We start from the raw sequence: 72,089 nt of genomic DNA, 5'->3' as shown, positions 1-72,089 counted from the left end.
GGAATGCATAAATAATGCCAAACTACTGCACTAGTTAATAATTCTTCACATTAAACTTTCTCTGTTCAAATTACTATGTGATTTCTGTTCCCTAACTGAACCCTGACTGATAGACTAATTCAAATTAGAGAAATGATCTGTTCATTACTCTAAATAAATTATAATTTATTTCACTTCCAGTTGGCCAAGGTGGTAGCACAATGTGTTCCAGGGTGCCATCCCCTTACAGAATCTTTGAACAATTAGCAAAAAAAGCTGGCAGAACTATCTTCCTTAAAACTCTGGAAATAGTTAAAAAGTTGCAGTAACTGGACAAGTGCTGCCTCAAGTACTTGCTGGCCCCTCTCCCAACCAATTTCCAGTGTAGTATATAGCCAGCCTGCACTTCCATTGTAGGTCCCTGGCCCTGTTCCAGAGGGAGCAGAGTAATCCCTCTGCACATATTGGGGTGCCTGTTTGTCAGTGCAAACTTACTGTATGGCAGACTGAAAGATGGAATCAGGAAACTCCTTTCTGGATCACACTTGCAGGACTAGTTCTGCCAGCAGAAGTAACCTACACATGGCTAAAACACTGTAAGAAACAATCACATCAAAGTGGACTGGGGCAAAGGATTACCAGCTTTAAAACATACAATAGAGCACCCAGGAGGGGAGGGAGAGTTGATTTCATAGGGAATAAAGGAGACATTTAGATTGCTGTAAACAAGGGCACTCCTAAGGCCACAATCGAGTACAAGATCAAGACAGAACATAGGCTCAGAAAAGATGGAGTGGACCCTGTGTTTCACATTCATCTTGAGCTAAACTTCTTGATAGGAGGGCTAAACTCTGAAGGAGAGCACCAACTACAGAGAACCAATTTGCAAAGAATGTGAAAGGCAATTTTTTTGCATTGGTTTGTTTGTTTTTGTTAGTTCCTGCCATTCAAGGAAAACTCTGTCATATCACAAACTGGATACAACTTAAGGACCAGACAGTTCAGGGTCTAAAGGTCAGATTTAACACATTAAAATATAAAATACACAGCATGCAACAAAATATTGCAAGACAAAGAAACAGGAAATGATGGTCTATCCAAAGGAAAAAGGGGAATTTTGGAAACCACCAATGAAGAAGCCCAAACTTCAGAATACTGGATAAAGAGTTTAAAACAATGACCTTCAATATGCTCAAGGAGATAAAGGAAAATACATAGAAAAACTAAAGGATATCAGGAGAACAGCAAATGAAAAATGAAAATCTCAACAAAGAGAAAGAAATTTTAAAAAGGAACCATCTAGAAATAGTAGAGTTGAAGACCACAGTAACTGAAATAAAATGTTCTCTGTAGAGTTTCTTTTTTTTTTTTTTTGATAAGAATTGACATAAAAGAGAAGAAAGCAGGTTTTTTTATTTTTAAAGAAGCTTTAGATTACATAAATGTTAATAGAAAATATAGGGGATTCACATATATCCCACCCCCTCCCACTCCCACACTTTCCCCCATTAACAACATCTTTCATTGGTGTGGTACATGCATTACAATTGAAGAACACATATTGAAGCATTGTTACTTACTGTGGACTACTGTTTATATTGGAGTTTACACTCTGCCATGCACAATTTTATAGGTTATGACAAAATGTATAATGACCTGTAACCTTCATTTTAATGTCATGCAGGACAATTACAATATCTCAAAACAGAACCATGAAAGCATATATTGTATCTGTGAAATGACAATAATAAGAAGGAGAAGAAAGAATAAAATTCAATATAGAAAAGAGAAATCTGTCTCTTTTTTTGTGGTAGACAGTGTTCTTTTATTTTATTTTTTATTGATTTTGTAAAAATATTACATTTAAAAAAAATATGAGGTCAACAGCAGATTGGAACTGAAAGAAAAAAGAATCAGCAAAATTGAAGATAAGACCATTGAAATGATACAGACTGAGGAAAAGAAAGAAAAAAGAATGAAAAAAGTGAACAGTGCCTAAGAGACCTGTGGGATACCACTGAGTCTACAAATATATCCATTATGGGAGTCCCAAAAGGAAAAGAAGGAAAGAAAGTGGCAGAAGAAATATTCAAAGAAATAATGGCAGGAAACTTCCCAAATTAAACCAAAGACAAGAATATACTCATTTAAGAATTGTGAAGAACTCTAAACAAGATAAACTGAAGAGAACCATGTATAGACACATGGTAGTCTAACTACCAGGTTCCAAGGACAAGGAGAGAGTTCTAAAAGCTGCAGAGAAAAGCAACTTGTTATGTTTAAGGGAGCCTGAATGAAAATAAGGGCTGATTTCTCATCAGAAACCATGGAGACAAGGAAGCAGTAGGATGAAATATTTAAAGCATTGAAAGAAAATACTTGCCAACCAATAAGTTTATATCTGATGAACCTGACTTCAAAAATGAGAGAGAGATTAATACATTCCCATATAAACAAAAGCTGAGGGTGTTCATCACCACTGAACCTGCCCTGCAAGTAATGAAAAAGGGAGCTCTTCAGACTTAAAGGAAAGGACACTACACAGTGGCTCGAAGTGGCATAAAGAAATAAAGACCTCTGGTAAAGGTAACCATATGGGTAATTATAAATGCCAATACTATTGTACTATATTTTTGGCGGGTACCTCCACTTTTTACAGATTTAAAATACAAATGCTTAAAAAGAAATGATAGATCTATGGTCTTAGGACTTACAATGTATAAAGGTAATTTTTAACAAGTACATCAAAAAATGGGAGATCAAGGGATATAGAAACAGTGTTTGTGTATGCTACTGAAGTTAAGTTGGTACCAAATCAAATGTGATTATTATAGATTTAGGTTGTTGAATTTAAGACCATGGTAACCAAAAAGAAAAGGTCTGAAATATATGTACAGAAGAAAATAAGAAAGGACTCAAAAAGTACACCACAAACAAATCAATTAAATATGAAAGTAGGCATTAATGAAAGAAGTGAAGGATGAAAAAAGTTATAATTTACATGGACCAAATAGCAAAATGGCAGAAAAAGCCTTGCATTATCAGTAGTTACTTAAATGTATATGGATTAAACACTCTAGTCAAAAGGCAGAGATTGGCAAAATGAATTAAAAAGCATGGCCCAAGAGATTCACGTTAAATTATAAAACACAAGTAGGTTGAAAGTGAAAAGATGAAAAACTATAAATACCATGCAAATAGTAACTATAAGAGAGCTGGAGTAGCTATATGGATATCAGATAACATAGATTTTAAGTAAGAAAACCATTTCAAGGGACATAGAGTTTCACTATATCCTCATAAAAAGGGGTCAGTTCAACAAGAAGACACAACAATTATAAATATACATGAAGCAAACATTTGACAGATTTGAAGGAAGAAATAGATGGCTCTCTACTTTAATAGCAGGAGACAATTAGTACGTCATTTTCAATAATGTACAGAATATCTAGACAGAAGATCAGTAAGGAAATAGAAGCCTTGAACAATACTATAAAACATCTAGACTTAACAGACATATATAGAATACTTCACCAAATAGCATCAGAATACACATTCTTCTCTAGTACACATGGGTTATTCTCCAGGATAGACCATGTGTTAGATCACAAAACAAGTCTCAATAAATTAAAACATTGAAATTCTACAATGTATCTTTTCTGACCACTATGGAATGAAGCTAGAAATCAATACAAGAGGGAGAACTAGAAAAATGACAAATAATAGATATTAAATATTACACTCTTAAATAAGTAATAGATCAAAGACAAAATTACAAGGTGAATTATGAAATATCTTGAGACAAATGAAAATGAAAACACAACATACCAAAACTTATAGGATGCAGCAAAGAGAGTGCTGAGAGGGAAAGTTATAGCTCTTAAAGCTTATATAAAAAAGAAGATCTCAAATCACTCTCCGCACCTCACAACTGGATGCTTTAGAAAAAGAAGAGCAGAGTAAACTCAAAGTAAGCAGAAGGAAGGAAATACCAAAGATTAGAGCAGAGATCAATGAAATAGAGAATAAAAAACAATAGAGATGTCATTCTTTGAGATTAAGTCCAGTTAGAACTGTATTATAAAATTAGAATTATGTTAATAATTAATTTCTATTATATTTGATTATGATTTACATTTATAAATGTTTGTTCCTATGCTATCTATTTTTTATAATTAATTATATTAAATCTAACCTGGCCTTGCACTCTTGTTTAAAATTTGTAATTTCTTTCAATCTATTTTTTTTTTAATTTTTTTTTCTCTTTCCTTCCTCCCCAACCCCCCCATTGTCTGCTCTCTGTGTTCATTTGCTTAGTGTTCTTCTTTGTCCGCTTCTGTTGTTGTCAGCGGCATGGGAATTTGTGTTTCTTTTTGTTGTGTCATCTTGTGTGTCAGCTCTCTGTGTGTGCGGCACCATTCCCGGGCAGGCTGAACTTTCTTTCTCACTGGGCTGCTCTCCTTACGGGGCGCACTCCTTGCGCATGGGGCTCCCCTATGCAGACACCCCTGTGTGGCAGGGCACTCCTTGGCGTGCATCAGCACTGCCCGTGGGCCAGCTCCACATGGGTCATGGAGGCCTGGGGTTAGACCTCCCATGTGGTAGACAGACATCCTATCCACTGGGCAAAGTCCGCTTCCCAGATTTATTTTTATTTACTTCTCTCCCCTTCCCCCCTGTTGTCTGCTCTGTATCCATTTGCTGTGTGTTCTGTGTCTGCTTGCATTGTCAGGTGGCACTGGGAAACTGTGTCCCTTTTTGTTGTGTCATCTTGCTGCATCAGCTGTGTGTGTGTGTGGTGCCATTCCTTGGGCAGGCTGTGCTTTTTTTCCACATGGAGCAGCTCTCCTTGCAGGGTGCACTCCTTGTGTGTGGGGCACCCCTACACGGGGGCGCCCCTGCGTGGCATGGCACTCCTTGTGCACGTCAGCACTACACATGGGCCAGCTCACCACATGGGTCAGGAGATCGTGGATTTTGAACCCTGGACCTCCCATGTGGTAGGCAGACGCTCTATCAGTTGAACCACATCTGCTTGCCTCTTTCAATCTATTTTTCTATTTATTTTACAATTTTACAACAAAAGACTTTTGAACAGCTTTAAACAAAGTGGTTGATTATACACTTTGGACAGAAAATACAGTATGTGAATATATCTCAATAAAACTGCTTAATAAGCAAATAAATAATTGTGCAAGAATAGCCAGAAATAGTAGCTATGTATAGCAGGGGAAACAGACATATTGAGAGGAGAGGAATTTTCTTTTTTATCTATTTTTGGTTATTATTATTATTATTGAAATAATGAACATGCTTTAATAATGATTGAAACAGTGAAAACACAACTATGTGATTATCCAAATACCACTGATTGTACACTTTGGATAAATTGTATGCTTTATTAATATGTATCAATGAAATTGATTTGCTAAAAAAGAAAAAATAACAGAGAGGGGAGCAGTTGTAGCTTGGTGGTTGAGGATCTGCTTCCCATGTACGAGGTCCCAGGTTCAGTCCCCAGGAACTCCAAGGAAGAAAAAGAAAGAAGGAGAGAGTGGGAGGGAAGGATGAATGGAAAGAGGGAAGGAGAAAGGAAGGAAGGAAAGAAGGAAGGAAGGAAAGAAGGAAGGAAGGAAGGAAAGGAGGAAGGAAGGGAGAATCAATGAAACCAAAAGTTGATTCTTTGAAAGGATCAATAAAATCAACAAACCTTTAGCTAAACTGATAAAGAAAAAAAGAGAGAAGACACAAATAACTAAATCAGAAATGAAAGGGAGGACATTACAACCAACCCTGAAGAAATAAAAAGATTATAAGAAAATATGAATACCTGTATGCCAAGAAGTTAGAAAACCTAAATGAAATAGACAAATTGCTAGAAACACACAAACTACCTGCACTATCTTAAGATGAAATAGAAAATCTCAACAAACCAAAAACAAGTAAAGAGATTGAGTCCATCATCAAAAACTTTCCAACAAAGTATTGGTGGTGGGATAAAGTAGTGGAGCCTGTATGATGTTATATGTTTTGGAAGTTCACAACTTTTACTACACACTTATTGTTTATGTATGTTTAAAAATGAATGATATACTTCAATAAATTTTTAAAATGAAAATCAAAATGGAACAAAACCTTCTAACAAAGAAAAGCCCAGGACCAGATGGCTTCACTAGTGAACTTTACCAAACATTCCATGATGTAGTCATACCAGTCCTGCTCAACCTCTTCCAAAAAAATTGAAGAGGAGAGACTATTCCCTTACTTAGTCTATGAAGCAACATCACCCTTATACCAAAGCCAGATAAAGATACCACAAGAAAAGAAATTACAGACCACTATCCCTTATGAATACAGATATAAAAATCCTCAGTAAAATGCAAGTAAATCTAATCCAAAAGCATATTAAAATTATAATACACCATGACCAAGTGGGATTTATCCCAATTATGCAAATGTGATTCAACATAAGAAAGCCAATTAATGTAATATACCACATTAATAGAAAAAGGTTTTTAAAAAAAGCCCACCTGACCATCTCAAGTGATGCAGAAAAGTCATTTGACAAAATATAGTACCCCTCCTTGATAAAGAAAAACACTTAGCAAACTAGGAATAGAAGGAAATTTCTTCAACCCAATAAGGTCATATATGAAAAAAAAACTACAGTTAACATTATACTTAATGGTGAAAGACTAAAAGCTTTCCCTCCAAGATTAGGAAAAAGAAAAGGATGCCCAATACCACCACTGCTATTTAACCTTATACTGGAAGTTCCAGCAGAGACATTAGGAAAGAAAAAGGAAATAAAAGGCATCATATTGGAAAGAAATAAGTAATATTTTCCTTTTTTGCAGATGACATAATCCTTTATATAGAAAATCCTGAAAATTCCACAACAGAGTTACTAGAGGTAGTAAACAAATTCAGCAAGTGGTGGGGCACAAAAACACATGCAAGAATCAGTAGTATTTCTATATACTAGATAATGAACAATGTATAGAGGAAATCAAGAGAAAAATTCCATTTATAATAGCAACTAAAGGAATCAAATATCTAGGAATAAATTTAACCAAGGATGTAAAGGACCTATACACAGAATACTACTAAACATTTCCAAGAGAAATCAGAGAAGACCTGAATAAATGGAAGGACATTCTGTGTTCATGGATTGGAAAACTCATATTGTTAGGGTGTTAATTCTACCTAAAGTGATTTAAAAATTCAACACAATCCCAATAAAAATTCCAATAGGCTTTTTTTTTTTTGGAAGTAGAAAAGCCAAACATCAAAAGCATATGAAAGGGCAAGGGTCCCCAAATAGCCAAACCATTCTGAAAAAGAAAAATGATGTTGAAGATGCAACACTTCCAGATTTTAAAACTCATTATGAAGCTACATTAATCAAAACAGCATGTTACTGGCATGAGGGCAGACATATGACTGTATCTATCCATATGACCAATGAAATCAACTTGAGAGTTCAGAAATAAACCCTCACATCTATGGCCAATTGATTTTTTTTTTTTTTTGAGGTAGCAAGGTTGGGGATTAAACCCAGGACCTCATAAGTGGGAAGCTGGCACTCCACCACTGAGCCACATTGGCTTCCCTGAGTTGGTTTATTCATTTGTTTTCTTTTGTTTTGGGGAGGCATCAGGAGTCAAACCCAGAATGTCCTTTGTGGGAAGCAGGTGCTCAACCACTTGAGCCACATCTGCTCCCTACCAAATGATTTTTTTTTTAACCACCCCCCCCCCAACTTTGTGGCTTTTTGCTTGTTGTCTGCTTTCTGTGTCCATTTGCTGTGCGCTCTTCTGTGTCTGTATTTTATTTATTTATCCCCTCCCCCCTTGCGGCTTGCTTGCTATCTGCTCTCTGTGCCCACTCGCTGTGCTTTCCTCTGCCTTTTTGCTTGTCTCCCTTTCTTTTGGGTCACCTTGCCGAGTCAGCTCTCCGCAGCGCTGCAGGCTGGGCAGCACTCAGCGTAGCTTGCAGGCTGGTGGCTCCCTGCAGCGTGCGGGTGAGCCTGCCTTCACAAGGAGGCCACAGGATGCAAATCCAGGGCCTCTCATTTGGTAGACTGGAGCCCAACTGCTTGAGCCACAGTCACTTCCCCCTACCAATTGAGTTTTTACAAGGATGTCAAGTTCACTAAATGGGGAAAGAATAGTCTCTTCAACAAATGATACTAGGAAAACTGTATATCCACATGAAAAAGAACTAAGATCTAACTTTACTTTATACCATCTACAAAAATTAACTCAAAGTGGATCAAAGACCTAAATATAAGAATTAAAACTATAAAACTTCTGGAAGAAAACATATGGAAGCCTCTTTGGACCTTGAGGTAGACAATGGTTTCTTAGACTTTTCACCAAAAGCATAAGCAACAAAAGAAAAAATAAATAAATGAGTTAAATTAAAATAAAAACTTTTGTGCATCAAAAGACTTCATCATGAAGGTAAGAAGACAACCTAGAGGATAGGAGAAAATATTTGGAAAACACATATCTGATAAAGGTTTAATATCTAGAATACATGAAGAAATCCTACACCTCAACTTCAAAAAGACAAACAACCCCAATATAAAATGGGCATAAGAATTGAATAGACAGGAAACGGACTTTGGCCCAGTGGTTAGGGCGTCCGTCTACCATATGGGGGGTCCGCGGTTCAAACCCCGGGCCTCCTTGACCCGTGTGGAGCTGGCCATGCGCAGCGCTAATGCGCGCAAGGAGTGCCGTGCCACACAGGGGTGTCCCCCGCGTGGGGGAGCCCCACGCGCAAGGAGTGCGCCCGTGGGGAAAGGCCGCCCAGCGTGAAAGGAGAGAGCAGTCTGCCGAGGAATGGCGCCACCCACACTTCCCGTGCCGCTGACGACAACAGAAGCGGACAAAGAAACAAGACACAGCAAATAGACACCAAGAACAGACAACCAGGGGAGGGGGGGAAATTAAATAAATAAATAAATCTTTAAAAAAAAAAAAAGAATTGAATAGACAATTCTCCAATAAGCACACGAATAGATGTTCAATATTCATAGCCATCAGGGAAATACATTTCGAAATCACAATGAGATATCATTTCAGACCCACTAGAATGGCTACTATTGAAAAATGGAAAACAACAAGTATTGGAGAGGATGTGAAGAAACAGGATCACTTGTGCTTTGTTGGTGGGAAAACATAAATGGGGCAGCCCCGGTGGAAAACAGTCTGGTGGTTCCTCAGAAAGCTAAGTATAGAATTACTGTATGACTTGGCAAGCCCACTTCTAGGTATATATCCCAAAGAACTGAAGCAGGAAGTTGAATAGATATTTGCACACCCGACTTTGTTCATAGAGGCATTATTCACAGTTGCTAAAAGATGAAAGCAACTCAAGCGTCCATCAACAAATGAATGGATAAACAAAATATGATCTATACATACAATGAAATATTTTTCAGTTTGTATAGGAATGAATTTCTGAAACATACAGTAACATGGATGAACCTTGAACACAGCATGTTGAGTAAAATAAATCAGACACAAAAGGACAAATACTGTATGGTCTCACTGATATAAAATAAATAGAATAAGCAAACTCAGAGACAGAAATTAGAATACAGGTAACCAGGGACCAGGTTGAGGGTAGGGAAAGGGGAGTTAATGCTTAAATGGTACAGAGCTTCTGTTTGGGTTGATGGAAAAATTTTGGTAATGGGTGGTGGCAATGGTAGCAGAACACTGTGAATGTAATTAACACCACTGAATTATATATTTGAATGTGGCTAAGTGGGGGGGGGATATTGGTTGAATTGTTGTTACTAGAATACATTTTTAAGAAAAACATAGGACTGTACAACGCAAAAAGTGAACTCTAATATAACTATACTGTACTATACTATACTACACTGTACTCTACATACTATAGTATAATTATAATATTATTGTTTCAGCAATTCTAACAAAGTTATTATACTAATGCAAAGTGTTAATAATAGTGATAACCGTGGGGGTATGTGAGTGGGGTTTTATGGGAATTCTATGTTTTCTGCATGCCTTTTCTGTAAACCTACAACTTCTCTAATTTAAAGAAATTTTAAATTGATTTAATAAAAATCTAGTGAGAGTAGTTCAGGGTAAAATTGTCTAGCAGTGTCTAATAAGGTTGACCCCCTGTATCTATGATGATATAGCAATTCCGCTCTTGCTATACACCAATGGAGATGCGTACTTAAGTTTACCAAAAGATATGTACAAGAATTTTCATAAGTTGCACCAATCATCATAGCTAAAATGTCCATCACCAGGAGAATAAGTAAATAAGTTGTGGTTTATTCATATAAGGGAAAGTTGTATTATCAATGAGAAAAAAATTAACTGCAAATGAACAGTACAACATGGATGAGCTGATAAACATGTTTAGTGAAAGAAGCAGACACAAAGAAAATATACTATATGATTCCACTTATACAAAGTCAAAAACAGGCAAATCTAATCTCTGGAGCTAACAAGTCAGAATAGTTGTTATCCTTGGAGGAGTTTAGTAATTGGAAGAGGAACAAGGAGCTTCTAGAATGCTGGTAATGTTCTGTTTCCTGACCTGAAAGTTAGTTACACATCACTGTTCATGAAAATTCAACGAGAAGTTCACTTAAAAAAAAAAAAAAGATTTCTTTATATGTTTTCCCCCCTTCCCCTCCTCTCATCCTGCTGTTTTTGCTGTCTATGTTGTCTTCTATTCTCATTTTCTCTTGTCTAGGATTCACCAGGATTCAATCCTGGAGACCTCTAATGGGGAGAGAGGTTCCCTGTCAATTGTGCAACCTCAGTTCCTTGTTTCTGCTGTGCTTCACCTTGACTCCCCCTTGTCTTCCTTTTGATGCATCATCATCTTTCTGTGTGACTCACTTCCACGGGGCACTGGCTCACCATGTGGGCACTCGTGCGGGCACTGGTTCACCACGTGGGCAGTGCCATGCCATGTGGGCATGCTTTCTCTTCTTCTTTTTCCCCAGGAGGCCCCAGGGATCAAACCTAGGTCCTCCCATATAGTAGGCAGAAGCTCTATCACTTGAGCCATGTCTGCTTCTTGAGAAGTTCACTTTTGATATGTGTAGTCCTCTTTTTGTATGTTATCTTTCAATAAAATGTTAACACTGAAAAATACTAGTCCAGCTAAAAAAATTTACATATTATGAGGGTGAATTATTCGACTAAGTCAAGCTCATTCACTTATTTATTCATTCATCAAACAAAATATATATATACATATTATGTGCCTGTCACTGTGCAAGATTATGTGGCTCTAGAGATAAATTAAGTTTTCTTGGTTCTGCACAAAAAGGGCACACTCTAGAGGGAGAAACAAACATGAAAGCAGACAACTACAATGCAACATGGTTAATGGATCAATGGAGGCGTGGACAGTGCACTAGAGATATAGGGAAGGGAGTCATAAAAGATGAAATGAAAAGCTACACAGGGAAAGGTGGATTTTGAGTATGGCACCTTTGTCTGCACTTTATAGAGGATCTACCTACTCTACTATCTTCCATTGCTGCAAAAGACTGGGCAAGAGTTGGCCAAAGTGAAAAAGGTATTCCAAGGAGGTAAAATAGCATATCCATGGAAATGAATTTTGAAAGTCATTGTAACTCAGAGCACAGTGGATATTTAATGTAGTTGGATCCAAGTGGTGCTGGGAAGAATAGCAGGAGGTGAAACCAAGAGGTAAACTGAGACTTGCTTGTGATGTGTTTGTATGTCTTCTACCAAGTATGGATTTTACATAGCAAGGAGTCGAAGGACATTGTATCTCTCTTTTTCAAAGATGCTCCCCTCCCATTCACAACTGATTCTCTTGTTAGTTTGCTCCCACAAGGAATCTGGGTTGGTCCTACAGAACAAATAGATTATGGTGCAAGTGACACTGTGTCATTTCTGAGGCCATTGCAGCTTCTGACTTGATTTCTTGGAAAACTTGTTCTAGGGGAAGCCATTTGTCATATAAGAAGTGTAACCCTCCTGAGTCCATTATGCTATAAGGAAGCAAAGTGTAAGAGAGATCATGTGCAGAGCTCTGTTGCAGCCATCTTGGACAGCAACTCAGTCAAGCCTTCTGATGACTCCACTCCCAGCTGACCTCTGGCTTCAACTGCATGAAAAACCCCAAGAAAGAAGAAAGCAGCTTTGTATTGAGCCTGTGAGATGCAATTTTGTTTTTCTTTTATACCACTACATTTGGGATGACTTGTTACACAACAATAGATTATTAGAACAGACATCCTGGAATGGTAGAGCGACATGAAGAATTTGGATTTGTTTTAGGAAACACGTTCCAGAAGCAGCATGGAGGATGAGCTGAAGAGGACAAAGGCTGGAGGTATCACGATATGTTAGGAGGCTTTTACAGAAATGTAGGCGAATATTAATAGGAATGGAATGAGGAGGCTGGAAACTATAGATATTTCTGAGACAGAATTGAGAGACAAAGGGATCAAAGAAATGTGTGTTAGGAAGGAGGGGAGGGCTGTGAGGATCTTTCAGGTTTTTACCCTAAAAGACTAGGTAGTTGATGATGCCCTTAACAGAAATAAGGGGTTAGATAATGTAATGTGTATGTGCTAATGTTGAGGGCTTTGCAGGGATATATTAACGAAGATGTCAGTTATGAAGATAAACAGTTGGAAACTTTAATTTAGGACACAAGGGAGATTTGGTTTGTACATATACATACACATGGGATCACAACTATATATGGTGATGGTTGAAGTGAGGTGGATGAGATCACCAATATAAATTATTCAGGATAACAAGAGGGGAAGGCTGATGAGGGGACTTGGGAAAGAGAACTCAGCGTGCAAAGGAGGAAAAACTGGGGAAGGAAACTGAAAAAGGTAGGGCAGAGAAGTAGAAAAAGAAACAGGAGACTTGTATCTTATAAGTAGGAGGACAAGAGAGTGTCAAGAAGTATGCAGCTTTCATTGTCAAAAGTCAGTGCAAGATCAAGTAGATGACACGGCTGTATGTGGTTTTGACAATTAAGAGTCCATTATGATCTAAATGAGACCACTTTCAATCAACTAGCTTTGATCTGAGTAGTTTAAGTAGCCGATTGGGTGTTTAAAAAGCAGAGACTATGAATATAGATGGCAGTTTAAAGATATTTGGTATAACATGAAACTGGAAGAAAGACAAGGGAGTTTGCGCACGTTTGTAGGCTAGGGGAAGGAAGAGCTTAAGGACAGGGTTGCTGGCACAAGGTCTGGAAGTCTATGGGAGGGGAGGGATAGAGAGATTTCCGGAGTCTACTCTCTTCTAGGCCCCTGCTCATCATGGTGTGGCCCATAGGCCAGTAGCATCAGCCACACCTGGGAGATGATAAGAACTGCAGAATCCCAGCCCACACCCAAGCCTACTAATTATGAATCTGCATTTTAACAAGATCTCCAGGTGATTAATAGGCACATTAAGTTAATATGCACTGCAGTAGGCCCAGACTGAACTTGGAAGAAGGAAAGGAAGATAAAGAACACATACTAATACTACAATACTCAGGCTATTTCTTTGTTCGGTCACTTAGGGATGCTTTGGCTTTTATTTGAGATTTAATGAGAGATATTTAGAACATGCTTTGAGTACTTTTGGGGGTATACGGAAAATGATAAGAAATTATCTCTAATGCTATTCAAAGAAAAAGTGCTCTGTTCAGCTTTCCTCTCGGCAGGATTACCTCCAGTAGAAGTGGGGACTGACTATAGTTTCTATTGATACTATACCTGATCCCAGCTCTTTATTTTTTTCCTATGCTTTTTAAAATTAAAGTTAATAGATCACGAGGAGCAATACATTAAAAAACATTAAAAAAACAAAAAACATAAGAGGTTCCCGTATACCCCCACCCCCACCCCACTCCTCCCACACCAACAACCTCCCCCATCACTGTGGCATACTCATTGCACTCCGTGAACACATTTTGGGGCACTGCTGCACTACATAGATAATAGTTTACCCTGTAGTTCATACTCTCCCCCAGTACATTCAGTGGTTATGGCAGGATATTTTTAAAGTCCAGCATCTGACCCTGAAATATCATTTAGAACAACTCAAAATCCCCAAAACGCTCCCACATCACATCTCTACTTTCCGCTCCCTGCCCTCAGCAAATACTGTGGCCACTTTCTCCACCTCAATGCTAGAAAGATCCCAGCTCTTTAAGGTGCTTCCTTCCTTTACATCAGTGTTCTTTAACCTTAGCTGCACAGCCAAATACCTGGAGAACTTTCGAAACGACCAATGTCCAGGTTGCACCCCAGCCCAATTAAATCAGAATCTCTGCGGGTATGATTCAGGGATCAATCATCTCTAAAACTACCCAGGTGATCCAGTGTACAATCAAGGTTGAGAACCATTGCTTTACTCTCTCATTCTCAGTCATGGTTGCCTGATAGAATCACTCAAGGAACTTAAAAATAAATTGCATCAGTCTCATTTCAGACCAAATAAAACAGAATATCTAGGAGGGACGCTCAAATAAAGACATATATCTTTAAAGCTCTTCAGTGATTCATATCTGCAACTAGAGTTAGACTCATTGTTGAATAATTCTTTAATCAGCGATCTTATATTTGATCTTAATTGACCCAAATTCCTAAGTAGGATGTTTTTCTTGGGGCAAATACACTGTTCAGCAATCCTAGACTAGTTGACAGTTATATTTCTCAGTGTAAATGAACAAATTAACATCCTGGTATACATCAGTGTCTTGTGTACTTGGTTATTGCTGGGTTCCCCAAACTCACTCAGGGAAGTTATAAAATTGGATTTCTCAAAAATGCAAAACCGAGGACAAATCCTGGACTATTTGGTGACCACATAAGGGAAGGTGAATTCAATAAAGTTCTGCTTCTTTTATTCCTATTACAAAAACACATCTATAGTAAAAAATATCTAAATGAGCAATCAGATCTTTAGTGATGGAAAGGAGGTACATTTGCCTCTTTTTTCCAATTGAACTCTCATGGCACTTACAATCTGATCCATTTGATGTAACTCTTGTTCACTTAATGAACAAATGTTTATTCAAGACTTCCTATGTGCATAGGACAGTACTGCACTGTTCTTTATTTGTGAAATATGTCAGCATGTCTTGTCTACCTAGCAGGACTGTTTTCTGATGGAAAAAATGTGTTTACAATTATTTCCTTTCTGCTTCCCAGAGCCTAGTATAAAATACTAGCACTATGGCTTAATAGCTTACCACATTATACAATTAAGTAGTAATTAAATCCAACAGCAATAGCAAAATACACAATGCAAAGCTAAGTGGAATTTTGGAAGGCTATATTGTTTTTGTTATTTCCTGTGAGCCATGAACAGTCCACAGTCTTTCTCACAATCCACAACATACTCCAAACTTTCTTTCTTCCTATTTTGTGACCTGGAGACCACATCAGAATCATCTGGGGATGTTTGTTAAAAGTCCATATTACTGGATCCTATCTCAGACCAACTGAATCAGAATCCTTGTGTATTGGGGTCTAAGAACCTGTATTTTCAACAAGCACTCCAGGCAATTTTGATACATTCTAAAATGGAGAACCACGGCCTTAAAAAGACGAGTAGGAACAAGAACTAACGTGAACAGAGTACCTACTATCAATTAAATTCAGCATTTCATGACCACCACTTTGAGCCAGATAAAGTGTTGCAACAATAAATTCAAGAGAGTTCTTACCCTAGAACATATCTTTTAACCCTCACAACAACCTGCTAAGATAGGCATTACTGTTCCTATCTTTACCTATGATAAGACTAAGGCTCAGAGAAGTTGCTTAAGGTAGCAGGGCTGGTAAGTGGCCACCCAATATTTTAAACTCAGAACTTCTAGTGTCCTCCGTTCTTTTCAGGAGGTAAAGAGGTAAGTTCGGAGGAATTTCTACTTTCACTCAATTCAGAGGAATTGTTTCAGATGTTAGAACACCTCGGACTAACAATCAAAGATCTGTAGCTCCAGGGCCTCCAGCTGTCAGTTTGGACAGTGATGGATGAGTCCATTTCTGAACGCCTGGAGGTTTTGCAGAAGCCAGCACTGATGGTATTGGAACTTCACTTCCCAGCGGCCAGCGCCGGCGCAAGGCATGCCGGGGACCTCTCCCTTTTCTCTCCTCCCGGGTAGTTCCCGGGCAGAGGCGGGATACACGTCACAGCCTGACGTGAGGCGCGCGGCATCCTGGGGTGTGTAGTTTGGCCCGGACTTGGACGTCCCCTCGGATGAATGGGGCCGGGACTGATAGCGAACTACAGCTCCTCGGCTGGCAGGGTTGGTGTCTTGGGGGAAGCAGAGAACGCGGCGGTCCCCGGGGAGAGCAGCTACCGGGCTCGGCGGCGATGTTCTGTGCCGCGGCGGAGGGCGAAGCCCAGCTTCCTAGGGTAGCAGTATAAGCGAGTGCTTCCTCCGCGCTCTCTCCCCCTTTCCTTGCACCAGCCATGCGCCCGGCTTTCGCGGTGGGCCTGGTTTTCGCAGGCTGCTGCAGTAACGTGATCTTCTTAGAGCTCCTAGTCCGGTGAGTGACCCACCTCGGGCCGCACGCAGGCTCCCGGGGCTGGACTGAGGAAGCCAGAGAAGAGGCGTCCCCACCCCGAGGCACGTGGGCATCCGGTGGGGCGGCCTGCGACCCTGCGGAGTCTAGTACTCCTGCGCACCGTCCGCGCTCTCTCCTAACACAGTCAAAGCGCATCCATGTGAGGGGAACGCTCAAGGTGTTGGCGTCGTCACCCTTTTTTCTCACACCGGGGGACTGAAGCCTTGAGAGGTTTTCACGTCACTGGCCCAAGGTCAGCAGGGAGCTTCCCTGCTGTTAATGCCATATATTTGTCAGGACCAAATTTGTTTTACTTAGAAAGCGATGTGATCTTTCTGTATACTCTGCCAAGAAAGTTTCATTTGTATTAGAGTGCCCTGCGAAGCATTTGTTTTTTTGTGGATTTTTTTTTTTGTCCTTCGAGGTGATTTTGAATACTTTGCCCAAACCTGTCATTGATGTAGTTGAGCAGATTTCTTATTTCTGTAGAAGGTCGGGCCAGGTGACCCGAGAGAGCATTTCCAGCTTTAAGATATTATAGTCTTCAGCTTGGGAGGCATGCCTTTTGAGGTGTAGCTTTATAAATTGAGAATGGCTCTGTCTCTTTCTCAAAAGGAAACTAGGTTGGCTTTTTTTGAGGGCGCATACTAATAGTGTTGAATGTGAATGTGCAGAGTTAGGTGGATAGAAGCTGTTACAGAAATTACAGAAAAGACAACCGGTAGCGTGAAAAAGGACCAGGACTAAAAGCTCAAAATTATGAATTTCAATCTTTGACCTCTGTCACTCACTGGCTGTGTGGCCCTCAAGTTATTTAGTCTTTCTGGGTCTCTGTTTCCCTGCTGTAAAAATAATACCTATGGTGCCATCTGGCTCTGTGTTTCTAATCAGTACATTATTCCACTGATCACCAGAGCAATCCTGTGCAGAAGATAGGACAAGTATTATAATTTCTATTTTACTGAAAGTGAAACAGGCCTAACGAAATTAAGTGGACTTTCAAGACATATTACTTGTAAGTGGCAGAGCCAGAACTGGCATCCAAGATGTCTAAACTCCTAGTCCAATATGTTTTTCAACCTTCCTATTATTTTTGAACTTGAGCAGCCTGTGGATTTTGGTCACCCAATTTTTCATGTGATGTCTCCTAGAAATGTATTTTCATGATACCATTGAGTAAGTCATTTTGAAGTAATCATTTTACTTAAGGTAAACTCTTTGTGGGTTAGTTTTTACTATTAGCTGGAAATTTTGCTATGCAGAAAGCATCGATAAAGATCTGTCATTTGTCATTCATGCCTGTTGTTAGGGGTATGAAAATGGAAAAAAAAATGTATCTGGCTATAAGTATGGTGTCCCTCAAAAGAAGAAAACCTTGGACATTGATTTAAAAACATAAAAAACTGTAAGGAAGTGGATGTGAACCAGGCCATTGAGCACCTGCTTCCCACATGGGAGGTCCCCGGTTCCATCCCCAGTGAGTCCTAAAAACAAACAAACAAAACAAAAAAAACAACTCAGGGTTGCTGATGTGGCCCAGTGGTTGACTGCCGGCTTCCCACAGAAGAGGTCTTGGGTTCAATCCCTGGCTTGGTACCTCAAAAAAACAAAACAAAACAATATCATCAGGCAAGCTATGAAAATGAAGGTCAGAGAATAGTAATATAAGAATTGTATTGAATATGGAATTAATTTAAATTAAATCTTGCCAAAGACTGTATGGTGTCAGAATATTCTGACAAGTTGTGAGCCCTTGGGTAAATTCCAGACGCCCTGAGTTTGGTCTCTCAAATGTAAAAAGTGGGGTGATGGCTATACCAGCCTCACAGTGTTTTGAAGGATTAAATGAGATGCGGGTGTGTAAAGCCTGAAGCGCAGTGGTAGTCTGCGTCCCCTTATTTCTAGTAACTTTTGATGTAACTTTTGTTACATCACAGGTATATCTCTTTTATGAAATGTTCCTGAAAAGTTGTGGATAAATCTAATTTTACAAAATGTTTATGTGCCTTCTAGGAACTTCTATTTAGAGAATAATTTGTAAATAAATCCTAACCTCCTTATTTAACTTTTTTGTAAATCTGGGTTTTTGCTTACAGTATTGGGTTTTTATAAAAATGGGGAAGGAGTAAGTTTATTATGATGATGAATGATACACTGGATTGAATAGCAACCTTTTCCTGGTTTGCTTAGGCAAGTCATAACTTCTTGTGTTACAAATCAATAAAATAAGAGTTGGCTGGACTAGATAGTGGAAAAAGTTTTTCCTAGATATGGCCATCTTGGACTTGTGAATTTGTCTTAGGACATCACAGTGGAAAGCTCATACATTTTTATGAAACAGGAACTGTTCTTTTTGTATGGCTTCCTCAGAAACGTTAGGTGCCCTAATAAATTGTATGTAGAACACTAAATATAAATGGAAATGCTGAAGTGACTTGCAAAAAAGAAGAGAATATTTTTAATCACTTTCCCCAAATTGGAAAACAAATTTGTTTTTCATGCCGATTTTCATACGTAGAGTTGGGACATATAATAAAATAGGAAGCCCAGTGCAGTGAACAGAGCAGACTATGCTGCAGTGCATGAGGGCCTTGATTCCCCTACCTGCAGGAACATATAGTCTACCTTAAAAACAAGATACACACCCACATCAGCTAACTAAGCAGTGGATTGTGTGTCTTAACGCCAGGAAAACAACCTGAAGCATTTTATTTTTCCCATTTTATTTTGCAGTTAAGCGCCTAATGCTGAGTTATAAAAAGGTTTCCTAAATCTAAACTAAAACATACAAAATGCGTAGACTATCTGCCTCTTTATTACTGTTATGTATTTATTACTGTATATGATTTATTACTGTTACACATTCTGTGTTTGGCTCCCTCCTCCAATTATCTATCTGCTTTTTAAAAAAATATAAAATCTGAATTCTTGCCAAAGAGAATTCAAAATAAGAGAAACTGCTTCCAGTTAGTGATTATAGTTCCTGAGGAATAACAAGAGATTTAGGGAAAAGGATCTAAGGTTTTACTCTGAAGCTTTAAAATGAATTATTCACATTGTGTGCTTGAAAAGAAATAATTCTATTGGTAGCTGTGCAACAATATGTTCCTAAAAGGTTGTGTAAGTTGAATTTTAAAAAATGGAATCATACATTAAGGAAACTTAAAATCTGAGAAAGTGGCCACAGAGTAGATTAGGGTTACCCGGGGCTGGGGTGTTGGAGGAATGGAAGTGACTGCCAATGGGTGTTGCATTTCTTTTGGGGTTTTCAAAATGTCCTAATATTAGTGATGAATGGTTTCACAGTTTTGCAAGTATACAAAAAAACCCTGAATTATAAAATATAATGATGAGGATAACAACAATAGGGGGTCTGCAGACAACATTTATTTGCCACATGACCCTGTTAGTTTTATCTAATTCATGAGAGCCCTCTAGTGTATTTAGTAATGAAATGGGCATAACAATACCTATCCCCATAAATAGAGATAAAATAAAAGTATTGTGATGCTTTAAAAAAATTCCTATGGAGAATACACCTGTAAAAGTGAAACATTTTTTTAAAAAATCAATTATATAATAAATTACATAAAACCTTACGTTCTAGATCATGTTTGCTCATTGTGACATCCCCACATTCATTAACTTTGTTGAGTGAATACCAGACACTGCCCAGAGAGTAGCGGTACAAAAGCAAATAGAACATGGTTTACTTAAGGAGTTCATAGTCTGATCCTGGAGATGAGCCAAAAAGCAATCGCAGTGTCTTCAGTACTACGGTGGAAGCTTGTGCTGCAGGGACCTGGCAGGACAGTGCACTGAACTGCTTGGGAGAGAGCTGACGGAGAGATGACCAAGGAGACTTGTTAGCTGAACCATCCTTCCTGCGGCCCTGATTTATTACTGTTACACGTTCTGTGTTTGGCTCCTCTCCTTGAGAGTAGGGATCAGGTCGCATTTGATTTGGGAACTCCCTTGGCACTTAATTTTATACATAATAGGTTCTCCATGATTATTCTGGCATTGAATTTGCCTAAACTTTTGGTAAAGAGAAGGTAGAAGGGAAGGCAGGAAGCTTGACGAGCTTCTTTTGGAGTAAATTTTGTAGTTTGCACTTTACATGTATTTTCTCATTGAATCTTCATTACAACATTAAAATATATCACTTCCGTTTCATAGATGAGGAAAATTGGTAAAATGTCTTCAAAAGGGTTACTGAACTTAGATTGAAAATCTTTCAATATATAAGATCCTAAAAATACTGGTAATCCTGTGGTTCTCTTTACCTTTTTCCCTCTGTGGCAGGCACTGTTATATGCTTTTCAGGGACTGGCTCGTTTATTCTACAATAAACCAATGTGATGGGTACTGTTAGTTTCCTGAGCTGCTCAAACAAATACCAGTGCAATAGTTTGGCTTAAACAGTGGGAATTTATTTGCTTACAGTTTTGAGGCTAAAAGAAAGTCCAAATCAAGGCACCATCAAGGTGATGCTTTCTCCCCAAAGGTACGGTCTTCTGAAGCTGACTGCAGGTGATCCTGGGGTCTTTAGCTGTCACATGGCAAGGCATATGGCTGCATCTCTTGGTCTTGCCCTTCTCTTCTTGGTTCAGGTTCCTGCCTCCTGTGGCTTTCCTTCTCTCTCTGTCTGAATTTCATTCTGTTTCTAAAGGACTCCAGTCATAGGATTAAGACCTGTCCTGAGTGAGTTGGGCCACACCTTAACTCATCAAAAGGCCCTGCTTACAATGGACTCACAAGCAAAGGAATGGATTACTTTTTTTTAAATTAAAATTTTATTGAAGTATATCATTCATACATGAACATACATAAACAATAAGTGTATAGTAAAAGTTGTTAACTTACAAAACAAACACGCACCTCATCATACATGTCTGCCAAACATCACCCCACCACCAACACCTTGCATTGTCATGAAACATTTGTTACAAACAATGAAAGAGCATCATCAAAATATTACTACTAACTATAGCCCGTATCTTATATTTGGTGTATTTTCCTCCAACCCACCCAATTATTAACACCCTGTATTAGGTTATACATTTGTTATTGTTCATGAGAGAACGTTCTCATATTTGTCCTATTAATCACAGTCCATCTTCCACTACTGGATTCTTGTTATACAGCCCTATGTTTTGTATAATCCAGAATGGATTAAAATTAAGAATATGTTTTCTGGGGTACATACAGCTTCAGGCCACCATAGGCACTAATGCTATTTCCATTTTAAAGATGAGAAAACTACTTCGATTAATTAATTTACACTGTCAGATGGAGCTGCATCTTGCGTGTCAGTCTATACTTTGAACCACTGTGGAGCACACTGGTTCTCAGAACCCTTCGTCAACACCTAAGAACTACCTATGCTTCTTACATACACACACAGGCTCTCCCCTACCCCACCCCACCCAGGTCTGTCTCCAGACCTAGGCTAAGCATTCTTAACTCTGGCTACCCATTTCGGATTCCAAGACCCTATACCAGGCCAATTAAATTAGAATTGTGAGGGTGAGGCTTCTCAGGCATGTGGATTTTTTAAAGAAGATGATTCTGATGCCTAGCCAGCATTGAAGAGCACTGCTTTAGTAACTATCTAGAGTTAAAGTTCCTTTTCCCCTCACTCATATTTAGGCTAATGGTTTTAATTAGCTCCTTGAATGAGGTAAATGTCTTACATGACCATTCTTGGGTTCCTGCAACTTTGAGCCTTGTCCCTTGAACATAATAAGAGCTCAAAGAGAAATTGTTTAATTTAGTATAAAGTAGTAGTTTTCAAGAAACTCTTCCTAGGCAGTAGAGTTTAAAGATAGTAACAGTTTTGCTTCAGATGACAGGCATAGCTCTATATAAGACTGACTTATGCCTGACATTATCTATGTTTATGCCTGATGGGTTTATTGAAAAATCTGTGTTTCTTGACATTAATATTTTAATAATCATACCACCAATAGAGAATGGAGCTGATTTTTATGGTGGTGATGGTGGTTGTTTGTTTGTTTGTTTGTTTCTTTGGTTTTTGAGGTACTGGGGCCAGGGATTGAACCTGGGACCTTGTATGTGGGAAGATGGCCCTCAACTGCTGAGCCACATCGGCTCCCAGGATCTGATTTTAATAAATAGCGTCATACTAATATATAATAGTACAGTTAAAGCCCTCTAATCACTAACTTCAGGTAAACATCTTCGATCATGATGAAAATACAGACAATGAAGGCTGGTATATATTTCCAATTTGGCATATTTAGCAAGATAGACAACTAACTGCTCACTTTGTACTTCTTCCAATGACTGAGCAGACCCCAGTGAAGAGCAATAAAGAAAACCATAAGCATTTTAAGTACCTCATTTTCAGAGTGCCTCAAGAAAGACTGTCAGAAGGAATTTTTCTACCTTATAAATTGGTTCCTAGCAGTCACTGTGGAAGATTCTCCCAACTCTTCCATAGATTGCTGAGGAGGCTCAACTTAATTCCACAAACATTTGTTTAAATGAGTGCCTACTATATTCAAAACACTGTGTGAAGTATTGTAGAGAATATTAGAGTATGTATGTTTCTTAATCTTTTTTTCATTATCATCCTTTCTAGACATGCTTTTCCTAATTGCCCCATCTACAGATATGCTTCATATACTTATTTATGGTATATTTAGTTGAACTTTATACTTGTATAGAGAGTAAGAATATTTTTACACATCCCCCCAACCCCACTCCCACATCATTAACTTCCTCCTTTGGGGACAATATCTAAAGTCCCTATCATCAAGGACAGGGCATTCCTTCGTTTTACAGCCCTCTCAGTGGTTCCTGGTTAGGGAGATACAGCAACATTCTTTTTCCCTTAAGTGGACTAGGATCCTGACTAAAAGTCCCTTGGGTAAGTGAGGATCCCAGTAGGAACTACTGCAGTAGTTTCCTGCAGTATTCCAGGAAAGTTGTATCACAGTTTTAGGACTGAGTGCATTAGAGTGATTCTCATGCATGGCTTGGTAAACCCTGGGAAGAGTAAAATAAGAAAGCTTGCCGTTCAGGGTTTTTCTCAGTGAAGCATCATGCTAAATGTCTGTGATACATGGAATATGAAAACACAGGTAAAGACAGTGGGTAATAAAAACCTGTCCTCCCTATTATTCTGGAACTATGAATATAACACGCCTTATTAATGCCCTTTATCTCTTTTTGTGCCTTTCCCCCCCTTTATTGTTACCTACTATACAGGAAACACCCAGGATGTGGGAACATTGTGACATTTGCACAATTTTTATTTATTGCTGTGGAAGGCTTCCTCTTTGAAACTGATTTGGGAAGGAGGCGGCCAGCTATCCCAATAAGGTAAGGCACAGTGAAGTCTCTTTAAAAATTTTTTTCTAGAAGTTAAGAGTTTTTCTGGTACCTCTGTAAAAGGAGTGAGACATCCTTTTATAAGATTTGTATCAAAGATATCAATAGAGTAATAATTTATTTTCTCAATTTACTATGTTATGAAACTCCGGAGCATCTATTTTTAGGGTGCATTTCCTGCTGCAACCCTCAGAATAACTATGAGGGAGACAACAATGTGTATATATATAGTCTAGGTCCCTTAAAAGGCTAGTGTGGCCACACATAGCTTTTAAATGGTTAGGTATGCTATCCTCTGTGTTGGTGAAGTTGCCAGATGTGCTAAGAGTGGTATTACTGTTCCTTTTTAAAGATGAATGGCAAGCTAAGGCAAGATCGTTGATTTGAGACCTGAGGCTATCAGTCCACATTTGTATAGCTATATTCATCGAGCCAAATAGGAAACAGGGCAGTTCTTATAATTAATAATGTACTGAAAACTCTGCATTTTTGCTGAGAGACCTGAGATAAGAGTTTCATCCATGCAATTTTAAGTGCTTAGTAGTAAGTTGTTGTTACTTAACCCCCTTGAGGGTGATTTTCTGGGATGAATGTATTCATGTACTAAAGCTAAGACTAATCACTTATTGGTGTTTTTATACAGTATTCCTGAGTTGCCTGCTCTGGGAAATATGGCAGAATTTTGTTATTAATATTGTACTTTTAAATTTTCCAATGTGATGCTAAATATTCCAAACGCTTTTTTTTTCACTTTAGTATCTGCATAAAACTTTCTGTTCCTAAAGGCTAGCATAGCACAGGAGGAGCCCCACATTTTTTTGACTCCTCTGACCCTTTCCCTCCTCCTTCCCACTTTCTCTTCTCATTCCCATTGCCTCCAGCTTAGTACAGGAACTTATTCACTCTTGCCATAACTTTTATAATAGTGTCTGTCCTTGCTGGCTGAGCTCCCTGTCTCCTTCCTCTTCATCCTTCCATTGCAATTTCCTGTGGTTTTATCATGTTGACCTCCCTCTCACAAGCACTCAGTGGTTAACATTATGTTAGACTGAAATCCAAATTCCCAAACCTGCCCTTTGATCTCGCCCTAATGACTGTACTCCCATGTGTATCCTATTTGTGGTGGCTATTTTATTTTCTATGTGTAAAGCTGTAATAAAATCATGCTTATGCTCTTTATCCCCATAAGTGATTTCTAGGCAGTGCTGTGTAGCAATGTGAAATAAATTGGAATCAATTATCCTGAAAGACCTTGATGAACTCCCTTTATCTCCACATGACATCTTTTCAGGACAAGATGAGAAAATTTGGCAAGAAATATTGTGAAGTTGCCACCAATGTTATATTATTTAGAAGCTGTGAAGAAACTTCTGCTAGGAATTTTGTATGTATATACAACTACATCCTATACTCCATCAAACTTTCTGGACTGTGTTAATTTAGGTCTGGCTTAGCTCTATTAGAATATATGGCTTAGCACCTAACCAACAATGAAGAATAGGTCAGGGAAGGTAACCTGGGTCTTAGTGCTGTCATATTCTTCAGATGTGCAAAAGTAGGAAGAGTTTAGGAATCTGCCAAAGTCACCATTTGCTAAGGAGGATGGAACTACTGGCATATAGGAAAAACAATTTCATGATTAAAATGTTAAAGCAGGAAGTGTATGTGGCTCAAGAAGTTGAGTACCTGCCTCCCACATGTGAGGTCCCGGGTTCAGTTCCCAGTGCTTCCTAAAGAAGACAAAACAATGATCAGACAACAAGCAAAAACAACAAGCATACAATGTGCAAAAACAAATGAGCAGGGAATGGATGTGGCTCAAGCAGTTGAGTGCCCACCTTCCACATGGGAGGTACCAGGTTTGTTTGCCAGTGCCTCCTAAAGAAAAAGCAGACAACGAGCAAAAACATTGAGCATACAGACAAGAGAGCCACTTGGGAGTGGGAGAGAGGCCTTAGTCTTCAAGAAAAAAATAGTGAAGGCTGCATTTGCTAATGATTATCATCAAATATGGTAGGGACTATTCTTAGAAACTTTGTTTCCCCATTTTTTTTTCCACACCCTTTTTCAATGAAACATCTCTGGGGGACTAGTGTTTGGGAAACATTATTCCAGGTTTTCTAAAATCTGTGCAAGTCAGGTGATCAATCCAGATCATCAGGTAGCTTCAGGCCTGGCCTGTCTCATTCTCCCTCCTTCCCCTCAGCCACATCCCTCCTTCCCCCATATTCCTGAATTTCTTTGTGATGTTTTGCTTGTACACTATGTGGAACACTTTCACTTGGAAAAGTCTAAGAAGTCTGTTAGTCGGTTTACTGAGAGGGTGCTGTTGAGGACACTGGCATGACATTGTGCAGAAATGTCTGCGAACACACATGGAAGACATTTCTTTCCTGTCACAGTGAAAGAAGTAGTTGTATTTCTTAATAGCTGAATATATGTAATGATTTAAATAGTCATGCATCTCTTTTTGCCTTGGAGCTAGAAAGCATGGAACAATATTTTTGACTCACCATAGCAAATATGTAGAAACTTATAGCAAAATTTAAACTTCTAAATTTATTTCTCTTATTTACCTTTGTCCTGCATTCTTTAGTCATTTATTTTAAATATACTTTTCCTCTTACTGATTTATTAGTTTGAATCCTGTGAAATTGCTGATATTTGACCCTTTTTGACTTAAAAAAAATGGCAATTTTTGTATAGTTTAACATAATGTTTATGAAAGACAGCTTAAGTATTTTCTCAATGAATATAGGGACATACTAATATAAAATTATTTAATTCATTTATTTGTTCATAAATTGCTCATTTGTATTTATCCCTTTATCCTTCTAAGCTATTAGGGTTCCTGGAGTTTTGTTGTTATTGCTGTTAGTTTTTATTATTATTTTAAGACCTATAAACACTCAAAAACAGACCTGAATTTTAAATGCAAACCTCCACAAGTCAAGTGATATCCTCATTAATTTGGATGCCACTGATTCATAATGTGGAATAATTTTAACAGTTGCTGTACTGGGAGTAACCCTTGGCTTGGCAAATCTTTTCTTTATAAATAGTGAAAAAAAAAATTATTTTTATTTTTTAAAGAAATTTTAGGTTATGTAACTGTTACATAAAAAATATAAGAGATTCTCATATGCTCTATTCCCTCTCTCCCCCCACACTTTCCCACATCAGCAACATCCCTCATTAGTGTGGTATAAATACATTTGTTACAATTGATGAACACATATTATGACAAAATATACAACTCTAATGTCCCGAAAATGCCCCCATATTACACCTATTCTTACCTCTCCCATCCCTAGAACCTCTGGTAGCCTCTGCCTTTATGTCAGTGATAAAGGGTTCGTCTAGGGAATAGGACTTAGCCCAGTGGTTAGGGCGTCTAACTACCACATGGGAGGTCTGCAGTTCAAACCCCGGGCCTCCTTGACCCGTGTGGAGCTGGCCCATGCACAGTGCTGATGCGCGTAAGGAGTGCCCTGCCATGCAGGGGTGTCCCCCACGTAGGGGAGCCCCACACGCAAGGAGTGCACCCCGTAAGGAGAGCCGCCCACCGCGAAAGAAAGTGCAGCCTGCTCAGGAATGGTGCCACACACGGAGAGCTGACACAACAAGATGATGCAACAAAAAGAAACACAGATTCCCGTGCTGCTGACGACAACACAAGCGGACAAATAATAACATGCAGCAAATGGACACAGAGAACAGACAACTGGGGGCGGAAGGGAAGAGAGAAATAAAAATAAATCTTTAAAAAAAAGTTCTTCTATTGCTAGAATAATAAATCTATAGTAGAAAAATAGTAAGTCTACTTTAGTCCATTGTTCATTCCCTAATCTTGAGGCTTTTGGGGTAGTGATGCCCACTGTGCTTCTAATAGAGAGGGAGCTTAGATCCCATGGGCCACATGTATGGAACTATCTTGTTTGCATTTACAGACACTCTGTGTTCCTTAGGAAGGGCTTTGTCCATCATCATCTCCTTTAGTTGTCCTGGGTGAGTCCAATGAACTAGAGAGTAGGTGTTGTAGCTGCTGAAATTCAGGCTCAACTAGCGTGTGGATGGATCAAAGATTTAAATCTCTGGGATATATATTTATCAAGTATAAGGCTAATTAAAGGTTCAAGTAAAGGGGCAGAAGAGCCAGGTGTAGAGAACATATAAATAAGTCTAACTTTTTTACACTAAGGAGCATAAATTCCAAAGTAAGGCCCACTGACAGGGTGCCAAATTCCTGAGCTTATAGTTTCTGGATGTTTCTAGAACCCTCAAGAGCCCCACTATTTGAGGCACTGTTTTCTGTGGCAGTCAATGAGATCCTGCTGAGACTTGCATAAATATAACCGCTGGAATGACCTCCTGACTCATTTTAAAGTCTCCTAGCCATAAAAGCTCATTTGTATTTACTGTTTCCCCCTTTTGGTCAAGGTCTTTTCCCAGATGCGTTGCTAGTTGGTGCTTGGTAATAATCCCTTGGTGCCAACAAGGTTCATCCCCAGGAGTCATGTCCACACCAGTGATGAGGGAGGGGGGTGTTGATGGAGGTATTGTGTTTTTATGCTGAGTTTGGCTTAGAGAGAAACCACATTTGCCGAACAAGGAGACTTTCAGGAAGGAACTCTTAGGCAATATATAATACTAGGCTAAGTTTCATTTTCACAAGGAAAGGTTCACAAGTATAATCATTAATATCAAGGGCCTGGAGTAATGATCTGTCTTCCTTCACTAGGCACTGCCCTTGCACACGGGGGGCTTCTTGCTGTCTTATTAGAGAATGTAGCAGAACTCCCCAGGATGGGAATTCAATATTCATTCGGTTATTCTGTGGATCTCCACCCACCGAGACAACCCATGAACACTTGAACGTATTCATATGCCTTAGAGGCATGGCCCAGGTGAACCCCTTCCTATGCATCCCTCCATCACTGACACCCTGCACCAGTGATATTCCCCTGCCACTGCTGTGACCCTTCTGTGATCCAAAACTTCTCCAAAAATGAAGCCAACAAAATAACCAAATAAAATATTCTTAACATCCTGTAATCTTGTAATAGAGGAACATCGTTGTATTTGTATTATTAACCACAGTATTCACCCATCACTGAAATCACTGTTGTGCAGTCCCTAGGTTATCCTCTAGCTTTCTTTCAATTGACAATAATCTTAAGACTACCCCTTTTAGCCACAAACACATTTAGAAACAGCAGTGTTACCTATATTCACTGTAATGTGTTACCATCAAATCTATCCATTTCCATACATTTATAATCAACCTTCTTAAACATTCTACATATATTCATTATCAGTGCCCCATTCTCAACCCACATTCTATCTCCTAGTAACTTATAGTTTATAGCTTAACTCCATGAGGTGACTCATCTTAATTGAGTTCATGTTAGTGAGACCATTCAATATTTGCTCTTTTGTGTCTGGCTTCCTTCACTCAACGTAATGTCCTCAAGGTTCATCCATGTTGTCATGTCATCCCAATTTCATTTCTTCTTACAGCGAATAGTATTCCATCATATGTATATACATTTTGTTTATCCATTTATCAGTTCATGGACACTTGGGTTGTTTCCAGCTTTTGGCAATTGTGAATAATGGCACTATGAACATCCATGCAAATATCTGTTTGTGTCCTTGTTTTCAATTCTTCTGAATATATAATCCTAGTAGCAGGATTGTTAGATCATGCAGTGGTTCTGTATTTATGTTCCTGAGCAACTACCAAACTCTCTTCCACAGAGGCTGCACTATTTTGCATTTCCACCAATAGTGAACGAGTGTTTCTATTTCTCCACATCCTCTCCAGCACTTGCAGTTTCGTTGTTTTTTTTAAAATGTCTATTCTGTAAGGTGTGAAATAAAATCTCATTGTAGTTTGATCGGCATTTCCCTAATAGCTAGTGATGTTGAGCATCTTCTCATATGCTTTTTGGCCATTTGTATTTCCTCTTTGGAAAAATATCTACTCAAGACTTTTGTCCATTTTTAATTGGGTTCCTTGTCTTTTTATTGTTGTATGATCTCTTTATATAGCATGAAAATCAAACCCTTATTGGATATGTGGCTACCAAATTTCTCTCCCATTGAGTAGCCTGCCTTTTTACCTTAACAAAGTCATTTGAAGCACAAACTGATTTGGAGGAGGTCCCACGTACCTGATTTTCTTTCTTTGCTTTGGGTGTAAGGTTTAAGAAACCACCACCTACCACAAGATGTGGAAGATGTTTCCCTACATTTTCTTCTAGGAATTTTATGTTCTACCTTTTTTTTTTTTTTTTAATGTATTTTTTATTTATTTTTAAAAGATACATAGGTCACACAAAATGTTACTTTAAAAAATATAGGAGGTTCCCATATGCCCCACTCCCCCATACTCCCCACCTATCCCACCTCAACAACTTTTTTCATTAATGTGGTACATTATTGCATTTGATGAATACGTTTTGGAGCACTGCTGCACAGCATGGATTATAGTTTACATTGTAGTTTACACTCTTTCCCAGTTCATTCAGTGGGTTATGGCAGGATATATAATGTCCTGTATCTGTTTCTGCAGTATCGTTCAGGACAACTCCAAATCCCGAAAATGCCCCCATATTACACCTCCTCTTCCCTCTCCTTGCCTTCAGTAACTCCCGTGGCCACTGTTTCCACACCAATGATATAATTTCTTCCATTGCTAGAGTCACAATAATTCTATAATAGAATATCAGAAAGTCCACCCTAGTCCATATTTTATTCCTCCATCCTGAGGACCGTGGCATGGTGATGCCCACTCCACCTCTCTATTAAGAGAGGGCTTTGATCCCACATGGCTGGTGGATTGGACTCTTTGATCCCACATGGATGGTGGATGGGAGTCTTGTGCCCACCGCTGTAATCTCTCTTAGTGTTCCTTAGTGTGATGGTTGTCCATCCTCAGCTGTCTGTCAGCTGACCTGGGTAAGTTCAACAAACTGGATAGTAGGTACTGCAACACCACTGAGGCTAAGGGCCCAGCTGGCACATGGACAGCCCAGAGATGCAAGTCTCTTGGGCATACATCAACCTCAGCACCAACCACAAGTTCAATAAAAGGGACAGAAGAGGCATGTGTGGAGAAGTCACATCTGAGTCCAACTCCATCACACTCAGGAACACAAATTCCAAAGTAGGGCCCACTGGCAAGGCACCTAACTCCAAAGCCATCTGCCATGACCATAGGACGTGGGTATCTCTGTAGCCCTCAGGAGCACCACTACCCGGGGTTGTATCTACTTTGGCTGTCTATGAGATCCTGCTGAGATGTGCTTAAGTGCAGCCCCTCTGATGAATTCCCAACTCATTTTGAAGTCTCTTAGCCATATAAACTCATTTGTCTTTACCATTTCTCCCTTTTACTCAAGGTCTTTTTCCAGTTGCATCACCAGCAAGTGCTTGGTAGTAATCCCTCAGTGCCAGGGAGGCTCTTCCCTGGGAGTCATATCCCATGGTGGGGAGAAGGTAATGCATTTATATGCTGAGTTTGGCTTAGAGAGTGGCCACATTTGAGCAACATGGAGGCTCTCAGGAGGTAACTCTTAGGCACCCTGCAGCACTAGGCCAAGTTAAAATGTCAAGTGCAACAGGTCTAGCTTTTATATTTAGGTTCTTGAACAATTTTAAGTTATTTTTTTGTATATGGTGTGAGATAGGGTCCTATTTCTTTTTTAGAAATGGATATCCAGTTCTCCCAGCACCATTGGTTTAATAGACTGTTTTTGTCCCAGCTGGGTGGATTTGACAGCCTTGTCAAAAATCACTTGACCATAGTTGTAAGGTCTATTTCTGAACTCTCAAATTCAATTCCAATGGTCAGTTTCTTTATCTTTATGCCAAAACCATGCTGTTTTTACCACTGTAGCTAAGTAGTATAATTTAAAGCCAGAAAGTGAGAGCCCTCCTACTTCATTTCACTTTTTTTTTAATAAACAAATCAATTTTATTGATACATATTTATAATGCATACAATTTATCCAAAGTGTACAGTCAAGATATTTGGTATAATCACATAGCTATGCATCAAACACTTCAATCATTATTAAAGCATTTTCCTTATTTCAATAATAATGATGATAAAAAACAAAATTTATCTCTTCTCAACCTTTCTGTTTCCCCTGCTGTATGTAGCTGCTATTTCTGGCTATTCTTGCACAATTATTTATTTGTTAAACAGTTTTATTGAGATATAGTCACATACCATATGATCTCTCTAAAGTGTATAATCAATGACTTTTTTAAAGCTATTAGAAATCCTTTAGTAAAATTATAAAATAAACATAAATTGAAAGAAATTACAAATTTTAAGAGAGTGCAAAGCCAGGTTAGATTTAATACAATCAAAAAAATAGCATAGCAACAAATATTTATAAATGTAAATAATTCAAATTTAATAGAAATTATAACAATTCTCATTTTTATATTTTAGCTCTAACTATTAGACTTAATAATCTCTAAGAATGAAATAAATTATTGGTTTAATTATTTAATTTCCATTTTGGCCATAATTCTTTCTAGATAATCAAATTCCTATTTGGGAATTCTTCACATCTTATTGGAATGTATTACAGCAAATAACAATTTGCCAACTGATAATTTTATGAGGCAGAAAAACTCAAAATCTTATTCAACAGTAGTCATTGATCCAGATGGATTATTTTAATTAAAGGGTATGAATAAAAAAGGGTTAAAGAAAAATGAAATATCCAAAAATATATCTCTTCTCCAGTCTTCTCAATTAAGTGTTTTATTTTGTATGAAAAAAATTCACAGAATACTGATCACAGGAACAATTTTCAAGTTGCTCTCAGTAATTATTGTTTATATTCCATAATGTTGCTATTTTATATTTATCAGGTCTACTCCAGTTCTTTTTTTGGTTACTATTTGCATGGAATACCTTTTTCCTACCTTTCACTTTTAACCTAGTTGTGTCCCTATATCTGAGATAGGTCTCTTGTAGATAACATACAGATGACTTATACATTTTTATCCATTCTATCAGTGTATGTCTTTTGATTGGGGAGGTCAGTCCATTAACATTCAGTGTTAGTGCTGTAAAGGCATTACTTCATTTATTTTGTCCTTCAGCTTTCTCTTGTTGTATCATTCTATTGTCTGTCTTTTTATCCTTTATTTTACCCTTTCTAATAATCTTCATTTCTAAACTCTTTTCTGAATCTCTCACCCTTATTTTTCCCTTTCAGGCTACAGCACCCCCTTTAATATCTCTTATAAATCTGATCTTTTGGCGACATATTCTATCAGTTTTTATTTGCCTGTGAAGACTTTGAACTCACTCTCATTTTTGAAGGACATCTGTGCCGGATACAGAATTTCTGGCTGGCAGTTTTTCTCTTTCAGTTTCTTAAATACATTATGCCACTTTTTTCTCTCCTCCATGATTTCTGATGAGAAGTCAGCACTTAATCTTATCAGGTTTCCCTTGTATGTGATACTTTGCTTTTCTCTTGCTGCTTTTAGAATCCTCTCTTTATCTCTATTTGTCATTCTGAGTAGTAGGTTCTCAGGGTAGATTTATTCTTTGGGGTGTGTTGCCCTTCTTGGATATTGATATTTATGTCCTTCATAAGTGTTGGGAAGTTTTTGGTCATTATTTCCTCAAATGTTCTTTCTGCCCCTTTTCCAGTTTCTTCTCCTTCTGGGACAACAATAATGTGAATGTTTGTGTGTTTTGCATTGTCATTCAAGTCCCTGACACTCTGTTCCATTTTTCCATTCTCTTCTCTTTCTGTTCTCCTGTCTTTTCCGGTTCTGATGTTCTGTCTTTGAAATCGCTAATTCTGTCTTCAACAATTCAAATCTGCTTTTATGTGCCTCTATGTATTTCTAATCTCATCTATCATGTCTTTCATTCCCATAAGGTCTGTTACTTTTCTTTGCAACCCTTTATTGTTCTTTATGCTCTCCCACTGTCTTCTTTTTTTTTTTAAATATACTTCTTAATTTTTTAAAAATAGATGCTTAGACTACATAAATGTTACATAAAAAATATAGGGGATTCCCATATGTTACACTCCCTACTCCTCCACATTAACAACATCCTTCATTAATGTGATACATTTGTTACAATTGAAGAACACATTTTGGAGCATTGCCAGTAAGCATGTATTATAGTTTATGTTGTAGTTTACACTCTCTTCTGCACAATTTTTTTAAGTTATGATAAGATATAAAATGGCCTGTATCTGTCCTTGCAGTGTCATTCAGGACAATATCCAAGTCCCGAAAATGTCCCCATTTTAAACTCTTTTTCCCTCTCCCTCCCCTCAGAACCTCCAGTGACCACTGCTTTCACATGAGTGATAAAAGTTCTTCCATTCCTAGAATTACAATAAGTCTATAGTAGAATAAAGACTTATATAGATGCATAGTATATACGATGGATTTAGTCCATCATTCATTTCCCAATCCTGAGGATTCTGGGATTGTGATGCCCACTCCACCTCTAATTGAGAGTGGGCTTAGACCCCATGGGGCAGATAGATGGGACTATCTTGCTTGCAGCTGCAGATTCTCTCTGTTCTTGGGATGGTCATTGTCCATCATCATCTCCTTGTTATTAATAGTTGTCCTGGCTGATTCCAATGAATTGGAGAGTAGGTGCTGCAACTCTGTTGAGATTCAGGGCCCTGCTGGCACATGGACAGCCCAAAGATTTAAGTCTCTTGGACATACATCTATTAACTCTAGTACTAACTATATGTTCAAATAGAAATGGCAGAAGAACCATGTATAGGGAAACACAACTGAGTCCAACTGTCATACTGGCAGGCATAAATTCCCAAATAGTGCCCACTGGCAAGGCACCAAACCCCTGACCTGTCCATCCTGCCCATAGTGTCTGAATGTCTCTGGAGCCCCCAGGAGCCCTGCTATTCAAGGCAATATTTACTTTGGCAGCTAATGAGACCTGCTGAAACATGCATAAGCAAAACCTCTGGAATGACCTCCTGACTCACTTCGAAGTCTCTTAGCCATATAAACTCATTTGTCTTTACCCTTTACCCTTTTGGTCAAGGTCTTTTTCCTGTTGCATTGCTAGTTGGTGCTTGGTAGTAATCCCTCAGTGCCAGGGAGGCTCATCCCCAGGAGTCATGTCCCATGGTGGCGGGGGGGGGAAGGTAATGCATTTATATGCTGAGTTTGGCTTTGAGTTTAGAAAGAGGCCACATTTGAGCAACAAGGAGTCTTTCAGAAGGTAACTCTTAGGCAACCTATAATACTAGGCTAAGTTTCACTTTCAAAAGTAAAGGTTCATAAGTATAGTCATCAATATCAAAGACCCGTCAGTGGTCCATCCAATTTCACTAGTCACTGCCCCTGTACTCGGGGCTCTTGCTGTCCCCTGAGTATGTGGCAGAGCTCCCAAGGATGGGAATTTGATATTTTTTTGGTTATTTTATGAATCTCCACCCACTGTGACAATGCCTTATGAACACTTGAACACATTTATATGCCTTATAGGTATGCCCCATGTGAACCTTGTCCTATGCATCCCCCATCACTGATACCCTGCACCAGTGATCCTCTGCTGCCACTGTTGTGACCCTTCTGTGACCCAAAACTTCTCCAAAAATGAAGCCAACAAAATAACCAAATAAAATTAATAAGAAAATGAAATAATAATTTTTAAAGTAACCAACAAAATACAAAAAAACTTAAAAATATGAATTAATTTAAAAAATTAAAAAAAAAAATTTTAGACATTGTCTTTCATCACTGTAAGATCTGTTGTCCTGAAAGTACAGTGACATTTTCTATCATATATTCCCCCAGTGTCTTATTTTTTTCATTTTCTCTTTTAAGACGCTTAAGTATACAGAAAAGTCACATAGAGAATATAGTGCATTTGCATATACCCAATGTCTTACCCCTAGAAATAGTGAAAACAAGTGTATGGAGTAAGTATTTGAGAGAATTAACCATTTTCAAGTCCTGCAGAGACATGAAAATTATATTCAAATAATTGATGCAATAATAAACATTTAGTCATTATTAGCTAATATTTGGAAAACCTAGTTGTAAGTTACTATGTATATGGAAAAAGTAGTGTTTCTTTAGACGTATAATTAAATCTCTTCCATGTTAGTCTGCTGTAGGAAGTATTTTATATGTCCTTATTATCTAACATCACATGATAATAGTAGTGTAATATTTCAGTACTGAGGAAATAAATTATTATTTTTAACTGAAACTTGACTTGATTTTCCTAAAATCGCCGATTCTGCATTATGTGCTTTATCTCTGCATTTCAGGTACTATGCCATAATGGTGACCATGTTCTTCACTGTCAGCGTGGTGAACAACTATGCCCTGAATCTCAACATCGCCATGCCCCTTCATATGATATTTAGATCTGTAAGTGCTCCTGGGTCACACGAGTGTCTTCCTTTGAAATTATAGCTAGCAGTCAGATTGAACACATGGCAAAAGCAACAAGGTCTTTTAATAAGAGAAGTCTAGGGTATAAGAATAGTTTCAGGGGAGCAGGTTTAGCTCAGTGGTTGAGCACCTGCTTTCCTGCATATGAGGTCCCAGATTCAATCCCCGGGACCTCCTCAAAAGAAAAAAAAAAAAGTTTTGGCCCCTTTCTCCTGAGAAGTGAGGCAAAAAGAGAGAAATGTGAATGTGGGGATTTTACTTTTATTCCTTTTATTGGGTCTTATGGATCATTCATAAAAGGAAAATTAAAATGTCCCTCGAAAATGGATTTTACCTTTAATTTCCTTCCTCTAATTGATTTTACCTTTAATTTCCTTCCTCTAATTGATTTTATATTCAAACTTGCTATTATTGTCCCTTAACTTAATCCCTATCACTTCTTGTTTCATAAAATTAAGTTTACTTCAATATATAAAGTGAGTACATCTCTTTTCTGATTTTTGCTTTTTTAAGCAGCTATTTGAGATAATTAAATAGAGAAAAATTCTTGATTAAGGTAGAATTTTCCCCCAAACATGGTATGAGAGCTGTATGTATATAAATAAGAGAAGGTGTTCCAGGAAAAACTTCAAGGAGAATGTAGTTAGGATGGCAGAAGAATGCAAAATGGGTGATATTTGGCATTGCAACATTCTTTGTAGTCTGGGATTTTTATGAAATTGAATATGCTAATCCTAAAGGAGTTCTCCAGGGCCAATCATAATTACTGAGATCATCTTCAGAATATGAAACACATAGTAGACTTGCAATAAATACTTGCTGATTGGTTGACAGCCTTCCAGAGAAGAGGTAGAGTCTTGCATGTTTTCTTTCACTGAAATGGGGTGACTAGAGGGGAATTTAGTAATTTGGACAAAAAATAAATCTGTGATATAATTTATACCTGCTAGCCCTAGCATCAGCTATGGCTGTTTTTTGAGAACTGATCATTGTTTTTCTCATCGTCATCTTTTAAAGGTTTTAGTATTTTATATGATAGATGTTGTATGGTCTGTACATTTTGCCACTATAAGAAAGCTGAAACTTAAGAATTATTCATCCTAACTTCCTTTTTCCAGCTCGTTTTTCCCTTGTCTATGTTCATATTTATATTGAATTATGTTTCTTTATTCCCTAGTGCACTAATTCAGTTACTATTCTCTCCTTCTACAGGGTTCTCTAATTGCCAACATGATTCTAGGAATTATCATTTTGAAGAAGAGGTAAATAATACTCATTTGTATTTTATGTGTGAGAATGATGCTCTGAGCCACCACCCATAACCTAGTCAACTGGATTCCTTTCTCATAGTGGTGATAAGTTTGCTCTTGGCCATCTGCCTTTGTTCTTAGCTATTTCTTGACCAATACCACACATTCTCGAGGCATTTGACCAGGTAAAAGGCCCCTTCTGTGACTGGAGCAGTGTTTTTACTGTGTAGAACTAACTAGCTAATGTCATCATTGAATCCCTAATACTCTACTAACCTAAGCCAGTTCATCAAGAACTGCACTGTCCAATGTGGACACTAGCTACATGTAACTATTTACATTTACATTTAAATTATTTAATAGGAAATAAAATTGAATGGTATATCAGTCTCACTAGTCTTATTTTTAACTGCTTAGTAGCACATGTGGCTAGTGGCCGCCATCTTAGAGAGCCCAGATAGAGAACATTTCCAATAGCACAGAAGTGGGCCACACTGTTCTAGAACATGTTAATCAGTACAGTGCAATGAACTAAGAAGTAATCAAACATATTAAAAAGGGAATTCTTAATAAAGGCCTCAGTAGCCAAAAGATGGAATGAAAGGATTCAGGATTGTTCTTTGTGACTGTTACCAATGGCTTTCTTGGGGGTAGGGATGAAAACTATCAGAAGTTCCTGGAAGGTTTTTCAAAGTATTTGTCCAAGAAGGAGGTGCCGTGGGGAGAGGTAGCACATACAGTCTAGAAAATTTCTCAGGGATATTCACCCTCATTTTTAAGACCAAAATTGTACAAGTTGATGGCACTGTTCAGTGTATTACATATCCAGCCCCAGTATACCAAGCCCTCTGTGCCAGCTTAGAAAGTAGCCTGTTGATGCAGAATATGGGAGCCTAGAGTTTTTAAGTAATGAGGACTGTCATGAAAAGCACAATTGGCCTGCCATATTAGGCTTCTTATCATGGACCCTTTATCTCCTGAGAATTATATATTGCCCAAATAAGTACCAATGTAGTTGATTTCTTTCTTCTGGGTCTCTGCATTTAAGCATACTTATAATATTCAGGCTTTTTGTGTTTGACGTAACCATTGTGCTTCTTGGTAGCATTGAAAGCCCCTTGGGTTCATAGTATGCTCCTCATTCCATTTGAAGACCAAATCTGTGTTTAGCTTAACCTTGCTCTTCATTACTTTTTTTTTTCCATTTTAAAAATAAACTTTTAATCACTAAAATGGAAAACTAATAATGCCAAAAATAGAATAAAATAATAAAATAAATACAATGAAAATAATTAAGGTCTAGCTAGAAAATGTTGCCTGTGAAGGCTGAAGCCTGGGGCTGACTCTGTTAAAACTGGAGATAAACAAAAGCACTCCATTAGAAATTGAGTGTCAGTCCTCTAGTACGATCCTTGTTTCAGGAAAAACACTGCCCTATATGAAGAATGAAGATTCTTCTAAGGAAAGATGACGTTCTCTTATTCTGCCACAATCCCTGGGCCTGGACGATTGAAGAGTTTAGAAGCAACAAAAAGTATAAAATATGCTACTGTGTTGTTGTGGCACATTGCATTGGAGCTTGAGTAGGGCCAGTGCTCGATGTTCCTGGTGGCAGGGCCCATAGCTCCTGAGCACCGCTGAGAGGTGGATGCTGTGCTTCGGGCCATGCCTAGCTTTTTTTGGTCAGCAGTCATTTATAGAGCTGAGTGTCTGCTCTTCAACCTCCCAGCTCTGGCTGGGAGGATTTACTATTGGCTGCTCTGTTGCCCACTAGGAACCACCACTTTCCCTAGGGCTGCAGTTATGGGTCCTGCCGTCTAGGACTCAGCTTTTTGCTATAGCTGCGTGGTTTCCTGCTCCACTGACTGATCTGAGGATGCCAAGTATATCTCCTGGATGCCAAGTATGGAAGAGAATTGGTAGTCAGTTTCTATTGCAGCAGATATCCTGGCCTCTAGGTTTTGCTGCTTTTGGACCCCAAAACAGTAGCCATTGGCCTTATCCACAGCCTGAGGACTTGCTAGATGCTTGTCCCATGTCATTATCTTTACTGGAGATCTTTTTTTTTTTTTTTCTTTCTTTTTTTTACTCTTTTTTTTTTTGCCCCAAGTTTTAAAAGCAGTTTTATTGAAATATAGTTACATACCATATAATCTATCCAAAGTGTACTTTAGTATAACTATACAGATTTGTGCATTCCTCACCTCTTTTTTTACTCTTTTTTTTTTTCTATTTTTTTTTTAATTGATTTTGTAATAATATTACATTAAAAATATATATGTGAGGTCCCATTCAACCCCACCTCCCCACCCCACCTCTCCCCCCCCCCAGCAACACTCGTTCCCATCATCATGACACATCCATTGGATTTGGTAAGTACATCTTTGGTCACCTCTGCACCTCATTTTACTGGAGATCTTTGATTCTTCATGTGACTTCAGTCAGTTTTCTAGTTGTCCTTTCCTTTCAACTTGCAGAATCCCCTTTAGCATTCCCTGTAGGGCCAGTCTAGTGTGACAAAGTCCCTAAGATTTTATTTATCTGAGAATATTTTAATTCTGCCCTCATAAAAATGAGGTTTTGCCAGCATAAAATTCTTGACAATTTTCTGCTTTTAACACTTTAAAAATGTATTTCCACTGCCTTCTTATTTCCCTGGTTTCTGATGAGAAATGGCACTTAATCTTATTGAGGCTTGTATGGCACATGTTGCTTCTCTCTTGTAGCTTTCAGAATTCTCTCTTTTTTTATTTTATTTTTTGTCTTTATTCATTTTTTTAATATTACATTCAAAAAATATGAGGTCTCCATATACCCCCCACCCTCCTCACACTACTTCTCCCCCATAGCAACATTCTCCTCCATCATCATGAGACATTCATTGCATTTGGTGAACGATGCTCAGAGAATTCTCTCTTTATCTTCAGCCTTCAACAATTTAGTTTTATTGTGGCACAGTATGGGCTATTTAGGTTTGCTGAGCATCTTGCATGTATATATTGATGACTTTCATTATATTAAATTTGTAAGTTCTCATTCATTGTTTCATTATTTCTTTGAATATTCTCTCTGCCTCTTTCTCTCTACCTTCTGGGACTCCCATAATGTCTATATTGGTATACTTGATGATATTCTACAGGTTCCTCAGGCTCTTTTCACCTTTCTTCAGTCTTTCCTCTTTTTCTTCCTCAGATCAGATGATTTCAATTGTCTTACCATCAAGTTCACTGATTCTTTCTTCTGCTAGTTTCTGCCTGCTATTCAACTCCTCTAGAGATATGTTAAATTTCTGTTACTTTGGTCTTCAGGTCTGTTTGGTTCCTTTTTGTAATTTCCATTTCATTATTGATAATTCTCTATGTCCATCAGTTACTTTCCTGGTTTCCTTTAGTTCTTGTCCATGTTTTCTTTTAGCTCTCTGAGCATATTTAGGACCTTTTTTTAAGGAGGTACTGGGGATTAAACCCAGGACTTCATACATGGGAAGCAGGCACTCAGCCATTTGAGCTATATCTGCTCCCCTAGGACCATTTTTTAAATCTTTGGAATATCCCAGGTCTGATATTCCTCATTGATGGTTTCTAATGTTTTAAGCTTCTTCTTTGGCTGGGTCATCACTTCCTGTTTCTTTGTGTGTTTTGTAAAATTTTGTTGAAATCTGGACATTTTGATATTTTAGTGTGTTATCACTGGAATTTAAACTCTGAGGTGCCTGTGTCTTAAGCTTGTATCCAGCTAGTGTTATGAATGCCAGAAGCTAACACAACAACAAAAAATAACAGTTTCTCAGTCTTTATAGACTAAGCTGTGTAAGTCCTCTTCCTCAGGGCTTATCCATACAGAGAGTATGAAGAGTAGCTACAGGCCAAAGTATAGGGGCCTCCCTGATCCATTCTGTGCATGCCTCTTGTTTTGTGCATGTACTTGTAGTTCTAGAAATTCCCCCATACATGGTTCTGCATGTCTCCTCTACCGTAGGAAACAGTTTCTTCACAGGCACTCTCCTCCATGACCTCAGAGCCAGCAATTCTTTGCCCCAGACAGAGTGGTTTGACTGCTGTCCCAGAGTGTTGGTAAGAGAGCTCGGTGAGCCGCCTTTTACATACAGAGCAAGTTCTGGGACAGTGAGTCCCTCAGGCCACTACCAGACAGATTGCGCCAGACATCCATGCTCCTGTTAGGTGTATGAGGGTTACTTTGCTCCCTCTGGAACCAGAACTGGGGTCCATACTGGGAATGTGGGCCGGCTCTGTACTGAGCCAGTGAGGTGATGAGAGAGGGACCAGCCAGGGCACCACAAGATCCTACCGCTTTTAAGTGGTCTTTTTCTTGATTTGGTACTCACTCTGTTACGGCAACCCTATAACTATTTCCTGGAGCTTTCAGAAAGATGTTTCTACCAGTTCTTGCTGGTTGTTCAAAGCTTCTGTAGAAGCCCAGAGCCCAGAAACATCTCACTCCACCATCCTGATGAGCATCTTATTGCCAGTTGATTTTTGACAAGGGCGCTAAATTCACTTCTTGGGAAAACAATGGTCTCTTCATTAAATGGTGCTGAAAAAACTGGATATGTGGATGTTGAGAGGAATGAAGGGGACCAGACAGTAGTCTTCAGTGAGCCGTACCAGTTTCTCATTGAGTTGGTGGTAGTTGTGAAAGAGGGATCAGAAGCTAGGTGGTTGAGCAGTTAGGAGAGATCCAGGTCCTCTGTGTAGTAGTCCAGGTTGAATGCCAGCTTCCCATAGTGCTCAGTGAGGTCCATCTGGGAGAGGAGACTGACATGGGGCAGCTCCACGTGCAACATGGTGGCCACGGAAGTACACAGAACTGATATGCACTTGGTTGGGTCTGTGCAGTAGTGAGAATCCACCAGTTGGACAGCAGTCACTCATACCAGGCACTACGTGTACCTTCCAAATCCCAGTGGACCAATCACCGCCTGCCCCAAGGCTGTGGTTGGGGTGGCCCCCGCCTTGGATGGAACACAGACCAGTGAAGAGCAGGGAAGCTCAGCAGGAAAACCCAGTGGAAATAGGCCTATGGGTGAGGGGATCCTCAATGTGTACTTCCCCAAGGACCAGTGGGGAGGCCCAGTGATCACCTAAAGTAGAACAGCCTCAACCAAAGTGGTGCAAGGGGACTTGTACCACTGACCTCTTCATTACTTTTCAGGCTAGAGTTTTAATCTCCTCATCTTTCTTTTCAGACTGAAGAGTTAAATTCATCTTCAGATCTGCTCCCGTAATGATAGTTCCCTCATCCTACCTCTCCTCTTACATGGATCTCTTGGCCCTTTTAATTCCCTTTCTGCTTCCTAGCAAGTTCTCTTGATCTTTTATGAGGTACTATAACCAGAGCTATACCAAGTATTTGAGTAGAAAATCTCTGATGGTTCATCTTATAAATTTAATTCCTTTTAATTCTTGCCTGAGGCCTTTTGCTTTATTACCAAAGGTCCTACAACACTATTTTAGTTAATATAAAATGCCTAATTCTAATTACTGCCAATAGTTCTGTAAATTGAATATTCCTTCCTTTATCCAACTATGCCACCATTTAAAAACACCATTTAAGTCATTCTGAGACTTTTAAAATAAATCTCCCGTGAAAACGGATGGTTGAATTATTTCCTAAGCATTGACTCCTGCTACTTGTATCTGATACTCTTTCTTCTTGCATGGTGTGTGTCTTATATGACCTGAGGTGGGGCCTCCTAAAGATAGGAAAAGAAGTAAATCCCAGTTAAGAACTGAGTAAGGCTTTGATTTGGACTCTTGAGAGGGGAATGGAATGCAATGTCTGGTCTGTTTCTGTTTTAGTCTTTAGATGAAACAAACTGTTGGTCAACAAACTATTGTAAACAAACTGTTTTTTAACAACAGGGTGAGTGTTGTTTAGAAATAAATCAGCCTCTTGAGTGTTAAGATATATACTTACATAAACTCTGCTGGGGAGTGATTCCCTCAGTCATATTTTAGTGATTTGTGCTCTCATGCAACATCTGACTGTAAATATCATTTGCAGATTCATGCCTGTGCTTTCCTAACTTGTTTTTGTTCTTATTTTTGCAGATACAGTATATTCAAATATACCTCCATTGCCCTGGTATCTGTGGGGATATTTATTTGCACTTTCATGTCAGCAAAGCAGGTGGTAAGAATCAGTTTACAAATCATGTGCATGCAATGCTTGCCATAGGGGCACTTAATAATAAAACAATAATAAACACATTTAAATGTTTACATAATATGATGATTCAGATCTCTTTCTGAAAGAGAACAGCGGAGGGAAATGGGTAGCATAAATATTTCCGTTATATTTAAGCATCTTCCACATAGTTCTGATGTTTGTACCAGTATTTTTTCTTGTTTCCTAGAGTTCTCAGTCCAGCCTGAGTGAAAATGATGGATTCCAAGCATTTGCATGGTGGTTACTAGGTAAGTACAGTAATTACAACAAAACTAATTGCTTCTGTAGGTTTGTTTGCTGGGTTTTCTTCTAAGAGGCATGTTTCTTGATGAGAAGATTTGGCTGAACAAATTATGCCATAGAAGGGAGGGGCACCTGGGATCATAAATGTCTGAACTTTTAGTGTTCAAGAAATGACAAAATGAAAATGTTTACGCTCAAGGCAGTCTCTTCCAACAACATGGATCCATGTTTTTCTTGGTTGCCATTGGCAAAAAAGAAAAGTACAAGTCCACTTGCCCATCCCACTCTTTGGGGCCAGTATTTGGAGAGTCATCCATTTCACCGTGATCTATCTGATGAGAAGAACCTTCAAAGAAAGGGCATGCTAGAACAGTGGGGTCCAGGAGACCCATTTCTGTATCTTAGATTTATTTTCTTCTTAAGTTAGGTATTCCATATTAGCAGTGTCCCAAACTAGCATCTCCTGGGGAATTTTTTTTTTATACACAAGTATCTCTTTGTGGAATTACCAACTACTATAGATCCTCATTCTCACACAGTATGCCATGACAGGGTAAATTTTCCAGGTGCTATCAGTGATAGCAATAACAGATTGAGATTGATAAAGTGAAAGAGAAATAGCAATGAAAGAATTATATTCTCCTTGCCGAAACTTTATCCCATAGGTTGCAATTCTTAACACAGAAAGAGCTCTTATAAGCTATTAGAAAAATACTTTACCCAGTAAGAAAAAGTTACAAAGGATATGAACACACAGTTCATGGGGGAAAATATTAATGTCTAGTAGTTTTTATGTTCAGCCTTACCAGTCTACTAATCAGAGAATTCAGCTTGAAACAAAAATGCAATTACTTTTTATTTTTGGCTTATACTGGCAAGATAATAATAATTCTCATTGTTGCTGAGGGTACAGTAAGACAGCCAGCCTTCATCTAAACTGTTGGAGGTACAAATTGGTAGTTTTTCAGGACTGGGGGTGATGGTGTATTGAGTGTTTAAAATATTTAAAACCTTTGACTCTTTAATTCAACTTAAGAGAGTTTATCCTAAGGAAGTAATTGACACTTTGTTTAAAGATTTATGCATGAGGATATACATTGTTTTTCATAATAAAATAATTAGAAGTAATTGGATCATTCTCATATTTTAAGACTTTTAAGTATGGTACATCCGCATGATAGAATATTATGCTACCATTAGAACATACTTTTAGAAAAAAATTCAGTGACTTGAAGGAAAAGTCCAGGAAAAAGATAGTGAAAAAAGCAAGATATAAAATTATGTATACAATCTGATCCTGTCTTAGTGTGAAAAATATGTATTTAAATGTTTATAGAAATGTAGAAAACTGGAAGAGACGGGTGGTAACATTGGAGCTGCTTCTAGTTTATTTTTTTAGTTTTTAAAATGTTCTACAATTAGTTCATAAATTTTTAAAAAAATCAATGAGCATTCTTTAAGAAATTTCTGGAAATTGACAAAATACAGGCATCTTATAACCCAATGTTTGCTTTTTAGGTATTGGAGCACTGACTTTTGCTCTTCTGATGTCAGCAAGGATGGGTATATTCCAAGAGACTCTATACAAGCAATTTGGGAAGCATTCCAAGGAGGCTTTATTTTATAATGTAAGCAATTTTTTCAACCTAGGGAAGACAAAAATTACTAAGTTGTAATATGTTATTTCAAATGAAAAGTGCTCTCCTGATGTTGTTGAGGGATTAGTTTATTTTCAGTAAACTGCTTTGGGGCTAATGTACTTTTAAAAGGGGCTAATATGCAGTGTGAACCACAAGATGGTCATTTTCCTACATGGGATGGTCATAGTCAATCACTGTGAATAAAACATGTCTGTTAACCAGAAACAACCCAAGGGACAAGAAACTGGCCTCCAAAGTTCCTGTAGATGAAATCAGGTTAAAACAGATAGGAAAACCTGGAAATATAAAACAAGTTCTAGAGCAACATCCAAGGGCAACAAATACAGGCAGACATGTGAGAGGTAGAGTTTGGGGAGGATGGGGATAAAAGGAGTCAATCCCCATTTATTAGAGAGTTTAATTAGTTAATTACATATGTTTGAGCTTCTTTGTTTTAAAGTGATGATCTACAGCCACCTCCTCTAACTTTCCTTTCCTTCCTTTCTCTCTCTTTCTTGTTGCTATAATGACCAAAGCACCAGCCCCTAAAGGTCAATGTGCAGTAGTGGCCTCCATGCTGTTATCCCAGGGATTGCTTTACTGCCAACTATTTGTACTGAAGTTGCAAACAAGCATTTATTTGAAGACATTTAATTGGAGCTAGAGTGTCCTGATGGGGATTTAAAAAATAAAAGAATATTCTCATTGGTTCAGATCTCTCTTTTAGAACAGTGCCTGGCACATAGTAAGTGCTCAGTAAACTGCTCGATAGCTGTGATTTATTACAGTTGTGATGGTGGTGGTGGGTTGTTAAGTGCATTAAGGTTTGTTTACCTTTTGTTTCCTCTTCAACCTCTTTTCCTTCTTGTCTTTTCCCTAACCTCTTATTTGTCCTCAAATCTCTTTTCCTGCTAGTTTTCTAGCAGTCTTCATAATTTTATTAATTAAATCAATTATGTGTTCTTAACATTTTTCAAAAATAGTAGAATTGAGCAGATCTTCTGGGCAGAATGACTCTGCTTTTAAATTTCCTTATTCCTTTTCGTTGAGGAAAAAATGCTATCTCTGATGTTTGCTTTGTCTGTAATGGTCACTCCTTAAAGCAAGAATTGTAATTTGGGGCTTGATATCATGCTGTACAATGCCAAGTGGTCAGAAGCAGTAGGTACATTTACTTTAATCAGTCCTACTTGCTTCTTTTACTTTATATTGCTTGTCAACTGGTAAAACTTTCAAACATTGTAAAGCTACTCTAATTATTCTGTGATGTGTTTGCATTTAAATTTACATAAACTATTTCTTCCCATAGCATGCCCTTCCACTTCCTGGTTTCATCTTCTTGGCGTCCGATATTTATGAACATGCAATGCTATTCAATAAGTCTGGTGAGTTTGGCATATATGGTAAAAATACCTGAGAGTTTCTGAGGCAATATCAGTTTTACTCTTGACTTGACCATTGTTTTTTTTCATGAGCTTGTCCAAATCATCTGTCTTGGAACGGTCCCACATTCTACCTTCCAGGAATGGAATGCTGCTAATCAGTGGTTGCAGCAGCAAAGCTTGTACGAGCATTTTTCAGTTATATGCAAATGAAGCAGCAGCACATCTTAAATTTTTCTGTTTTGCTTTGGAGTTTGGGTGTTTGCATTTGAATGTGGAATGTTTGATGTTTTGAGAATGCAAACAAAATAGTAAAAACACACTATTACTATTAGAATCGTGAGAAGTTGGGCAGCAGTCCTGCTCTCTGCAATTGTTCCTCCTTTTTTGCTGTGAAAGGCAGAACCGCTCCTGGGTCCAATCTGAGCTGACAGGGCTTTTTCTCATTCACAGGTTACATAGGCAGTCAGAAGAAGGAAAATTAGTTTCAAATGTTTACAGTTTCAGTCAGCTGCTAGTTATTAAAGTGACAAATAAATTAACTATAGATTGTTGATTAACTTGAGTGGAATTACTAACACAATTATCTGACTATCTGCTAATAGACAGTGTTAAATGAACAAATGAACACATAGGGAACAAATACAAATTTTAAAAATCAAGGCTTTCTGCTGCATATACCTGGAATGTTAAGTGTATTGGGTAGAATGGCAGTAGGTATTCAGTAAAAATTTGTTGGCCATTTTAAGGGGAATTGTGATATTGTGACTGCTCTGTTTGAATTTGCAATATTGGTTAAAAAATATTTGTGATTAAGGTGGTATGTAAGAAAGCTTCTAAGGCTCTGAATTACTCAGAGAAACTTTTCTAATTTTTGACAATGATTTTTAAAATCTTTGAGATTCCCCCTCATAGCAAAGGGCTGCTGAAATAAAAGTAGTTTCAAGTTTCTTTAAATTGAATTAGCTACTAGAATGCTTTTTCTAAAAATCTCAGTGCTAAGTATTAAGTGTTTTAAAATCTACCTTCAACTTCTTTGGAATCTTCCCTAATTGTACAGTTTCTTTCTCTTGCTTGTCTTGAGGTTAAATATCGCAGATGAATCTGTTATCCCTTAGATTTTTCATGAGAACTAAATATCCATCTGAATATTTTTAAGTCCTACTGTTTGTCTCTTTCTTCAGCAGATTGCTACAGTGGCTCTCTAAAGTTATTAAGCACTAATCACATTTGTTAGCTGCCTTTTTCTGTTCAATACTTGCCAAGTGTATTGAAGACAACAGAGTACCAGATTATTAGGATTGCTTGCTAGTCCAGGTCAAACAGTGATAACAAATGGTCTTTTTTTATGCATATGACTTTTTACTTTTTGGCAAAAGAAAATTAATGTTCTGTTATTAACCAGAATTTGCCATTATTTTATCAGAATTTCTTATGTTATCCTTTATAATTTAAACCCTGAGAGAAGCTAAAAAATACAGAACAACAAAAAAATCTGACACTTTGAGGAGGATTGTAACATTCTTATTCTCTTTGCTCTTGGATATTTATTTCCTCCCAAATATTATTTACTGTGCAAGAATTATATAAAACTAACATAAAAATGTAGTTAAAGGGGGGAAAAGTTTCAGTTCTATTACCTTACACATTAGCCCATTTCATTTTTACCAGTTTCCTTCCAGGCATTGCCTCCTTGCATATATTCTTACATAGTTGTAATCCTTGTATAGATGTAAATTTATATTTGCTTTTTCACTTTCAGTGACTATATGATCTTTGTGATTTTTCTTTTTACTGAATATAGACCACCTTATCTAGTTAAAGTACTTTGGCTTACCTAGCCATTGCCCCATCATTGGGCATTTAGATTGACTCAAAAGTTTTTCCTACTTATAAACAGAACTACACTGAAACCAGAACTTTTTTCTTCTTTTGAATTATCTAAGGTTAATTCCTAAGACTGGGTATGAATACTTTTATGGCCCTTTATAAGTACTATGGAATTGATTTTTAAAAGAATGACACCAATTTATACTACCACCAACTGAATGTCTGCCAGTTCTACTGCCACCTTGCCAGAATTAGGATATTATATATAGATTTTTTTTAGGAGGTATCAGGTATTAAACCCAGGGCCTTGTACATGGGAAACAGGTGCTCAGCCACTGAGCTACTTCCATTCCCCAATGGGAGTTGGGTTGTTTGTTTGTTTTTAGGAGGTACCAGAAATTGAACCCAGTACCTTATACATGGGAAGCAGGTACTCGACCACTGAGCCACATCAGCTTCCCTGAGTTGGTTTTTTCACTTCTTTGCTTGTTGTTTGCTTTTGTTTTTTTCGGGAGGCACCAGGAACCAAATCCATTGCCTCCCATGTGGGAGGCTGAAGCTCAATCACTTTAGCTACATCTGCTCCCAGTAGATTTTTTAATTGCTTGTTTAATAGCTGTAAAATGGTACAATCTTGTTTAATTTGAAATTCTTTGATTAGGAGTAGGACTGGACTTATTTCCAAATGACATTTACTTATTATCTTTCCTTTTATGTTGATTGTAAATTTAAAGTAATATTTTTAACTTCTCCTTGTGTCACAGTCCTTCTTTGTAAAGTGGAGTCCTATTCAGGTGAATTTTAAAGAGTTTATTCAAAAGTTTAAAATAAATTTTTGATTTTAAGAAACCAATTTAATGACTTTTGAGGTTGATGTAGCTTGAAATTGAGGCAAGTAAAATGTGATACTCTGTAAGGGAAATAATGTTGCCATCCCTGTTATGCTCAGGTTATATTATCTTGTTCAAAAAGACTAAACATTTAGCTTTCAGAAAATAATATGACTATATTCCCTCTTTCTCGCTCTTTTTTTTTTAATTAGGGAAGTTCTGGGTTTACGGAACGATCATGCATAAAATATAGGATATCTCTATACCCTGCTATTATTAATACTTTGGATTGATGTGCTGCCCTTGTTAAAACTGATGAAAGCGTTTTAGACTTGTACTATTAACCATAGTCCATGGTTTAACTTAGGGTTCACTTTTTAGTAGACTGCATACACTACATAATACAGTTTTATAGATTTTTTAAAAAAATTTTACTCTATTACCTTATATATTCTCTTTTAACCTTTGCAGAACTATATCAAGTTCCAGTTGTTGGTGTGACAATGCCCATCATGTGGTTCTACCTCCTCATGAATGTTATCACTCAGTATCCTTTGCACTTCTATACCATATTATCTCTTCCATGTTCTTTTGGCATAAAAAATGTTTCTTCTTTTCTTCTAATATTGCAGTGACATGAGTTTTATTTTTGTCCTGATTTGTTCAGCAGTAAGTAGAAGGCTGAGACACATTCAGTAAGCTCCTCTGTAGAATGTAAAAGAGATATTAATGTTACAGTATGTCACAGTGAAGGCAGTATACCGCAAGGGAATGTGAAGGAAGTGCCCTGGCTGGAAATTTAGGAGTCCCCTGAAGAGTTAAGAAGTAGTACATGATACTACTATAATTTCAACCTGGAGTTTTCTGGTATCCTTGGATATTCCAGATTATCACAAACTGCCACAGAATTCTGGGGAAAAAATTCAAGTTAATCAAAACTTAATTTTTAATGCCTATTACCTTAAGTTTATAATAAAAATTATCTTTGAAATTATGAAATGGATTGAGATTAATCTCTTTCTCCATAAGTCATCTCCTTATCATACAGAGTTCCTTTTTCGCGGAGACATAAAGGGCTGGGGACAAGATCAAATAAAGGTGGAGTGTGACCATCCTTACTGAGAGTCTTACTCCTCTGTCATTACTTTGGAGATAACTTCCCTTGTGAACTATGGGGAGAATCCAGAATAAGGATAACAGGAGTGTTTTTTAGGCAGTTTCCAATTAGAATTCACAAATGGAATGGCAGAACAGGAATTCTGCTGGATGTTTGACCAAGGAGGAGCTTCAGAGCAGTCCTAGCAGAACTCATGTTTTCTGGTTCTTAGAATATGAAAATTTAAGCCAAGAACTGTGCTAGACAGTTGTCCCCATTGATCTCTTGAATAAGATCTACATAAAACTGCCTTAACTCCACTTCTCCAGGTATGTATGCATCCGGGGTGTGTTCATCCTCACAACAGAATGTGCCTCCCTCACAGTCACACTTGTTGTGACTCTACGCAAGTTTGTGAGCCTCATCTTTTCCATCATGTACTTCCAGAACCCTTTCACTCTGTGGCATTGGCTGGGCACCTTGTTTGTTTTCATTGGGACCCTAATGTATACAGAGGTGTGGAACAACCTAGGGGCCTCAAAAAGCCAACTTTCAAAGGAAGACAAGAAGAACTGAGGTCTGCCTGGAAGATGGACCAGTGTCATAGTGAAGGAGTGGCTTGGCGAAAGTCTGGCTGCCATTTCCCTTTTGTTAATGCTGAATTACCCCTCAGTATTGAACCAACACGGGACAGAGAGTCCTCAGGAGGAGGAGACTTCTCAGACTTCCCATGGTTCTACAGACTAATATTTGTAGACTCTTGAATAGAAAAAAAAGGTTCTGTACTATTGAGCAGTCCATTGGTTGTTATTTTCCTTTTGTTTACCAAAATGTTCAGTACTGTACTAGGTAGTTGAATTCTCAGTCCCCAGAGGTAGGAGTTTTATATCTGTCTTCTTGGACTAAGATTATCCCTTTTGTTGCCGTTCTAATGATTCTCTGCTAAAACAGTCACTATCATCCTGTGGCCTCGTCCCTTCTTTCTCATGCTATCCTTCCATTCCTCAGCAGTACTTTTCAGTCACTCAGATGTCCTGGTATTATCATCGGGAACAACTGAATGGCCTAGTGAACCGATAGACTGTTAGCATTGGAGCTGGACTTCCTCCAGCATGTTGGGAAAGTATTTGTCCCTGTGAGCCAAGCGCTGGTGACACTGGAGCAGGACGAGTAGGAACCCTTTTTCCCACATTTTGCTCTTTCTTGTTTTTTCTTTTTCCTTTTTCTATGCAAAAGTAAGATGATTTCATGTCTATTGCTTTCTGTACTTAGAACAAACCTGTAGCACATCTCTATGGCACATTGTTTATAAGAAAGTTTGGATATCAGTTTGAAAAAGGAGGCTTTTCCCTCCAACCTTTCACTTGAAGACCATTAGCCTAGAGCTAGGAAGGCCCAGGGAAAGCAGAGAACCATGGTCCCTCTCCAGGCATAGCCAGGTACTCACAAGGCTCCTTCTGAGTGAATTGGTTAAGGCTTTGAAAGGCTCCTTAACCAGGGAGATTCAGCACTGCCTGGCAACTCTCATAGAGTCCCAACCAGTCAGGCTAATGTATATATATAACACAGTGGGGCAGGGGTGGTTATGTGTGCAAGGTATAAATCAGGTCAAACCACAATTAAAATTGATTTTTTTTCCTTTCCTCTGTAAGATACTGTAAATTTAGTATCTTGGTGTTCTTTTTTTTTTTTTTAGTATCTTGGTGTTCTAGGTGGGTATTTGGGAGGGGTTCTATGTTGTATGTGTTTTATTATAGGAGAAATGTGCCTCCCTTTTACTTATTCCATACATTTGGTATAGAAAGAGGAACACTGTTAGTCTAGCATGTATAGTTTGTGCTTGTTCTTGTGTCATTTCTGTATAATGATCTGGGGGGAAAGAAGAGCATGGGAGTCAGTATTCTGTTTCCTCTCTCTTCACGTAGCCCCTGACCTTCATTCACCTCACACAAATACTCTTCTGTAGGCAGTTCAACTTACTACCCACTTCTCTTTTTGCATTACAGAAAAAGGCCTCTCATTTTCTGCTGGATGTAAATGGTGTTCTCCAGTTGAGGTGTGGCTCTGTGGGTCTCCTGGGTGTCCCTCCATGGTGTGTGTGCTTATTCCACTATCTGTAGCGATTTTCTGACGGGTCTGAGCAGCAGCAGTGCACATATGTGTTCTAGAACCACTGGTTACTTTGGGCAAGTTACTTACGTTGCCTCAGTTTTTTTGTTATATAAAATGAGGATACTCTTTTTTCCACCGAAGTTACAGGGTTTTTCTGGACATTGACAACTTTCCAGAGTCAATGGCCTGTTCTGAAGCATATTGAATTAGATATGAACCCATTCATGGAATCAAAAGCTATTTTCTTTTAAAAATGTAAAGTTCCTCAGACTGGCGGTGCTATATATATTATCTTAAAAATGAAAGCTACTTTTCTTTTTCACTTATTAGAAGAATTTGACCCTAGGGGCTATTTAATTACTACATATATGGAGTCTCTGGGTAACTCTTAATAGAATATAGCCTACATAAAATCCCATCACACTTTTTTTGTGGATGTAAATATTATAATTTTTTAGTCACTGAAACTTGGACTTAAGTACCCAGTCATCATTTTACTGGGTACCTTAGATTTTAGACCTGCTTCCAGAGCCTATCTATTCCTCAGTCTGAATACCTCTGCTGATCCTATTATTAGAAGGACTCGTGTTGGAAATGTCATAGATTACAGCACTTACAACAAGCATATGGAAGACAGAATGCCAGAGATGCCCTATGGATTTATTTTTCTCTTTTGCAATTGTTCATTTTTTTTTTTTTTTAAACCACATACTCACCTTGGTTAACTGGTTTTTTCAATCCAGGTTGAAATTCTTTCCAACTTTTGTTAGAATGGCAACTTGTTTTATAGAGGACCACACTTACATCTAACTGAATGAGAAATGGCTCTTAAATGGCTCTCCTCTTTCTCTGGATCAAACTGTATAATTCTGTGCTTCAGAGATAGACAATATAGTTTGTTTACAAAAGGATTTGGTGTTTCTAAGCCTTTCCTCTAGAACAAAGATCAAATAGCAAATGACACCAACCAGGAAATGTAACAGCTTGACTTGTTACATAAGGTAAAGGAGAAATCAGTGGATGTTTGAGTTATTTTAATTTGTATCTACCTATCCTTGACCAAAATTTTTGTCACATCTTAAATGCTATTTTTTTTTCATTTTTATTAGTAATTTATTTTTTATTCTTTTGTGTCCAACTAAAACAACTATTTACATATGAACTTGGTAAGTTTATATCAAGTTCTAAAATATTTAGACTCTGTCCAAATAGTTGGGGGTTTCTTTGTTTGTTTTTTGTTTTTCTTTTTCCTGCCCAGTTATCCAAATGCAGCAGTACTTTAATTTGGTCAGTGCTACAAGTGAAGAAAACCCATGAAAGCTGAAATGATCTGTACCATCCACAGTGAACCTCCTCTGTTCTTCTGGGAAGATGACATGATATTTTTTAGAGGATTCTAATAAATATCTTACGGTCATTTCCTCAGCATCTTTGCTGTCTTCTGCCTGGTTTTATTTCACTTCCTGCCTCCATTCCCAGTTTCTTCACTGCAGCCTCCATTCAGTTGTGTTGTTTTCTACTGAGCAAGACATGTAATCTCACATCTGTTTATGACTCAATTCTTTGGGGGCTCTGAATGTTTCTGTGGAGTTTGGCCAGGGTATTTACATCTGTGTGTAGCATGTATTTAGTTTTACATTCTCATAACCAGTGATATCAGTGGTGTGCCTTTCTATATGGGTGAGGGTGTATGGCAGAGCATATGAATGTATGTGTAGCTAGGAATGAACATGAAAGGTTAATGTAGAAATGTTTGTATATTGTTATGATTCAGAGTTTGGGGTGGGAATCTTCACTACCATTCCCTTCTATGTTTGGGAAACAGAAATTTTCTTATTTTGCTCTTTTTTCCCTACCTCTGGTTTTACCCAACAATGTCAGATGCCTATGGAGAAAAGAGGTGGGAAATAATAGGTTAGGAATAATTCTAGACCAGTAAATTAGCTCTAGGCTGGTGGGTGTGTTATTGGTGGGACAATTGCATATTAGAGAATGTAGCAAAGACCGGAGCAGATATACAAGTACGTACTGAGAAGAACGCTTCATGGAGATCTGAAATCAAGATCCTGCATTTGTTGTAGTTTTTCTCTTTGGCTTGGAATAAATAGAATTATGAGTAAATCTGCCCTTATTAGATAACCAAGAGCATTTTGGTCTCAGTAGCTTTATCCTGAAAAAATGTGATTGGTTCTTATCTGCTGGCAGTTCATTCTCATGTTGAAAGAACTGTCAATATAAATACAACCCATTCGTTATTACTATTGATTGGTGTAACATTTGAAAATGAGTATAACAATATTTGTAAGTAAAAAAACTAATCAGCATTGGAATACCTTCAGTATGTACTGAGTTAGGTCGGAGACTGGCCTTTTGGCTTTGTAATGTTTTCACTTCCCAGCAGTTTCCTCACAGTCAACTTTCCAGGGAAGGGAAAGTCCAGGATCATGTTTTATTCATTTCTATTGCCAGCCCCTGCCACAGTGTTTGTGTTAAGGGAATAAATGAATGCTTGCCAAAATTTCTTATTCCCTCAAGTTTCTGGAAACCTTCTAATGGTTCCTGATACCTGTTACCACTTTTCATCTGCTGGTTGGCAAAAATGTGAATAAGAGGAAACATTCCTAAGTTTCAAGCAAGGGAAGGAATGGAGAGATATTGGGGGATAACACACCGTGGACTGCTGTCAATGTGCAGCCTGCCTTTCTTATTACTTGATAGTAGGAGAAAAGAGCATTAGATATTTAGCATCTTGCATTTATTTGCTGCCCAGGAAAGAAGTACAAGGAGATGCCTGTAGGGGTAGCATTAAAGATTCGTAAATGTTTTTGAAGTAGGCTACCTGGGTGGGGCAGCCCACCTTTACATTGCCCTGGTTGGCATAGCTGGTTTGTATTTGTATTGGCTAATTCATGGAGCTCACTGTCTATTTGTCTGTTCCCAGTGTCATATTGAGACACCTCCCTGTGATTTCCCTCTTGACTTGATAAATGTACTACAAAAATTCCTCAGTTTGATCAAACAAGGCAAGTGCAAGAGAACCAGAGATAGGTGGAAAAAGAAAGCTTGGTCTACATTTAGAAGAAATAAAACCCATACTTCCTTAGATAAAAGTTGTAATATTTCCTTTGGCACATCAAATGATATTTTTTGAGGTATAAAGAAGACTCCTCTGAACCACAAAAGAAGCACTGGTTATTCCCCAGTGCAATAAAAATGTCTTTGTGTATCACTTGTTATTGCAAGTCATTTCTCTGCTAGTTGCCTTCACTCTAGAGAATGGCATCATCTTCAAAAAAAAAAAAAAAAGGATAATTATATGGACTGGGGTGAGGGGGATAGCAGAGATTTGATTTATCTAGTTTCTGAGCTTAATTCATTATTTTGCTTTAAGAACAAAGATTGGGGAAGGAGGGAACTGAATAGTAGTAGAATATGTAAAACAGCTAAAATACACCAGTGGGGATTCAGATTTTGAGCTGTGTCAATATTAAACATGAGCTTTCAGGCTTATGAGTTATTTAAGCAGAAAGTTAAGAAAGAAAGGAAGATTTTCTGAATAAAATGTTTTGCCAAACGGAATGAGTCTTTTTATCATTTCTTATAAAGATTAAGTTTTTACCTTACGAAACAACTCATCAGACATCTGGATTTTATCTTGAATTGTGCAGTCATTGTTTCTTAATAAAAGTGATAAATTTCTTGCAGGTGCATCCAATCACCATTGTTTTTCAAGAGCTTGTGTTTAGTTTCATAAGCTCTCCAGTGTTTGCGCTGTGTGATAGTAGGGGTTCATTTTAATACAAACAATTGTAAGCAACCTGTTGTCTTCCCAATTAATGCCTCACAGCTGGATCAATCATAAACTATTTCCCAGCCTTCAGATCTGTTTCTGCCTCAGAAATTTCAAGAAGATATTTTATAGGTTATAGGTTCATTACGGTGAGTTTTTGCAGCAAATTTCCCAAAACCTCTTTGCCTTAATAGAAATACATTTTTTTGTAAAGCTACAATGCCCAGCCCTCCTTTATGTTGCTTTTAAGTAAATCTTAACTTGAAAGCAGCTCTCTGTAGTTTACCACACTCCGTCTATTTTTATTAATGTTATGCATGGCCACCAGGTGTAGAACACTAAAAAAACAAATGAGTGGATTATGCACTAAGTATAGTATAATTAAAATTCATCTCTTTGAAGACTGTAGTACAACTTGCTCTAAAATACAAGACTCAATGTTCTTAAGCACTCCTGATCCTGTAATTGCAAGCAGCTGTGGTCCTGGCTGCTTCAGAAACCACATCACTCTATCATATTGTCTCGTAGGCATAGGGCACGTAGAACTCTAAATGCTACGAATCATAGGGTTTGAAACTGCAAGCCCAACAAAAGAATTCTCTGGGAGACTAAATCATGGTGTTTAGTTCAACTCTTTAACAAATTATATAATCTCATCAGCTGAGCAGCCTGCTACACCACACTCTATGATTCTGATGCCAGCAGCAAGAGACCATTTTAGATAACTGCACTGGAATCCTTGCCCAAGATATCCCTCTTTAATAAGCACTGCAGGCAGAAAGGTGAATATCAGAAAAGATCTGATTTCTTTGTTGCCTTACATTCAGCATTCAAGCAACTATCAAAAATGAGTGAGGATCAATGAATTATGTATGCCCTGATGCTGAAAATTCTCTTTAAAAGAAATAAAGGAGTCAGATTCCATCTGGCTATGCAAATATTTATTGTTAAAAATTTTCAGTGATGATCTTTGCTAATCCACTTTTTAAAAAATTTGCTCCATCAAAATTAAGTTCTTTGTATGTCTGCTTGTTTCTGAATCTGCACTTCAGGAATTTAGCATATGACTCCATTATTACATGTGACTCTCTAATCAAGGCTTAATAATTAACAAATAATTATGATCGCTGAATCATTATATAGATGGCTTTATATCATAACATAGCAAAAGGGGGAAACGGAGTTGGCCCAGTGGTTAGGGCGTCCGTCTACCACATGGGAGGTCTGCGGTTCAAACCCCGGGCCTCCTTGACCCATGTGGAGCTGGCCCATGCGCAGTGCTGATGCGCGCAAGGAGTGCCCTGCCACGCAGGGGTGTCCCCACGTAGGGGAGCCCCACGCGCAAGGAGTGAGCCCCGTAAGGAGAGCCGCCCAGCGCGAAAGAAAGTGCAGCCTGCCCAGGAATGGCGCTGCACACACACAGCTGCCACAAGATGACACAACAAAAAGAAACAGATTCCCGGTGTGGATGATAAAGGATAGAAGCGGTCACAGAAGAACTCACAGCTAATGGACACAGAGAATTAGAATTTCTCCAGATCAGGGAGGCAGGTTGGTGCGAGAAGGCCACTGTGCTTCATTACTTGTGCAACCAATAAAACTTTTCTCTCTTTGAAAATTGGCTTTAAAGACACATCAGGAGATAACCCACTTTTGCTGGGTATCAATTTGGCGACTGGTGGGACTAAGGACAAAGGAGTCCCTGAAGAGTCCAACTGCCTGAGGTTCTGGGGCCACAGCGAGAGAGGTAAACACGGTAATGAGGCTTTGCAGCTGCTAGGTGCTCTTGGTCTAAAGGCTCGGCAATCGAGTTTCTCCTACCTTACTGGCACTCCTGGCCCTAAAGGCGCTTTAAAGCTTCAGAGGGAAACAGTTCCTGCCGCCTTGAGCCAGTCACTAAAGTAAAAGTGAATTGGGAAGTTAGTTTGATGCTTTGAGTCCCCTTAAACTCCTTCCAGCACGATTCCCCTTGCTCTGACATCTTCACCTCTTCCTGAGTTTGGGGGAGGGGGTTACCATTTTGCCTGGGGGTCAAGTCTGCACCTTAAGTCTGTTAAATATACTCCTGAACCTTGAGTCTGTTTGTTGGATATACTGCTGAACCTTGAATTTGTTAAGTGTACTCCTAAAAAGTACTCCAGAGTATAGGAAGTGCTAAGTATCTGTTCATTAAATGGTGTGTGTTACTTAGATATAATAAAGTTCAATGTCTCTGTAAACTACTCAATTAGTGTTTAACTACATTTATACAGTATTCCTAATTGTTTACTGGTTACTAAAATTCTTTAAAATGGGAAATTCTAATTTTATTAGCATTTCTAAATGTAGCCCTTTAGGCTGTATTTTGAAAAACAGGAAAATTTTAGCCATGAGCCTATGAAAAAGCAGGAATTTTTTTTTTCACCTCAGTATAACTTAGAATCAGGAAAAAAAATGGCCAGAGTATGGTTCTATAGGGGAAAACTCTGTCTCCATTCAGCCAGGACAGCTTTCTAAGATCAGCAACTGAGCTGGAAAAATTTCTGCTCCTCTGAGAGACACCTCTAAGAATAGATGAAGAGTTTGTGTACATGCTTACCCCATTCCCCCTTTCAGATTTACATGGGGCGGGGAGGGGGAATGGTGGCCCACTCTATCAAAAGGACTCAGAAATAATAAAAAGCTTAATTATTCCAATCTTATTGTACTGGTATTGAGGCCTTGTGGAAAACAGGAGAAAAAGGGAAAATAGCAAATGAGGAAGCAGAGCAGGAAACAAACAAACAAAAAATCGTAACAATCCAGGGTATGCTAGAGAGAAATTAGTGGCACAAGTAAGACTCAACTGGAATGTTAATGGTGCTGTGGCCTGGGCTAATTTAGAATCAGAAGAAAGTGCCTCTGCTTTCCTAGAAAGAATTTATACTGCCTATTGGCAATACACTAATATAGATCCAGAAAGTCCAGAAAACACCAGACTTTAAAACATAACCTAGCTTGCCCAAAGTTCTCCAGATAAAAGAAGGAAGCTATGGAAAATTGGTGGGGCATTAGAATCACCTATTTCTAGTTTAGTTAGCATTGCCTGTGAAGTTTATTACAATAGGGACCGAGTTAAAACCTGCACTTCAGAAAGTGAATGACCCTACTCTAAAGCTCTAATAAACCGTAAATAATCAGAACCAGAGTGCCTTGAAAAGGGAAGACCCTTCCCCTTTTAAAATAAAAATTTAAAATAACTAATCAATGTGCATATTGCACAGAAGAAGAACACTGGAAAAGGTATTGTCCCAGACTCCCCCGGGAAAAATCCCAAGAACAGCTAGGTGGGAACTGACAGAAACCTGGATTACAGTGGCCCAGGGGGAAGGAGCTTTACTATTGTCCTAAAACCAAATATTTGCAGCACAGCTTCCTAAATGTACCTTCCTTGTTAAAAACCCATTAACCAAATAATGCCCAGATAACTTTTTCTCCAATTCTTTTATACATAAGAGTGTTTCCAAGCTTACGTATTACAGGAAACACTGATCCCAGAGGAGATCTTAAAAGTATAAAAAAAAGATGTGGAATGACAGAAAACATGGAGACAACCGTACCAAAAGAGTGAGAATTATGAGTCAAATTAGTGAGTTTTATATTTCTGTTGGTGTGTCTATTTGTGTCTGTCTGTTCAGTATATATTTTCATACTTCTGAGTCGTAATATCAAGTTGACATGAACATTTTTTTAAAGGATTTATTTATTTCCCTACCGCCCCCCTCCCCCCGTTTCTGCTCTCTGTGTCCATTCACTGTGTGTTCTTTCTGCGTCTGCTTGTATTTTCATTAGGTGGCTCTGGGAATCGATCCTGGGACCTTCTGGAGCAGGAGAGAGACGATTACTCTCTTGTGCCACCTCAGCTCCCTGTTCTGCTACGTCTTCTTATTGTCTCTCCTGTGTCTCTTGTTGCATCATTTTGCTGTTCCAGCTCTCCGCATTGGCCAGCACTCCTGCGCAGGGCAGCATCCCTGTGTGGGGCGGCACTCCCGTGTGGGCCAGCTCAGCGCACAGCCCAGCTTGCCTTCACCAGGATGCCCTGGGCATTGAGCCCTGCAGCTCCTGTATGGTAAACAGGAGCCCAACTGCTTCAGCCACATCCATTTCCCAACATGAAAATTCTTAAAAATGCTCTATTCAAATTGCTGAAAATTAAATAAGTGCTTATATATGTAAATGAATACTCCTGGAGCCCAAATTAGGAAAGCCAAACAGGAAGAAAAAGGTCATATAAAAATATGACTAGAAAGAAACTATTCAAAACAAAACAAAAACAGAAAGCTTGTCCTGAATTCCTCCACAATCTTTCTATAGCCTGTCTCCTAGGCCTGGAAATCAAGAATGATAGGGACAGAGGGGATATTACAGAATAAACCTTGATTTGCATAGTCTGTCCTGTAATTCCCTAATTAAATTTTAACAGCCTCAAGATGAAAGTAATTAATAACCTAATGGCCAAATTTCATTAAGTAAAAAGATCTGTGAATGCTATGAAAAGGTTTTTCCAAAGTATAATTAAAACAAATAAAACAATTACTGTATAATATATTCTCCAGAGCCTGATAGTCAACATGCTTTTGAGGTTATTTATAATTTTAAGGTATTGTAAAAACAAAGTAGTTTTCCTATGACAGAAAAGAAAAAAAACATTTCGTACTAAAATATCATTATTTTAATTTTATTCTACTTGGGTGTAATCTCCCAGGGTTTATATGGATTTATTTTTATTTTATATTATTTTTTTACTTAACACTTTTCTTTATTAAAGTTAACAGATCACAAAGAACATTACATTAAAAAACATAAGAGGTTCCCATATAACCCACTACCCACCCCCCACCCCCATCATTTTTGTAAATTTTATTTTTTTGAAGATATATACATCTAAAAAATTGTCACATTAAAAAACATGAGGTTCCCATATAGCCCCCACCTCTCCACCCACTCTTCCCACACCAGCCATGTCTCCCATCATTGTGATAGCACTTGGTGAACACATTTTGGAGCACTGCTGCACCACATGGATAATAGTATACCCTGTAGTTCACACTCCCCCAGTGCATTCAGTGGGTTATGGCAGGATATATAAAGTCCAGCATCTGACCCTGCAATATCATTTAGGACAACTCAGAGTCCCCAAAATGCCCTCACATCACATTTCTTCCTTCTCCCTGCCCTCAGTAACTACTGTGGCCACTTTTTCCATCTCAATGCTACAATTTCTTCTATTAATAGTCACAATAGTTTTATAGTAGAATATCAGTAAGTCCACTCTAATCCATATTTTATTCCTCCATTCTGTGGACCCTGGGATTGTGATGTCCACTCCACCTCTAGATCAAGAGGGGGCTGAGATTCTACATGGATGATGGATGCAATTCTTCTGCTTGCAGTTGTAGGCACTCTTGCAGTTGTAGGCACTCTTGATTCCCTGGTGTGGTGGTTGACCATCATCACCTCCCTTTTAGCTGACCTAGGTAAGTCCAATGAACCAGAGAGTAGGAGTTGCAACTCTGCTGAGGCTCAGGGCTCGGCTGGCACATGGGCAGTCCAGGGATTCAAGTCCCCTAAGTATACACCATCCCTAGCGCCAACCAAAGGTTCAGTAAAAGTGACAGAAGAGGCATGTGTAGAAAGGTCACATCTGAATCTAGTTCCATCACACTCAGACAGGGCACAGAACTCCAAATCCGTCTGCCATGACCATATACCCTGTGGGTCTCTGTAGCCTTCAGGAGAACTAGTACCTAGAATTGTATCTACTTTGGCTTTTTCTGGGGTCCTGCTAAGGTGTGCATAAGCACGACCCCTCTGATGACCGCCTGACTCTTTTTTGAAGCCTCTTAGCCATATAAACTCATTTGTCTTTGCCATTTCCCCCTTTTATTCAAGGTTAAAAAGTAGTTTTTAACACATCATTCTACATGTAGGCTGAGATATTCTGCTGGTCTGAGTTAGCCCTTTTATTCAAAGTCTCTTTCAAGTTGCATCATCAGCTAGTGATTGGTAGTAATCCTCGGTGCCAGGATGGCTCTTCCCCGGGAGTCATGTCCCACGCTGGGCGGGGGAGGTGATGCATTTACATTCTGATTTTGACTTAGAGAGTGGCCACATTTGAGCAACATGGAGGTTCTCAAGAGGTAACTCTTAGCACCCCGCAGCTCTAGGCCTAGTGCTTATTTCAGGCACATAGGCTCATAAGCATAGTCATCAGTATCAACGGCTCATTATTGGACCATCCTTCCTTGTTGGTCTTTGCTGTTGCACTTGGGGGATTATTGCTGTTTCATTGGGGAGTATAACAGAGCTCGCCTGGGCAGGGATTCAGTGCTCCCTCAGTTGACATTTGTAACTGTAACTACTATGAAAATACTCAACATATATCAGAACATTTTTATGTCCCCAATATACATGCCCTGGAGAACTCCCTCCCACCCATGTGTCCCCCATCAATAACACCCCACACCAGTGTTCCTCCCCTGCCATAGTTGTATATGGATATTAATGTTGACATTATGTCAAATCTTTAAGATGATAAAATTCTAAATTTTTAGTTATTGCAAAGTCTTTTAAAAATAATTGTTTGCCTAAAGTGAAATGACTAGTTTTTCATAGAACAAAATGAGGGATATAAGGCAAGACTTAAATGGATATGCAGAGAAGTAGGTTTGTGAAAGCTTGTTTAAGGGAATGTGTTTTGTCCTAAGAAAAGATGACTGGTTTTCATAAAATCAGGGTGGAAATGTGTAGGATAAGACTTGAATGGATATGGAAAGTTTTAGAAGGGTTAGTGGAAATAAATTTTGCTTGTTGCTGGCTGTAATTCAATAAGCTTATTTAAAGGTGAAACTTGTCTTAAGGTAAAGTAGTCTACATGGTTATAAGTGATTTTAAAAGAGTATAGGAAATTATAGGCTGTAGGAAATGTTAGGGCATTTTCTAATCTGAGAGATTTCAATATAAGTAGCTAATTCTGGGAAGCCATTATTAAGTAAAAATCTGTAAGTTGATATTAATAACAAAAAGTGGGAAGCGGACTTGGTGGAGTGGATAGGGCGTCCACCTACCACATGCGAGGTCCACAGTTCAAACCCCGGGCCTCCTTTACCCGTGTGGAGCTGGCCCATGCGCAGTGCTGATGCACACAAGGAGTACTGTGCCACGTAGGGGTGTCCCCCATGTAGGGAAGCCCCACGTGCAAGAAGTACACCCCATAAGGAGAGCTGCCCAGTGCAAAAGAAAGTGCAGCCTGCCCAAGAATGGCACTGCACACATGGAGTTGACACCACAAGATGACGCAACAAAAAGAAACACAGATTCCCAGTGCCACTGATAAAGGATAGAAGCGGTCACAGAAGAACACACAGCAAATGGACACAGAGAGCAGACAACTGCGGGGGGGGGGGAGGGAGAGAAATAAATAAAAAATAAATCTTTAAAAAAAAAAAGAAAGTAACTTTATAGCAGAAAAGCCTGCCTCAATCTGTCATGACCTGTGCTAAGATTTGTTTACCGAATGACGTACTGATGCAAAACTAAAATTTGACTTTCTCTGGTAAAGTAACACAGTTTTCTTAGATGGTTGGTCTGTTTTGAGGAGAAGGATATAAAAGTCTTTTTTTTTTTTAAGATTTATTTTATTTATTTCTCTCCCCTTTCCCCCCGTTTTCTGCTCTTTGTGTTCATTTGCTGTGCATTCTCTGTGTCTGCCTGTACTCCTGTCATGGGGGACCAGGAAACTGTTGCTTTTTGTTGTTGTTGCGTCATCTTGCTGCATCAGCTCTCCATGTGTGCAGTGCCACTCCTGGGCAGGCTGCACTTTATTCACGTGGGGTGGCTTACCTTGCAGGGTGCTTCCTTACGTGGGGGACACCCCTGCGTGGCACAGCACTCTGTGCACATGGGCCTGCTCACCACATGGGTCAGGAGGCCCTGGGTATTGAACCCTGGACCCTCCATATGGTAGGTGGACGTTCTATCGGTTGAGCCACAACTGCTTCCCTAAAAGTCTTTTTGCAATGATCAATATGTATATGTGTGTGTGTGTGTATGTATATATACATAAAGAAATGATTAATATGTGTGTGTGTGTGTGTGTATAATGAACAAAGAATCTGTGCCTTATCAGAATGGCTTCATCGTATTCTTAATGGTTTCTAAAAAATACAGAACCACTGCTATTTTGTATGTTAAGTCTTTTCCATACTATTTTACTAACTTATTTGTCACTATGATAAATAGAGACCTCTTTAAATATAATGTTCAGACCTGACAACCTTTAATATTCTAATAAAACCCTTAAGGATATCTTTAATTGCAGACTGTTACAAAAGACTTTGTTCTTTCACCTTGTAAAAAATGAGGTGCTTAAATATATACATTTATGAAAATTAACATTATCAATATTTATATTTTGATTCACAATGGAAAAATATATTCCAAAACTGAAAAATATATTACTTGTGTAAACTGTGGAAAAGTATACGTGGGATGTTATTTTGACAATATTTTAAATTTTAGTCAGATTTTATTCTGATCAGAATCTTTATCAAGGCGTTAAACTTCTGTTTTCTTGTTTTTTAAATGGTTTATCATAAATATAGTGTGCATAATTATGGAATTTATTTCCTAAGTCTATTGCAAATGTGTAGACTTATGTTTACTGCTAAGGAAAATCACTTAATACTTGCAAAGATTCCTATTACGTTTACCACTCTTGATGTTTTAAGGAATCATCCTCGTTATTGAAAATAATATATTCTTAGGGTCAGGATATTAATGTTCCAATAAGCGTGTAATTATATTAAGGTAATGATAACAGTGGTTACAGGAAGATAATCTTAATTCAACTGGAAATCTTAGGTTCTCATAAAATTTACTAGAAAAATAGTTTTCTTCAAATATTGCTGGAAGTTTCTTTGTGGTAAACAGCTTCTTTCTAAAACAGACAACATAAAGGAGAAATTAATTGTCTAATATACTTATATATTTAGGGATCGTATAAAATTCTTAAAGACTTTTAAAGTTCTCACTGTCTTTTCTATCTTAATACTGATCTGCATAATGATTGTTGTTGGTTATAGTTTTAGTTATTCTTAGAAAAATGTGATGTTATGAAAACCACCAAAATTTCTTATCGGTTACACTGTTTTGCTCTGATGCTTTGCTCTAAAAGAGCATGCAGTCACCCCATCTTCAACAAAAAGGGTCTTTAAAGGAAAAGCAAGGCAGTTGTCTTTAAGTTATGTACCAAGATTGTTAATCTTGTGTAAAAGTGTAAAAGTAAATTGAAACAAAACTCTTACTACGGTTTGTAGTTAATGATTTCTAGAAACAGTTTTATTTAAAATGCCCATAAGGAAATTAGGACCTAGATTGTAAGCTCTTGCAGCAGTCATATATATATCTGAGCTCTGATCTCTAATTGTTTTTTCTAATTCCTAAGATGCTTTACTTTTTGTGTATAACATAACAGCTCCCTAGAATTTTTAAGGGAACTTGGAAAACAGAACTAAATTTAACTAGCTCTAAAGCAGTACCTTTTTTTATTCTAAAAAATCACCCCAAGTAAAGAAGCTAAAAGAACCAGATGTCAATTAAAAGGTAAATGGAGCTAATCTAAAGACTAAGGAGAATCAGGATACAAGGAAAAAGGTAATTTTATCAATATTTTAAAACCTTAAGTACCGTGGGGACCAGAAAGTAGTAGTGTATTTTATCAAGAAAATTGTTTAAATTTCTAAGGAGCACTATCTAATTTAACCTGACTAGTCTGCTTATTTAAATGGTATAGCTAACAACCTAAAGGAGTGAATGAGATTGTGGTATCCTGTACAGAATGGTTATAATATCCTAATGCCTTTCAAAGTGTTTTGAGCATAAGATGGAAAGGCATTTTCAAAGTCCCCTAGGGGACTGGGGAAAACATAGAAATAATAAACTTCTTCATCTCGGAAATTACTACTGCTCTCTCAAACAATAGGAGCTCCCAATTTATTGAAATGGTGGAACTCTGCAACGTAAACCTTTGAAAAATAAACATGCCAGTAAACTGAACCCTTGATCCTGAGGCTTATGCTCACGAAACATATTTCTGTAAAGACAAAGCTAAACTTGACTATAATTAATGACTCAGAGTCATCTCTGGAGAACCTCTTTGTTACTCAAATGTGGCTTGCCTTTTTAAGCCAAATTCTTACTACCTACACCCCTGTGTGGGACAGGATTTCTAGGGATAAACTTTTCCCTGGCAATGTGGAACTTAACTTCCAGAGATTTTTCCTGGCAATGTACAACTTGACAACTCCCAGGAATGGGCCTCCCTGACAATGCCCACATTAGACCAAAAGCCTTGGTGGATTAGAACAAAAAAGGAGGGAAAGTAATAGACAAAATAAAAGTTTTAATTGCTAAGAGATTTCAAATCGAGTCAAGCAGTCATTCTAGAGGTTACTCTTACCTGGCTTAAGCCAGCTAGTACAAAAATAAGCCACAGCAGGCAAAGCCCAAAAGAATACTCTGAACTATATCTAAGAATAGCAATAAAATCATTTTCCCAATGGAACAGGGCTATTTAAACCTCTATTTCTCAATTTATACATTAAGTTTATTTTTCAGAAAGTCTCTGACTTATTCCTATGCCAGAAAAGCCATGGAACCCAGAGGTCAAAATGACAACCAACTTCCTCTCTACTCCATAATGTCTATGCCCTTCCCAGCATGAAGAAACCAGAAAGATCTGATGTCCAGATTATAAACAGAGGGGGAGGAGCTTAACTGAGGGCGAAGAATCAACAAATAATTATGATTGCTAAATCACAATATAGATACCTTTATATTGTAAAATAGCAAAAGGTTAATACCTGAAATTACTGAAGCTGGCTAGAGCTAGCCAGCTTACTCTAGACTTAACCTCACCCTACTGTGTGCTTATTATTGGGATGGTAACCACTCCACCCTTCTCTGTTTAATATCCATATAGTAAACCTTGTGACTGACCTCTACTCTTTACTTTCCCATCCAAAAATGATTGTATAGTAACTTTTTAACTCTCCCTGATTTGGGGACCAACCCCAGCTTGCTCAACCCCTTAATGTTTGTTAATGAAGGAATCTGTGTCCAGTTCCACCCCAATTATTCATTAGCACCCTGATGTTATAAAATATTAGAATTTTTGCAGATCAGGGAGGCAATTTTGGGCCAACCAATAAAACAACAGGAGGAAAGAACCCACTTTTGCTCGGTATATCAGCTCTATGATGCACAAACACGGTCTAAAGCTAAGTGAGCTTATGATTATCATTATTGGAGTCTTATTTCCTATAATAGCTTAAATCAAGTTTACTGCATAAATGCATTCCTTTCATGAAGGCCATATATCTGTATTAATTTCCCAGAATCTTTTGCATTATTAAAATGCATTTCATTCCATCAGTTAAATGGAGTGACATAGTAGCAATAATAAGCACATGTATTTACTATGTGTGGGGCACTTTTCTCTACTTATATTAACTTACTTTATCCTCATGGCAAATCATTGCCATGTAAAATGAGAAAATTATCCTCATTTTGCTGATAAGAAAACTGAAGCAAAGTGGGGTTAACTAACTTGCCTCAGTTACTTATAAGTGTTGAACCCAAGAAGATTGATTCCAGAATCTCTGCCCTCTTAACCATTGCAATAGGCAATCATCTTCTCTCCTATGTCTTCCTATTTGGTGCAGATCCTATATGCTAAATGTCAACAGTAAGCCTTGAATCTGTTTTTTAAAATTTTATTATTTGTTTGTTTTTGTTTTTAACCATGCCAATGTAAGTCTTTGAATTTTTATCCTATTCTCTACCTTTTCTTCCAAAGAGCTTATGATCTGTTCTGCAGTACAAGCAAGAAGATAATAAAATCCAGGAATTTTGTAGCTAAAAAGGACCTTGAAAAGTTCTGGTTCTTAAATGTTCACATCAGAATGTACCCATTACTCCTCACATCTGAAGGACATAACTTCCTGGTTAATCAACAGTATCTAATATGTGCTGTAGAAAATTAGGTAATTATGTGGAATCTAAACCCCCTCTTGAAATACATGTGGAGTGGACACAACCATTCCAAGGTCCACAGGATGGAGGAATAGAGTATGGATTAGAGTGGACTTACTTTCTATTCATGAAAGTATTGTGATTAGTAATTGAAGAAAATGTGGCATTAGTGTGGAGAAAGTGGCCATGGTGGCTGCTGGGGGTAGGGAATGGGAGGAAGAGATGAGATGTGGGGGCATTTTGGGGACTTGGAGTTGTCCTGGGTGGTGTTGCAGGGACAGTTACTGGGTGTTGTATGTCCTCCCATGGCCCAGTGGCTGGAATGTGGGAGAGTGTGGGCTATGATGTGGACCATTGACCATGAGGTGCAGCGATGCTCAGAGATGTAGTCACCAAATGCAATGAATGTCTCATGATGATGGAGGAGATTGTTGTTATGGGGGGAGGAGTGGGGTGAGGGGGGTAGGGGGTATATGGGGACCTCATATTTTTTTAATGTAATATGAAAAAAATAAATACAGACAAAAAAAGAAAATTAGGTAATTAAGTCACAAAGCTTTTGTCAAGGACTTAAATTAAGTAGCTGTAATTTATGTAATGTGTAATGTACATGTTCATCATTTTTTTCAGTTTCCCCAATTCTGTCCCAGAAAGCAAAGTATTTAAATTTTGTTAGCTACATGCATAAATGCCATCCCTAAATTATACTTTTATGGTAAACCTTCAGCCATTACACAAGGATCATTACAGGAGTTTTCATTTTCAATGATTCAGTATCTTAGGTGCAAAAGGAGTTTAATACATTATCCACTATCTACTGGATTAAACTAAGGTCCTCCTTTTAAACAGGGATTAATGTTATTCAAATTTTAGTTCTAGAAAACATTTGTCTCTGCAGATGTGTTTGCATATTTAATTTTGTCAGAAAATGGAAACTGTAACTCATCTTTTTATAAATTCTGTTGGGATTATGTTTAATTACAAGTAATAGAAACCCAAACTACAGTGACTTAATCTAATAGTTTATTTTCATAGGAGGTAGGTGGTTTGGAGCTTCTTCAAGAACATCACCAAGGAAAGCAGGTGAAAGCAGCTGTAAAATGTCATAACTGCAAAAACCCACATGTCCACTCTTGCTAGAGAAGCAATTATATGGCTTCTGCTTTCCAAATCTCATGTGCACCTGTCAGAGGGAGCTATCCCAGAACACTGCTGATGAAGATTCTGGTAAATGTAGATTCCAGATTCCCAAATCCTGTGGTACAAGGGAGAGCTTACATGGGGAAATAGTGCTGACGTGCCAAAAGGTAGTCCAGCAGAGTGCATTCCTTTGGCTATTCAGGAATAATATCTAACCAGACAATTATAGTAATAACTGCATGCTTCTGCCTAACATGATGTGACTATCCTTCACACAAATGGGCACACGCTTATTCTTTCCCCGCAAAGTGGAAACCCAAAGTCCCTTAAGTCACCATACCCATCTCCAATTCAGTTGCAATTCTCCACTGATCCCCTATAACCCAAAAACTAAACACTTCTTACATAAAATGGGAGGGGAGAGATTTTGTTGCTAATAATGAGACTAATTTGTTAATGTTAATATAATAATAATTTAATATATTCAAATGCAAAGGAATAAAATATGCATAAAGTCCTCATTTTGACAACTGTTCATGATGCCATACTTGGTATTTATAACTTTCTTTTTCCAATCCCCATTCCATGTACCCTTTTTCCTCAGCTGGTCAAATATGTTTACCCCTTCATTCTTCATTCTTGAAGAATTTGATCCTGTTCCTATTTTGGTGGTTGTGGCTTCTTCAACTTTTACCTCTGGAGGTGTAAGTGCTAAGAAAGGTTCCCAGGGAATGCCTTTAGTTACATATTCTAGGTAGAGCAGGAATCCTATTTCCCCTTGACAATAGGGATCAATTTTCCAGTAAATATAGTAGCTCTCTTCTCTGCCTATTGTTTCAGTGGTATAAGGCCAGGGAGACCCAGTGGCAGCCTCATCTTCCTCTTTGCTTGCTCCTTTACTGCATCTCTTGGTGAAATTATTCCTCCCTTAGGAACTAAAACTTCTAGACAACAGCACTCAAGGTTGTTGAAGCAAGAAACAAAAGTTTTCAGGTGGGTCATTAGGAATAACAGAGAAGCCACTTCACTTCCTGCTTCTACTTCCTGAACCAGTGTTTTCTATCTGTCGGTACCTTGTACCTTATATTGGTTACTTGTTCAACCATATTATGCATCTTATAGGACAGCATTCCAAATATCAAAAGAGCTGGCCAAATTAGTACCGTATCTGAATCATCAATAGACCATTTCATCATTCTATTAGACCACCTGCTTCTGGGTCAAGAACTATGAATAGGCATGAATCTGTTGCTTCATTTCTTTTTTTGTAAAACAAGTTTATTGTTCAGAAGCAATGTTGTGCAGGGTAAAATATGGTGAGGAAGGCATTTAGTAAGTCCATCAGTGGCACTGACAAGCAGAAAAGGCCAATCCATATACATAGTAACTGTCTTGCTATGTGAACAAGCTTCTGTTCTCTCTCTATAGGAAGAGGTGAACTATAATCAAACTGCCATTAGATGGCAGATGTTGGTGCCATATTGGGGGCTCCATGTTGGTGTCTGTTGCTGGCATGTTGGGCATGCAGCAGTAGAGATATTCAGACCAGCCTTGGCAAGAAGAGATAATGTGAAAACCATACGTAACCCATCCCTGCCACCATGACCACATTGTTCATGAGCCCATCCAGCAAACTACAGGAGATTAGCCAAATAGGTTATTTTTCACAGGTAACAAAATTCTAGAGGTAAGTCATTTTGTCAGTCTCATTAATGAGCGCCTCTTATGTAGTGGATGCTTTGATGAGCATTCATATGGACCCAAATATCCTTACATTCCATCCCCATTCTGAGAGGTATATTCACATATCATTACCTTGGACCTCTTTGTTACTAGTCCAAGTCCCTGACATTCAGCCAGATAATTAGCTATTTCCTATAAAGCAGTGTAGATTCATCCCTCTGAACCAGATGAACTGCTCTGCCCACTGAGAGGACTCTTGACCTCATTATCCTTCAGGGCACCCCCGAGGACTACACTTCCAGATAGTTCTGGCATATTGAGGGGTCAATCCATAAACCAGGGCCCAATTTTCTTCGTTCTTAGTAAACTTGTCATAGGAAGTGCCCCATGCGGCCATTGGTATGGGTTGAGGGAGAGGGAGGGAAATGCCAAGGGAGTCAGTCAGCTGTTCATTCATTTACCTATTCATTCATTTTCCTTGTTGCCTTCAGGACTTGC

At 38.3% G+C, this 72,089-nt stretch overlaps 1 protein-coding gene across 1 annotated transcript; it reads left to right on the top strand.

Annotated features, from left to right (window-relative positions):
- The first annotated feature begins 16,161 nt into the window (after positions 1-16,161).
- SLC35B4 (solute carrier family 35 member B4) lies at positions 16,162-56,506 on the top strand. Its single transcript, XM_004465766.4, has 10 exons — positions 16,162-16,534; positions 23,789-23,902; positions 36,229-36,331; positions 37,568-37,617; positions 43,677-43,758; positions 43,982-44,042; positions 45,556-45,665; positions 46,987-47,062; positions 50,191-50,266; positions 51,145-56,506. The coding sequence occupies exons 1-10, from the start codon at positions 16,458-16,460 to the stop codon at positions 51,389-51,391; spliced, it is 996 nt and encodes a 331-aa protein (XP_004465823.1). The 5' UTR covers positions 16,162-16,457; the 3' UTR covers positions 51,392-56,506.
- Positions 56,507-72,089: the final 15,583 nt, after the last annotated feature.

This window comes from Dasypus novemcinctus, chromosome 5 (genome assembly GCF_030445035.2).
Source record: "Dasypus novemcinctus isolate mDasNov1 chromosome 5, mDasNov1.1.hap2, whole genome shotgun sequence".
In the NCBI taxonomy this organism is placed as follows: domain Eukaryota; kingdom Metazoa; phylum Chordata; class Mammalia; order Cingulata; family Dasypodidae; genus Dasypus; species Dasypus novemcinctus.
This window is presented reverse-complemented; position numbering and strand designations above follow the sequence as displayed.

Bases quoted from the DNA above. Each gene is read 5' to 3' on its own strand.
- SLC35B4 (XM_004465766.4), top strand. From the start codon at position 16,458: ATGCGCCCGGCTTTCGCGGTGGGCCTGGTTTTCGCAGGCTGCTGCAGT. The intron at 16,535-23,788 runs GTGAGTGACCCA...CCTACTATACAG, and splicing joins TTCTTAGAGCTCCTAGTCCG to GAAACACCCAGGATGTGGGA. The intron at 43,759-43,981 runs GTAAGAATCAGT...CTTGTTTCCTAG, and splicing joins TCATGTCAGCAAAGCAGGTG to AGTTCTCAGTCCAGCCTGAG.